We start from the raw sequence: 72089 nt of genomic DNA on the forward strand, positions 1-72089 counted from the left end.
TATTGATTCTTTTAGACTGTTTAAGCTTTTTAGAAATTGCAAAGTTGTACTCTTGGCGTTTGTGCTTTAAGAAACAGGCTCGTTCTTTTTTGTAAGCGATGTAGTCTTCAGCGGTTCTGGATTTCTGCCATTTTCTGTAAGCCTTTTGTTTTCTTACAAACACAACCTTCATATTGTTGTTAAACCACCAGTTAGATCGATGTGAGATCCGAATCTCCTTAGACGCACCAACACAAGCTATTTGAAATAATTCTTCAGCCAGGATGGAAGCGGCTTCAGGCCCTGACTTTTCTAACAGACAGTTCCATTTATACGTAATGAGGCGATGGAGGATTATTTCTTGCTTAATGAACTTGTTTGAAAAGACTCTTCTCGTATGCAGCGGGCCACATCCTTCAACCGAGGCATTAGAGAGGTCGGAATGGGCATAAAATTCACAGTCTAACGGTTGATGATCTGATTTGAAGAAGATGGTTGGTTGGATAAGTTCCGCATGAGGTATGTTGTGAAAAATGAGGTCGAGCTGCTGATTTCCGCGAGTTGGGGGAGTTTGAAGAGGATGAAGGTCGAGCATATGTAGCATGTTTTCCAGAGAAGACCGAGCCGTTGAGTACCTTGGCAGGGGCATGTTGAAGTCCCCTACGAGAATGGTAGGGACGTTGGGTTGGAGATTGGTAGTAATCCAGGTCGCTAATTCCGTTCTAACCTCTAGGGTGTGTTCTGGAGGGAGGTAGACAGTGCAAACCTGTATTCTAATTTCATTGAGGTCAAGGATTACAGAGATGGCTTCAAAGTTTTCGGAACTACTTGAGTTGGTCCTATGTCGAGAAAAGGAATTTTTATAGATAATTGCAACTCCACCACCGCGGCGAATGGCGCGTCCATTAACTTGAGAAGCATAGTTCAAAGGGAGGCAAAGAGTGTCAATACATCTATTGTGGTTCATCCAGGTCTCCATTAAACAAATAATATCGTACTCTGCAGTAAGGAGAATAGACTGAAGTGTATGGAGTTTGCAACTTATGCCTCTTATGTTATGAATGTAGCATCTGATAGTTACAGATGCCAGTGTGGATGGGACACTCTGTAATTGCTATACCTGAGTATTATTATGCCCCCTCTGGAGCACGCTAGCTTTTCTGTTTTCATAAGGTTTAATTAGAGTATTTTGTGGCCATGGGTCCAAGCTTATTAGCGGTTGGCAGGGGTCAGCTGCCTTTGAGACAATGAAAGAGGCATAAGATGCGTGCCGCGTACGTAGTTGTCTAACATCTACTCTGATGGAGTATTCCTTCCAATACATTTCTATGATTGCCTGAGTAGTGGTTTTTGGATTTAATCTTGATACAAAGATTTGGTCCCGAGTCAGTACAGCCGTTATGTTATAGTTATGTGCTGGGCAAGTCTTTCGTTGATTGGGTTTCTGATTATGTCTTATGATACCCTTTTCATTGATGTTTGTTAGAGATGGAGGGAAATACGACACAACGCTGGGATTGAGAGGTTGGTTCTCTTCGTGGGTGCTGTTTTGATTGTCTCTACCTTTGGGTCGGATGCCAGTTGGGCGGATAGCGGTAACGTCGGCATAAGACGGCATAATATGGCTAAAACAAAAGTAATAAGTAATGATGAACAAGTATGCCACAGAAAGGGATATAATCAATGAAGGAGCAGTACTTGAAAAGGTGGATTGATATACTTATCTGGGACAAGTTATTAGCTGTAATAATGATAAATGGGTGGAAGTCAAAAGGAGAATAAATTTTGGATGGATAGCATTCAGGAAATATAGTCACATACTGAGGAGGAGCAATATCCCAAAATTTGTCTGAAACGTAAAATAACGAAACAATGTATACAACCCACCATGACTTATGGAAACTTGGGCACTCACCAAAAGAATGGAAGAGAAGCTGAGAACTACACAGCGAAGAATGGAACAAATTACATTCGGAATCAGAATGTTAGATAAGAAGAGAAACACATGGATTAGGCAGCAAACTCAAGTAAAGGACATTCTTTTAAAAACTAAAGAACTAAAATGGTCTTGGGCAGGACACATAGCTCGAAGACATGAAAAATGGACTAAGAAAATAACAAAATGGTACCCTGGAAGAAAACGACGGAGTTGGAGAGATGAAATTCACGAGTTCTTCGGTAGTAAATGGATGTCCATTGCACAAAACAGAAGGAACTGGAAAGTTGCTGGGGAAGCCTTCATCCTGGAGTAGATTGAAAATGGCTGACGATGACCATGATGCATTTTTATTATACATATTTCTTTAGTTATCTATTACCTTCACTCTCTGTCCCTCTCACTTTAATTTTGTTTTTACTGTTCGTTTATTCCTTTTCCTCTTCCATTATCACTTTGTATATATAAAGTTAATCGAGAGGATGAGAACAGAAAATGAGCTATGAAACGGGGATTAGTACTACGGAAAAATATGGGAATAGCTTTCCGTGTTTTTCGATATCGGATAGAGGCCAAATTTTGAACTTGTTTTAGTGGCCCGTAGGATGGTTCTAAGTTCAGATCCGATTTCATTGCATTCCTTCCCCAGTTTCCCATACAGAAATATCCCCCTAAATTTGGAATGGGAGCTCTGATCCACTTCAAAATTTCGATGATTACTTAGAATATTTTATGAATCTCTGTAATAAATTTTTCTGTTAATAAGTTGACTTATTTTGTTTTAAATTATTAATTATTACTGTGCTAACGCGCCTGAAATGTAACGCACAGAATACATTAACTAACTTGTTCTTTATGCCTCCATTAAGTGATAGCACTGTCAGTTTTTTTTTTTTTTTTTTTTTGTTTGTTTCTTCAGTAAACAGTCAAGGTCGTTATACTTGATTTGTTGACTTCCGCGATATAAATCATGCTTCCTCTATTGAAATTCCACAAGTTCCTGGCACAGTTGTTTGGAAACGTTTCAAAAATTTCTTACGGCTGTCAAATGCTGTTTACAGTTTTGAAATCCTTAGTTTCATGATACATCAACTAAACTATTTCCAAGTGAGAGCTAGGTATTATCGTAATTTTATTTATTTTATGTTTTTTGTCTTTGCTGACACCTTTTTATAGATGTCCAGCTGAACAAACCGAATCTTAGTGTTTTCTAGAATCTTTGTGTCCAGATTGTGCTTAAAAACTGCATAGCAAGGAGTCGACCAGTAGCCGAAAATTATTTAATTTCGTTTAATTTAATAGCAATAATTTTTATTTTTCCTTCGATTATAAACGGCACGCATACCGCAATCTACTGATTTTCAATGTGGTTCACATCTATAAATTCAGGAAATGTGATGGATTTCACCACGTTCCTCAAAAAACTTACGAACACATAGCCGTTGAATAATCTAATTTTCGTCTTGAAAGTGGTTATCTTCTTAGAAGTAAAATCGATGCGCGATTGCTAATACTTGCCGTCTGTTCAAGAGTAAATAGGGATTAATCAGGCCACAATATCCTTCCAATCTACACCAGTTCAGTCTTGTCGATTTGAGCCCTAGTGCAATCTTTGTTTTAGATTTTGGCGGAAGATTGCTTTACGAAGAGGGCAACGCTGTCGAAGCAGAATTTTGGATTTTCTTGCGCATCCATAGAGAAGATATGGGTTCATCCGGTATTAGGTTGAGAGCGGAAACGCAACTAGATGGTCCTGCGTAAGCTTGGGATCCCTCGCCTATTAAGCTCTGGCAGTAGTACAGTGGCTATAATCATCATTCTCCCACACCAGATAAAAAAAGGGATGAGTTATAATCCCATCAATAACTCCAGAAATTTTCATCGGATGTTTTTACAACATGACTGAGTTAGCCCATCTTAGGAAAGGGTTGACATTTTTTTTTCTCTTGTCCCAATAACTCAAAGGTTTTCGTCCAGCAGACTGATTGAAGGATATACGCAGTTATAAACACAATATATTTTCACGCGTTGGTTATTTTGGCACTCCTGAAATAACAGTACCAAACGACGTGTCACCTATTTTTTTTTACCCATTATGTACCTTTACAACAACCAAGAAAGAGATAAAGAAATGGTTCACACGAAACTTATATACACCATATCTATTAACTGGCCATGACACCATAAATTAAGCTTTTTAGCTTTGGCCTTGTTATTACAGATCTGTGTGCGTGGAATGGCATTGAAGATTGGGAGCATGTCCGCTAAACGAAGACCTTCATTCTCCGCTAATTTCTAGGTTTGGACCAATCTTCCCTAGGGATGAACAAAGATTCCTGAATAATAAAGACACTTTTAAAATTGTTCAAAATTCTGCGTCTTTCCTCTTCACAAGGAAAAAAAAAAATTTCCTACACAAAGAGCAGCAAATGCAGAGAATGCAGTGGTAACAACTAGCACTAATTAAATAAGTATTTACATACTCAATATAAGTGCCTCCGTAGCCATGTGAGCAGGAGCAGCAGTGCGTAGCACACGCTTCTTGATCAGACCAGAGTTTGAGCCCGTGACCACCAAATACGGCGGATGCGGAAAGGTCAGGGAATGACAACCGCATATCCCCGGAGCAATATAGTCTTAGTTGCTAATGCTCCTAAAAACCAAATAACAACAATAACATGCTCAATATAAGTCTTCTATGAATCGGTCAGCAATGATTTCCATGTAAATTAGTCTAGACATCTCAAAAGACAAAAATGGCTTCGGATTTTCCAATAGACTTTTTGCCTACAAATTGGACCAGGCTGACTGGGACCTGTGCTCAGTATTTACGTTGTGACTCTTACTGTACCCTTCTTCCTATTGTTTTATTTATTTATTTATTTTGTTAGCTTGTTCTTTAGGACACAGGATTTTCTGGCCTCACTGTTCCGAAGAGGCAGGATATATCTGTTTTTCTATTTACTTTTATATTTTATTGTTCGTTATTTTTATATGTTATTATTTATTTATTAGTATTTCATATTTTGAGAATCTTCTTGGGACAGTATCTGTCGACCTCTTCATGATTGTGAAGGATGAGATTTTTTTTTAAAATTATTTTTATTTATTTATTTTTATTGTCATTATTTACATTTTTTTATTTTATTTTTTACATTTTTCATTTTGTTTACTTATTTTCATAATTTATGTTATTATTTTTTTCCTCGCCTTCTGTTGGGATTCCTGGGATTACCGACATCCACTGATCTTGCCCTCCACCGTAGTCTGTACTTGCAGCTCCCTGGAGACGGTTCTGATTGATATGGAAAGGCTTCTAAGCAAAAGTTTCCTACACTCGTTCCACATCTTCCGTACTTGTACTAGGACTTCCATACCATCTTTTGTGATCGAAATCGCCCATTCCATAAACTGTCGATGTCACTCACAAATGCTGGTGTGAGATGGTAGTTGTTGTCCATACTTTGTTCTATAATTTCTTTGCGTTTGAACGTCAGATTTCGTCTCGATAAAGAAGCGGCCGTAGCCGGGTAGTCATGCCAGACGGTGCATATTACACTTGTTTTGAGTTGTTGTTATTTGGTTTTTAGAAGCATTAGCAGCTAAGGCCATATTGCTCCGGAGATATGCGGTGGTCATTCCCTGACCTTTCCGCATCCTCCATAGGTCACGGGCTCGAACCCCGGTCTAATCAAGTTGTTTTGAGTGATCGGGGTTGAATCCCTTCACAAGGAGATAGAAAAATCGGTTCAGAAGCAGATTTACAAACGTTAGATATTTAAATATATTATTACCGAACAACGAAGTGGAATATTGTAATTATCTTGAAATTGATCGCGGAAGTCTTTGTTCAGACAGAAAATACAGGCCGTCAAAGCTCATGGAAAAATATCAATTTATCCAACTCTAAACTTGCCGCTGATTATTTCCAGTGACTCTACCATTTATAATTTATTAGATTTTATCTTATTAGACTGAATAAACTCTGTATCACCAGTGTCAATATCTAAGTATTCAACTGTCAAAACATGAAAAGTCATATGCCTAATTTGGACATTATTGTTATTATGCAAATGATATTTTGTTTAACTGAAAAAATTGTTAGAGAATGAACGCCCTTTAAAAAAATTGCTGTCCTGGGGTGAAAATCCTGTACTAAACTGATAAATAAATAAATAGTTACTTCTATTATTTCGATTATATTTCCGCTGATGTTTTCGGCTGTTAGCTGGTAAATAATTTGTTTATTGAAGGTGAAATATGTGCTAACATTATTAATCACATATAGTTCCTAGCTGTGACTCCAGTAATTTTTTTGTAACTAGAAAAGTTAAAATTATTTAGTGATTAGTTATTTTGCCTAGTTTGATGTATATAGCACGTTGCGTGCTTCCTCTATCGCTGTTAATAAGATTCCTGCACAACATTCTTACAATTTCTTTTTCGTTTCTTTTTTTTCACAAATTCCAGTGGGAAAACTGGAATGGAGCAACTCTCATACATAACGGACATACCACGACGGGGAGCAGGCAAGAACTTACGCTATTCCATAAGCAGTTTTCAAAACTATAAAGTGCGAGGCCTTCTCCTTTTCAATCTGCCAGTGACACGACTATTTCTACGACCCTCGCTGCACACCACAAAGAACTTGGAGGAAAAATGGCCTTCTTCCAGTCCTTCCCGTTTATTTCACGCCACGTCCGTCAATACCTTCAATAGGTTTCTTTTAACATGTGTCTTCCCATTGCATTCCTTCATCTGTCAGCTTTTTAAGTGTTTCATTTCATTCCGCTAACGCGCATTTGTTGTGTGCCATTGAATAGGTCATTGAAGCGTGTGCTTATTGCTCTCACAGAGAAAGATACACCCACCCCTCCAGATTTATTTCGACAGTGTTGTACCTAACTCACCAACAGCAGTGTAGAGGAGTAATTTTTCTTTAAATTTCCTTTCCCTATCAACCTCAGCACTGATCCTTTGTTCATCATCGGCGTCTATCTCAGAATCCAAAGTAGAAAGTGGTTAATGTGAAGCTTGTGCTTCTTTTGTGCAATACTTCTAGTTTTATTGATCTCATCTTTATTGAAAATGACGAACACAGCATATACAGTTCGTTTAATAAATTTTGAGCAGACTTATTTAGCAATTTTTGTGGATAAAGTAAACATCGATGGGCGAAATCTTCAAGAGGAAGCAGGAGAATTATTTATGGAGAAATAAATTGAAGAAATTATGGCTTAGATTTCGTTCATTGACGTTTTATGATTTTTCGGCCAGTGCAACCTTTTTTTTTTTTTTTTTTTTTGTCAAAAATAATTTTACTGTTTCTTCTGAACATTTCTTCCATTGCTGTTGTTTATTTTACTGAAAAAAGTCTTCAGGGTAATTGCCTATTGAAGTTTATCTAAAACACTGTGTACATACTTGAAGTCCTGTGATTGATTGCAAGGGATTCCACGTGAAATCATAAAGGACGTATATCTTATTTTTAAATCAGTAAGAGAAATGCTGTAAGAAGTTTTCTTGAAATATCCAAAGAAATAAATTTTGCTGGAATACCTGGACTATACCTCAGAACAGATGTTTTGTTTAGTTTTGATAGAAAAATTCAGAGGTCATTTTTATTTTACAAATATGACGAATAATCGTTGATATTATCTGCGTTTGAATAGATCGTTTGCTTATTTGCTCATTAAACGATTCATCCCATTCCACCAACGAAAAATAAAAAATAAATAAAGATGACAGCCTTATTGGAAATATATTTATGAAATAAAAAAAAGGTTGAGTCCTCTTATTCACCAAGCTTTATGAAGCATATTACTAAAAATAGCAACTCATACCAGTTCGATTCTTTGGAAGTATATCCGAAAGTCTCTGAACGCGGTGCATGTTTTGATCATTGGAGTGACTCTTGACTTTGCTTCCAAAGTAGAAAAAAGTGGAAGAGTATCACACTCTTCAGAAAACTGTAATATTCCCTATAAAAAAAAAAAGAAATCTCTGGAGTTCTCAAGAAATGCCTCGATTTTGCCTTGAGAGGTAAACATCTTGGATGTCAAAGTGATATTAAAAAAATGCTAAAAGAAAAACTCAACGAAAAGTAAAATCATTAGAGAAGACCAGTGTCAAAAAATACAGCAGCGTTAACCATCTGTTCATTATTGAGGGGGAGGGGTGTCTACAGAACAGAGTAAACATGCTAGAGGTGCCAAAATTAACGTAATTATTGATTTCTTAGTATATTTTGTATATGCTTTTATTCGCTTCGGTTTTAAACGTACCTGAAATTTTAAAGATGCTTGCAGTGGTATACGTTTACCATTTAAAGAAACGTTTGTTTGTGGTTATTTATTTATTTAGCATAATATGCATTATTGTAGACGAAAAAAGTCTTATTGTATGGAGCGAAAACCTGGACGTAGAATAGGCGAGGGGGAAAACAAATTGCTCTCCACAGAAATGGATTTTTGGAGACGCTCAGCAAGAACTTCTAGAAGAGACAGTAAACGGCATGAAGACATAAGAGAGAAAATGGAAGTGAAAAAGTATATTATTCATACATTCGAAGAAAAGAGTTTAACATGGTATAGACATGTAAAAGGATGCAAGAAATCAGATATCCAAAGGCTATCCTGGAATGGATACCTCCAAGGAGAAGAGGAAGACCTAGGAGGACATGGATGGATGGAGTACGGGAGTGCATGACATCCCGAGGTTTAACTGCCCAAGACACCTTGAACCGCACTCCACTCTATGGCGCGAAAAAATTCCTACCAAAAAATAACTTGTAGGGTGAGGAAAGCTGTTGTAGATGGAAAATCTTCTTGAAGAAGTAAACAAAATTGTAAAATAATATCTGAAATCTCTCAGATCTTTGACCAGACATCTAAAATACGCGGTAGCCCATTGGACACTGCTACTTGACGATTGATGGGGCTTAGAGGGGAACAGGTATCCTGTGTGTTATCAGACACTCGGCCTAAAACACTGATGGATCCAATATCTCTCTATTACAGAAGATTTAGGAGAAGTCCGGTTGGCCTGCCTCCCTAAAATCCACTCATGCACACCTTCTCGATGGTAAGCCCTGTTACGTCACTTAGGTGGCAACGAGCGTTTAGAGTGGTTCTCTTCAAGACGCCTGGTCAGCGTGAAGAGGAAAAGACCAAATCCTCCAGCATATGAAAGCACGACGAAACAAATGGCCCTCAGTCCCCAGCAGCTTTCACTCTCCCTCTTACGGTAGCGAGAGGATCAGAGTGGAAGCAGAGGGTGCTAAGAATCTCTGGGTACGACCAGGCTGCCGTGCCTGGAAACTGAACTTGGCCTGTTATAACGTAAGAACACGCATCGGTGAGGACAGGATACTAGAGCTGGAAAAGGAATTAGAAAATATGAATTGGAATATCATCGGTTTGGCTGAAACAAGAAGAAGAAATGAATCACTTAAATTTATCAAGTGGAAATCTGCTGTACACCAATGGAAACAGTGAAAGTAGTGAAGGTGGAGTTGGGTTTCTGGTCCATAAAGATTTTAAAAACAACATTTTGGAATTCAAAAGTACATCACCAAGAGTGTCAAGACTAATACTCAAAATTTCTAAGAGATAAAAGCTAAAGATTATAATGATTTATGCACCAACATCGAGCCATGATGATGAAGAGGTTGAAGAAATGTACACCGAAATTGAGTCTTCTAGATGAGCAGAAAACCCACTACACTATTATTATGAGAGACTTCAATACTAAGGTTGGAAAAAGACAAAGCAGCGCAGAAAGGGGAACTATAGGAAATTTTGGAATTGGTGAAAGAAAAGAAAGAGGTGAAAAACTTGTGGAATTTGCAGAATCTCAAGGATTGTCAGTAATGAACACTTTTTTCAAGAAAAGGGTGAACAGAAAGTGGACATGGAAGAGTTCAAATGGATTAACTACTAATGAAATCGACTTTATCCTCACTAACAGAAGATATATTGTGAACGATGTTACCGTCCGGAATAAGGTAAATGTTGGAAGTGATCACAGAATGGTAAGATGTACACTTGATATAGATGTAGGAAAGGAAAGGAAAAAACTGACTCGAGTAAATAATGCAAAGGTCTTTGAGATAACAGAAGAGGAGAAAAAGCAGTATGTACTGGAACTTAAGAACAACTATGAGCTTCTGCAGACTGCTGAGGACCAAGATATCGACGAGGAATATTACAACTTTTTGAAAGTGATAAAGCCCAAGAAATCTATAGGGAAAAAGAAATCCAAAGAAGAAAAAATTAGTCAAGAAACACTTGTCATGATGAACCGAAGACGACAAATGAAAAGCAAGAAAAACACTGACAGGGAGAAAATTGAGTATACTGAGTTATGCAAAGCCATTAGAAAGAGACTCAGAGAGGACATAAGAAGATTTACCACAAGAAAAGTAGAACAAGCATTAAGGGAAAACGAAGGATTTAAATTAGCAGCCATGAGCAGTAATACAGAAAGACAAATGATACTGAAACTGAAGAATAGCGATGGTGTACTTATAAACAGCAGAGAAGGCATAATTCAAATAGCAGAAGACTACTATAGATTTTTTTTATTTTGGTAGTTGTTGGCGCATCAGCATCTGTGGCCATAATGCACCTCCCAAGGTTTTTGCAGTACTTTGATCCAAGCCCTAGGCGGGATTCGAACCCGCGACCTTTGGGTTGCCAGGTAGGTACTTTACCCACCCGACTAGCCCGGTCGGCAACTACTATAGAGAATTATACAAGGAGCAGGGGAATGATGCCAGCAGTGGGGAAGATGGATTGCAAAGTAGCAACACATACGACATACCCAATATTCTTCCTGATAAGGTAGAACATGCATTGAAGAAAACGAAGAATCAGAAAGCCCCGGGGGAAGATGAAGTTACTGTACAGTTGTTAAAATTGGGAGGAAGAGACATAACACAAAAACTGGCAAGGCTCTTCACAAAGTGCATTAGAAAAGGTGTGACGCCTAAGCAGTGGAATAATGCAATCATAGTTTTGCTGCATAAGAAAGGAGATAAATCAGAAATTGGAAATTATAGACCAATTAGCTTGTTATCCCACATCTACAAGTTGTTCACAAGGGTCATTATTAACAGATTAGAAAGAATACTTGATGAGAATCAACCTAAAGAGCAAGCTGGCTTTAGGACAGGATTCTCAACTATGTATCACCTTCACGTAATATCACAGCTGATGGAGAAAGCAAATGAATATAAAACACCATTATTCCTGGCATTTGTGGATTATGAAAAGGCATTTGACTCCATACAGCATAAGGCAATGTTTCGGGCACTGGAAAGACAAGGCATTGATACCCCATATATTATGATTTTGAAGAAAATATATGAGAGTGCTACCTCCTTTATTAGACTAGACAAAGACAGTAGGAAATTTAAAATTGAGAAAGGAGTTCGTCAAGGAGACACAATATCTCCGAAGCTGTTTACTGCTGCCCTTGAGGAAGCTTTCAGAAGATTAGACTGGTCGCAGAAAGGAGTCAATGTGAACGGAGAGTACCTAAACCATTTACGATTTGCAGATGACATTGTGGTCATAAGCCACGATCCCAACGAATTAGAGGAAAATCTTAATCAGTTATGCACAGCTAGTAAGGATTTTGGACTAAAGATGAATATGGCTAAAACAAAAGTAATGATGAACAAGTATGCCGCAGAAAGGAAAATAATGATTGAAGGAGCAGTAATTGAAAAGGTGGAGTCATATCTGGGACAAGTTATTAGCTGTCATAATGATAAATGGCTGGAAGTCAAGAGAAGAATAAATTTTGGATGGATAGCATTCAGGAAATATAGTCACATACTGAAGAGCAATATCCCAGTTTGTCTGAAACGTAAAATAATGAACCAATTTATACTCCCCACCATGACTTATGGAAGTGAAACTTGGGCACTCACCAAAAGAATGGAAGAGAAGCTGAGACCTACACGGCGAAGAATGGAACGAATCATATTGGGAATCAGACTGTTAGATAATAAGAGAAACACATGGATTAGGCAACAAACTCAAGTAAAGGACATTCTTATCAAAACTAAAGAACTAAAATGGTCTTGGGCAGGACACATAGCTCGAAGACCTGATGACAGATGGACTAAGAAAATAACAGAATGATATCCAAGAGGAGCTAGAAGAAAACCTGGAAGACAAAGGCGGAGATGGATAGATGAAATTCATGAGATTGTGGGTAGTAAATGGATGCCAGTGCTCAAAACAGAAGGAACTGGAAAGTTGCTGGAGAGGCCTTCATCCTGCAGTGGATTGAAAATGGCTGATGATGATGGACTTGACGATTCTCCCTACACGTTGAAATCAAGGCCCCGGCTTGATTAGCGTCGGTAGCCTGAAGTTGAGAAATATTTCCAAACATGACAGGAGGTAATGCTGTCGAAGATTTATTTTATCTCAAGTAAGATTTCGGCATTTCCCCCTCAACAAAAAAAAATTCGGTTTTTCATCCCCAGAACAGGCAAATCGACCATAGAATACACTCTGTTTACAGACAATCCTAAAACAGCTCATTGTTTAAGGGCGTTATTGGCGGAGCTTTCCTTTTAATTTTTGCTTTACTATTTGACTGAAGAAACGGATGCCAAATTTGCTTCATTAGCAGCTATTTTTTTGAATTATTGTGATTTACCGAGATCAGTAAAACGCTCACCATTATTCAGGACAGATTAATGCTTAACGCTGTCACGGTTGATGTGTCATACTGCCTAATCACCCCCTTGTGGATATTACATTATGTTTGCAGACGCTAACGACGCAAGAACAAAGTGATACACGCGTGCCAAAAGGTAGGTGGATGAGTGAGTTCTTCGAAGACATTCCAAGGAGTTGATGAGCTAGCAGAGAACAATCATCGTTGCTGATACGCAGATATAATGAGAAAGGCAGCTCGCCCTCATAATTTCAAATTATAATTCTTTGATTAGGAATTACTGACATTTCTAAATGGAAGCCTAGTTAACCAACTAATGCTGAATGATGCGATTGCTGCATTTAGATGATAACACTATTTTTCTTTCAAACTCGTTCTTATTGTGACTCATTATATGCCGGCACCTACTCATAAAACTTGTTCTTATAAAGAATCAAAGCACGTAACCAACCTGGAAGCGAGTGCGGGCGTTCATAGACACACACATGCACATCTTACTAAAAAAATACTAAAGATAGCAGAGAAGAATGCCACTTCTACTCTTTTGGTAAACTTCTTTTAAGGTAAGACAGAATCCTGCTTGCGTATTTTTTTTTTAATTAGCTATAATCTTCTTTTGTGAAATTGATATTACCAGTCCTTAGACCTTAACGACATTAACCACAGAGGATTCCAGCTAAGTTATGGTTATTGAAAACGTGTTTTAATTTTGGACACGAGGCTCATGCTCCTCATCAACCTAAGCAGTAGTCTGTATTTTACGATATTATTCAAAAGAACACAAAACATTTGTCTAATTTAGAGTAGGGTTCTAAACTTATAATGTTAAGCTTCCCCAGATTGAAGTTTCTCTAATGCAAATTACTCTTACCATAGGCTTCCATAGCCTATTTTTATTTTTGATCATTTCGAAAAATGCCCATTAAATATGCATGATTACCTTATAAAGCCAAGTGCAACCTCCAAAATGATGCGAGCGTTTACCTCCACGGCTTGGTCAGTAACTTGCTTGCCTCAATCCAACGGACTCTAGTTCTATATTTGTCGATTACTGAACGAGAGCTCAGTAGAGTTTATAACAGGCTCAGATTAAGTCCATCCCAGAACCACTAGTGCGAATTTCACACTATGGTGCACTGAAATTCTGTTACATTTTTCCCCTCTCAAAGCGAAAAGTAGACCTTTAGAACGTATTCTTAAGGTCTGTTTGGTAGCTTTCTGATGATTCCTTGAACCGTGCACCTGTTTCCCATCAACCTGTGGCCCAACCAGTTTTATGCTTCATAATAACAGAGGTTGAGATTGGTCCCAAGAATATAAAAGTGAATTCAGCCTACTGCGATAGCGTTTGCAGTCATTAGATCTCATTCCAATTCAGCACCTTTTGGATGGAGGGTGGGAAACAAATCTTCGCGTAGAGACCGAAGATTTGTTTGACCCGTTTGATACCATTCTTTGTACACCTGAACCATAGTTGACCGTGAGCAACTAAGAAGACGTGCTGTTTCCGATATGGGGTTTCCGATATGGATGAGCTCCCACAATGAGCATGGCAGACGTACGGATATGACTTTTTTTTTTCTTTTTTTTTTTTTTTTGTAAACTGTAAAGCTGTTGGAGTTTTCATGTATGACTGTGTATCGAGATTGGTCCAATCCAGTAAGAAAATAACATCAGCCAAAGGCCACCTTGTGACAGGAAACTAGTAAGTCAAATAACAACCCAGTACAACAGCGGTGATCGAAGAGCATTTCAGATCGTGCAACTCGTTCTATTTTGTCATGGATTGTTTATTGCAACTAACGACTGAATAGAGTTCCCCTTCTGTAAAAAACGGAGGTACAGTCAGAGTGGGCTAGGGAATACCAGTAGTGAACAGTGGATAACCGCTGCTTGGTATGGCGAATCTCGGTTCCTGCTATTGCACGCTGATGGAAGTCTAAAACAGCATGAGTCCATGGATCCGTCATGGACCTGGAGAGATACTGTCAAGAATTTCACGTAATTCCTGGCATTGTCATTTATTCGACAATGATATAGTATGTGCTGCCAGCCTTCCCTGGCCCTGCGAAAACTAAGGCCCGTGTTACGCAGTCGTAATGCATATAATTTCTCATTCATTGACCCGTGCCCTATTAACAGAAATGACGACTGTAAACTAGGTGTAAACCAATTGCGAACTTTCTTTATCATTGAAGAAAGTCACATTCGGGATAAACAAGTTGGTCATTCTTCCAGTAGGTATGGTATCCCATATTGTCAGCCATAAATTGATTATTTCATTCATACATCTTTTCTTTAAACAGGAGAATTAATAGTAGACATGGTTGGATACACTTTAAAGATAAGACCTTCATTAAGGTTACCTACAACTGTTGTTGTAGAATCATTCGCATGGATTGTGTAGGCATTTTCTTCTTTTTTTGCACCTTCTTGGTTGTGAAATGGTTCTGGGAGGCTTTTATGGTTTAATTGAAAGGTCCATTTGTCTGAGGTTATTTTGTAATTTTATAATGCTTGTATTTACGTATCTATTTACCATCTGGGTGCCCGATACGACGGCTAAGTTTATGTTCATCTTAAGATTAACCGCCATTAGACGCAAAATGGTTATACTTTGCCATATATTACTCCAGGAGAGCTGAAAACTATCTTAGACTTCGACGACTCCTCTCGTAACAACTGTGGTCTCCTGGAGAAGACCGTGAGTGATTAACAGACTTTGCTGAAGTATATATTTAAGAACTTGAAGATGATACTAGGAGTTATATGTTGATGGAATATTAAAAAAGTAAATAAAAATAGCAGCCTGGGATTTATTCTGAAACTCCTCCTGGGATTTGGATAAGGAGGTAATAGTAAATTGAGTGTGAATTGAATGACAATATTTTATGTAAACCATCATTGATTGTATCAAATTTGGCATCCGACGCATAGACGCATCAACACCCTATCTCTACTGCGCATTAAGTTTTTTTATTAAATTATAAATAGTATTTAATGTACAGCATATTTATATTTCATAAACTATATTAACTAAACTGATGGATAATTAAATTCGTGATTTGATAATATATTTTGACGGAACTGCAAAATGAATTTTAAGCATACATTTGCGCGTCCTCCTTTAAAGAAGTAAAACAAAACAGAATACTGTATCTCTTTTCGCTTCTTTTGTTGTGCATGGTGTCTTGATATTTAATGAAATTTATGCATTTCGCGACGATAATTAATAATGCTGTAGTTAGCAACTTCACAAGCTTCTTGTGAAGTTAATACTAAGCGAAGAGTGTCCAAAATATAAAAACGTTTTAAAATAACTTAAAAATACTTTAATTGTTATAAAGTATTTTTATAAATCGAGAACTATTGGGCCTACTAAACTATGGATTAATAATCACGCTCATCACAAAAAAATAAAGTAAGTTATTTAGATGAATGCACGAGGCAATTTGACTTCTATTAACAGATTGACGATTTAACTGAACCGTGGTTGGTGCTGGCAAGTTGCCAGCATTTTTTTTTCATTTTGCTTTTTTTTTTTTTAAGAAAACTTTTTTTTTTTAAACTTCAGCATATAATCGTAATGCAACGTTTGCTGTCTAATGCCTCGTCATTTATGATATATGTACGCATTTATCTTGTACTAAGCATGAACGTTTTCGATTACGATAAAGTAACATGACAAATGGCCCGGATTCTCTCACGATTATTATAAATCCATCTGTGCTTTTGTCGCTTACATCATCCTCTTTAATCGTATCTCTCTCTCTCTCTCTCTCTCTCTCTCTCTCTCTCTCTCTCTCTCTCTCTCTCTCTCTCTCTCTCTCTCTCTCTCTCAACAGTGTTTCTGGTTCTACGGTGGCCGTCCCGATATTCATTTGCATTGTATTGAAGACTACATCAGTGTCTCTAGCGAAACGGCCAAGCTACTCTTTTGAATCGGATTGATTCCGTAAAGCATGTAATATATTGCTACCTATTTAAGATTTATTTTTTTTCTGAAAGGAGCGCACAAAATGCTTTTCTGTGCCTCAGAATTTAAGAAATGTCTGTTAGGAGGATAAAATATATCGACAGTATACTTGCATCTCTTTTATAATTTATTTTTTTTATGAGTAAAAGTAATAACTTCTCAATGTGCAAAATTTTTCTTTCATTTCTGTGGTCTGGTTTCACTTTTTCTCAATTATCTTAACATTTCTTCTCCCCATCTCCTCATGATTGATCTGTTTTCTCACGATTGAAACCTAACCGCTGCATAAAATATTCTTGACACATAACAGGTGTTTAAATTAATACCAAATACCAGTCATGCGTTTGGTTTTAATCCTTCGTTTCAATTAACACAAAGACAGCGCAGGTGTTAATTTATCATGTCAGTAAGCGAAGAGTTTTCTGCGTACTCTGCTGAAAAAGAAATAAATATAATATATAATAAAAACAAAAATCCAACATCACTTTGTTTTGCGCGTATACATCGAGTCCTCACATACGTGTGCTGTAACAATGGTAACCTTTCAGGTGGAGATTGACTATGATGAATTCAGACTATTGCACGCTCAAGTTTATGATGGTACACGTGCCACCATTAGCACATGGTAAAACCAGAATGCTGATTGCTTGCTTGTATATCTACAGACACGCCACGAACTTTTAGGTAGATTACGTCAGATTTTGGATACTGCTTTCAGATAAGCTATTATCGAATAAGATGTGATATTTCAGGCTCCACATCTTCCAAAAAGTTATATTTCTGGAATCTTGAAAATCTCGTATTTTATAGGCAAAACAACAGATAGGCCTATATACATATGAAGTAATTACCATTAAAATGTATTGTCAACAAATGTCTCATTGGTTAACATGCCAATTCTTAATATTGTGCTTTATAAAAAAATAATCTACTGAAAGGGCCAAAAAGTAATGTTATGGTCATGTGTGGTTATTCCATTGTTATTTATTACTAAAAATAACTACAAATACATCAGATTGATATTGAAATGAATTTTAATATCAATTCCCACAACGCATATGCTGAATTGTCTCGTTATCAATATGTAATTGAACGAAATCAAAGGATTTCGTTCAATTACATATTGTAATTGAACTTTCGCGTGCCTTAGGGTATTAATTTTCTGGACTCAGGAGGATGTTGTACTCGGGCAGCTGAACTAATATGATGAATTCAGACTTCGTCATTCTTACTTCCTACTTTGATGGTAATCTGATAAACGGGAATGGCTCACTACAGAGCAGCGGAGGCATCATTTACATAAGCTTGCCTAATTGGTGTTACCCCAATTCTCAACCCCTGCAGCACTTCAGAAAGCTGCAATTAATGATGGGTAAATATTTTACGTTCTTTCTGCCTCCACAATTATAAAGCTATGACTTTTTTTTTTAATATTTCATTTAAATTGCAGAAACTCTTTTTTTTTGTTAATATATATATATATATATATATATATATTTTTTTTTTTTTTTTTTTCTTTTGCCGTTTCTGGCATGAATGTAAGACGATTTAATATCTCACTACTTTAGTTTGCTAAAAGGAAAGATGATCCTTCAACATTTGCACTGAGGCGTCCCTTACTAAGCCACGCGCACTTCGCCCATCTCGAGAGCTAATATTAAGTGACAAAAGCACAGAATAAGTTTGACGCACGTGACAGCTGGTACTCCGCATTTCTAGGTTTTGGCTTGTCCAACGAAGCGAAGAAATTCTTTCGTTTCCTGACTTTCCTTCAATATCAAGACACCACTTGATTCAAGAAGGGGGTAGAAAACAAAACAACACAAAAAGCGACATCCTGCGGAGGAGGTATTTTTCGCATTCTTCTTATGAAGAATACCCCGTGCCCGGCTCAGCAGGCAAGCTTTGTGTATCCATGGCAACGGTCGTAGCAAGCAAGAAAGCAAATGGATGGATGGATGCCTGCATGGGAATAATGTCGTTCGCAGCCTTGGGCGATCGATTGGTAGCGTCGGTATGCTGTTGACTTACGAAGGACGGTGTGTTTATTTAGCCCGCGCAGGGCTGAGGGCAGCGCTGTTACTGTAGGCAGTGTAGGGTAATGACTGGATGAATCAGCACGCGCTACACAGTTGCTAGTGGGAAAGAGGAGGAAGCGTTTCAACGCGACGTTCTCTCTTCCCCCAAACACACTTCCCTCTTTCTGCCTATCATTCTCCGAGATCAGAAAAGCAGTAGTCAGATGCAAATGAGAGAAGGGGGACGTAGTTTACCCCTTCAGCAATTAAGATTGTTAAAACGGGAGCATTGCTGATGTACTGTCGCTTATTGCAATCTGAGACTACTATCCCCAGCTATTGCAGCGGCTGCCGTAATGTAAGTTAAGCAGTGAATCTAAGAGCACTAAACGCGAAGTTTCTCTATAAAGTTTACAAGGGTCTTCATAAAATTACATGCAGCACGCTGGAAAGTGCTGTGTATACATATTGATGTTATCTTGGCTTTCCAGATTCTGTTTGTGTCCCAGTTGAAAGGACTGAACAGAGGTCTTTGTTAGAATCTTAATGGATACTTGTAACGGTGTCTCGTTGTGAGTAAAAGGGTAACTATATCACAGCTTTAGAGACCCTGCCAGGAAATATTAAGGTCTTCAGCTATAGAAGTGAGGTAACGATGTAGGGAGGTATTGTGCGACTAAGTAAGAGAGTCAATGAGTCGCGCATTCTGATATTGGATTTAGAGATCCCTATCGTCTCATTCTTGGGCGTCAACAAGCAAAAGATTAGAATGGAATGCAGCTGTTGAAAAATGCACAACGCTCATGCAAGGGAAAACCTTGCACAAGCGATGTGAATCAATTGTGCCAGTGTAATTAACTTCGTGTAAAATTGCTGTTTGTAGTGCGTCGGTACCACTTCATTTAATTAGATTTAAAATAATATTACCATTTTAACGGGGAAAAAATAATTCTTTGTTTTGATAAAGGCTCAGTTCTTGAGCCCATATCAAAACAAAAAAATTACGAATATTTTAGGAAAACCAATAGAGCTACCCCTCCTTAATGTAAATCAGTGTTGGAGTCCATGATGCAAATAATTATTGAGATATTTTCAAGACGAACATCCAATATACAGATGCCATGCGTTGCCGGCACTAATTCAAAATTTCTTTCAAGCTCTTGGTCGAGCTGGATCTCTAATTAGAACAGGAGATCGCAGTGGTTTATAGCACAGCCAGTTTGTTACTGCATTTACTTCAAAAATAGTTCATTTGTTTGCGCCAGAGCAACTCAGACCATATGGCTCCAGTATATCGAGTTTGTAAAAATTCTAGGTTTGTTTGCCTGCTACTCGCGTCTTTTCCATCCAATGTGAAAGCTTATCGATGCTTTCCACTGTTGAGAGCGCCTCCAGAATCCTGGATTTGACTCCCATCATACATGAGAAACTTTTATGGGTTTTATTTCACACCATGGACGAATCAGTGAATCTCAGGTGAGATAGAACTTTTTTTTTTTCATCCAGAAAGCAGGTAAAGTGACCAGTAAGCCCATGAATTTACAGCTCAATATGCTTTTGGTGTTTTAGCCACTTTCGTGGGTAACCCGAAAAGGAAAATGTTTGTTTAACAAACTACGTGGCATTCTGTAAATGATACATGTTCTAGATAGGACATGTCGAACTAGCTGCCATGTTCGTAACTCAGACTTTTGTTGTGAGGCCCCAAAGTGTTAGCAACTGTTACCTGTTAACAGTGAATGTAACGCTCTGAAAATACTATATAGTAAATGATGATACCCTGATAATAGATAAACTGATATCAAATTGAAATAAAATTCATAAGTTATACGAAACCCTTCACAAATGTTACTAGTCACGGGAGAGCAAATTTTTTTTATGCAGGGGAAAATATGAGAAAATGTTTAATATATTTTGTGCATAGTAAAGCCACACGTTATGATGTGTGAAATTCGACTGAGAACCTCTTGTGTGATCAATGAGAACTTCCGACACCCCTGTGTCGTAAGAATTGTAAGAATGAAAAACCTTATGCTTCAACAAGAGGCCAAATAATTCAGCATTCATTGGAAAGGTCCAAGAAAGTCTCTGCCCTTTGTCTCTTGAAACAGCTTCTTGACCTTCTTTCTACTGCTGGCGATTTTTTTTTTTTTTTTTTTTTTCATAGAAACAATGTCTTCTGACACCGGTATTGAGAAATACAGAAATCGTTATTGCAAAAAAAGTGTTGTGTGCATTCCTATTTGTAAACCCCTAAGCACACGGACTTCAATACCATAATGCCAAGAGTTCACAAATAGGAGTGTTTCTCAAACAATTTTGAAGTAACAAATTGTAAAATTGTGATTATCTAAATCTCTAATAGGGTAAAATATATATACTCTTTAGTATTCACCTTCAGGCAGCATATTGTGGCTTATATGAATAAATCACCTGCCATAATAGCTAAGATGGAAGTTTGGTAAAATTCAAGGCAGAACTGGATAAGAATTGTTGAGCAATAGGGAAGGGAGAAATTATTGGAGATTTCTCTCTCTATTTTGGCATAATGTAGGAAACGTCCACTTCCTTTCGACATTTAGCCATTCTACTATTAACACAGTAAACCACCGATTTAGCGGACTTCGAAAATAAAGTACAGATTCAGTGTCGTAACTGCTTTAGCCTGATGGCCTTTACCATCATTTAAAATGGGTTGTCTCTATTGCAACACCAGGGTACCTGCCCACTGACCGAAGAGAGAGAGGCAAAATATCCTTGAAACGGTGTCGTCTGGGTTGGTGGTACCCCCCGAGAATAAATAACATTAGTCTTTGGAGAGGCTCTCTACATTGGAGAGGCATTACTTATTCGAAGTTGTGCAATACCATGGCAACTCGTAAAGGTATTTACGAGTTGCCATCGAATTGGAATTTTTGTGGCCCAAATATTTACATATGTAATATGGAATCCTAATACGGTACTTCTTAGAAGGGTGGATAGCATTTTTCTTTGATCTTATATGTGTCTCTTCTATAATCGCCTGATCGCGTACTAATCTCATGTACCCCTTGAATTCAGTGTTCTCTGTAGAACCTCTGACACTGTAGAACTTAGTATCCCAATACACGCTAGAAGATAAATTTATACTTCATTGTAGAAAATTAATGTGGCGTCCCTTTAACTGGTGGATTGTGTACAACTCTTGAAATATTCAAAGAAGTTGCGCAATAAAGGTGATCAGCATGCCAAGGAGCTGGTTGGTTGCAGTAAGGTTTTAGGCTCATCAGTAACTTAGAGCCTGTCGCGACGTGTATATTATATATGTAACAAACTACGTGTGTTTTCTGTTTGCTGGACGAAAAATCCGAGTTTCCAGGAGTAAAACCGTGCTGCCCTCGCCTGAGACAGACTAACTCTGGTACATTGGGAAAAAGGCCTATAAAAATTTCTCGGGTCATTGACGTGATTGGAACTCAGGTCTTTTCTAACCGGTGTGGGGAGGATGGTGATTATACCAATTGCCAGGATGCAGGCTATCGACGCTTGACAACAGCCAGATGAATTGTGAACAAGAGTAACAGATTTTCTGAGTGGTTATTGGTTATTGAAGTTAGATTTCGACTTTATACTGACCAGTGAAATTCTATATCATTAAAATTCTCCTAAAGTCTGTGAAGTCGACTGTTGAGATTTTGCGAAATCGGAAGATGGTGTAGGTTATAAAGGGGGATAGAAGACTTGCGGCGACGAAACGACCAGGTCGAACAAATATCAAGAGGAACCAAAAGACCATGCGACATATGGTAAAGTAATCACGCTAACTACTCTCTTAGAGACTCTTAGTTTGTAGATGCACTGCGCAAGCTACTCATATAAATTATTCGCCAACTTGTCTTTGCCCTGTATACCAAGAGCCGACCGGGCTAGCCGAGTGGGTAAAGTACCTGCCCGGCAACCCAAAGGTCGCGGGTTCGATTCCGCCTCGGGCTTGGATCAAAGTACTGCAAAAACCTTGGGAGGTGCAATATGGCCACAGAAGCCGATGCGCCAACAACTACCAAATCAAAAAAAAAAAAAAAAAAAAAAAAATGTATACCAAGAATTTGGATGCCATTAATTACCAAATCCAATGCATAATGCTGTTTCTCAAAGTACAGGGTGCACCGCGGTTGTAATATAAATTGGAAAGAAATAAATATTTTGTACTGACGAGTCATGGTACTTGCTGCTGCAGTCAAATGCACACAATCGCCTCCGATCATAATGCGTTGGCGCAAACCAAAATGTAAAGTTCACAGTTTTGGAGTTATACGTGCTTTGGCCTTCGTTTACTGGTGGCAGTACATGAAACTATGAATTTCAGGTTACAAGCTACATTGTGAACATTTTTTTTTTTTTTTTTTTTTTTTTGGTACCCATTACTACTCTTTCGAACGCAATAGTTCGAAATGCCAATTTCAGGTCAATAGCATACCTGCATGATTAATTATAACTCCATATTCGGGCATTCCTAAGAAAGCTCTTGCTGGAACTCAGTTCTGCTTCGAATAAAGTATTAAGCACTAAACCACAGTCTATTTATTTATTATTGTTATTTTTGCCTGAAATCAATAGGGAATCCTTCAAAATGTATATACTAACTAATGAAGTCCAAATGTGTATCAACGTGGTGTTATTTTAATAGCTAAATACGATCTGTGTTCTGAACGCCATACGACCCATTACTTTTTACAGTTTAGAGAATTCGTCAGTAGTAAAATAGTTGACTAAAATATAACTTTCAAAGATCAAAATTCCACTGAAACTGCAAAGTTGGTGAACTTCAATGTTATCTTTGGTTTATTCGCAGTCTTTTAAACCAATTTTTTTTCTCAAGGCAACTGTCATTTGCGAAATGTTAGCGCTTCTTAGTTGTGAAAATACATCCAACTTAAACTTTCACGTCTTTCCTATTGCAATGTATTAACTTTTAGAACAAAAACCTGCATTAAAAAAAATTACCTTTAGTTAAACAAGGAAGCCAACTACGGAATGGCGTAGACATCAGAACATGCTTTTAATTTAGGATTGATCGAAAACTAAAGCATTAATGGACAAAACAAATATTGTTGGTTTATTTCAAAATTGTATCTGAAATGAAAATATAGTTTAACCGTAATAGAAGGATGCAAGATTTTATCCACATTTGTGCCATGTGCTAATTACTTTTCCTTTAATTTGTTTCTCTAAACGAATTAATCATTTTGACGTCTAATGCAGCTTCATTCCAGTTAACATATCTGAAATGACGTACGGAACAGTTTCAGTCCGTCTATCTCTTTTGATTCTTTGAGAATAACAAGCCTCAGCATTTTTCGTTAAATAAATACGCTTATTAGTTTAAATACATTTGGAAATACGTAGTGTGGCAATATTGCAACAGTTAGAACATTTTAACTTTCTACAAGGGTATTCTGTTATCGTAGAAGTAAAAAAAAAAAAAAGAAAATATGCCGAAAAACATTAATGAAAAACTTTCTTATATACCATGGTAAGGTGCTTTTACTATGACCTTGATCTTTTAGGTTTCGATGCTGTCACCATGGAGATTGCCTCGGTGTTCCTTAAAATGATCTGTACTTCCTTGAGAAGATATATCCAAACCGCCATTTATTTTAGATGATATAACTGCATTACTTTTTCAAAACAGTGTTTTTTAAGTATTTAAATAAATATTTTAATTGAAAATATATTATAAATATTTACGTTTCTTAAAAAATATTTTAAATAAGAATAATATTTAATATTATGCATATTTAGAATGTCCAATTATGCGTGCTTAAAACCACGTAAGTTCATCTGAAGTTTAATCGTTTGACATGAGGATGAGAAAGCATCACGCGCTGCTGTGCGTACACAGACACACTATACAAGTAGAAACCATTTCAAATTTCTTCATTGCCGAAAATGCGCAATGATTTTTGCTGTCACTCACTTTAGTCTTCTGACACGCCCAATTCATCAGTCAGATGTTTTATTTCAACGAAATGTGATATAGACAGTAGAGATATGGATGGTATTTACGTCCATTCAAACAGCTCCCGTTTTCTTAAGGCACTTTTTTGAAAGAGATTCCTAATTGAGACGCTGTAGTAATAAAAGTATAATGCCTGTATCTAACATCGCGTGCATAAGAGAATATTGCGCAACACGCATATGCAGTTGTAATTGCGTGAGTGCGTCACATATCCGTTCTTTTTTTTACTGAATTCTGAACTGCAGGAATCCAACAAATAATGTTTGTTTCTCATCATCCAGTCTTCTGTAAAAATGAACAAAATGGAGTAGGAGAGCAGCAGTCTTCTTTGCCATAATTAACCGTTCTCAGACGAGTTCCACATTGCGTGCATGCCCAGGGGAGGGGAGAATCGCAGAGAACTTGTTCATATATTGAGAGTGGAGTGGAGTGTTTCGTTCAAGCTATTGCTTGACAGTATTCTTCCTGGCGTTTATTTTTATTACTTTTTTCTGTTATCTCTGAGCTATTCTTCTCAGGTCAGAGAGCTTTTCTTACTCATTGCTATCTCCTACTTACGTATGCCCAAACAATTTGTTTGTTATCAAATCAACCTGTTGGCTAAGGTCAAAGTACCTTTTTTTTTTTGCATATCGGAGTCATTCGTGTATTACAAATGGCCAATTTTCTCGATTCTTTCGCTTTCCTTCCTCATAATACACCATAGCAAAATATACAAGTAGAGACCAATTTCCACATCAGGATCCATACAATTACGTCATGGACTGAAGATTCTTTATTTACAGTTATTAAAAACATGTGGTAAAAAACAAATTCAAAACCTTTTATATTTATATATAATAGTGTATTACATTTGCATATGAGTGTATTTAAATAAATATTTAGAAAATATATTTCTAAAAAAAATAAATGTTCTATTCGGACTCAAAGCGAAATGACTGTACTTCAGAAAGAGTCATTTACACCTATTGCTCGCTATTTACTAAGTTCAAAAAAATCAGCACAGGAAATTCAGCCAGCTCCTACTACAATATCGATAAGTCCTTGTGCCACAGCACTACAAAAATCGAGTGGTAACGTAACAGCACAAGAAATTCAAACGCCAACGGGAGTACAAGAAAAAATGAACGTTGAAACCAAGGAGGTACCTGATGAAAACAGTCTCGGAACTTTTGCAGAAGAAGAAATGGACACAGGAGAGCGTCCACCCAGACGGGAAAAAATTAAGCCTTCAGGACTTTGGAACCCGATGGACGGATCCACTAAGCCCAAGTAATGGCTAAATTCTTACAGTGAAATTGTCGTGGAATGCCTTGATGTCATTTGCATTTCTGACGAAATGCAGATGACATCAAGGCATTCCTGCAAAAGCATGCGGCAGCCTACTTTTGCTTACAGGAAAATATCTAACGGCAAATGATGATTCGACCATGCATAACATCACCATTATTCGTAAGGATAGAATTTGCATGGAGCCCCCATTTCAACCTTTGCATGTTATAACCAGCATAGAGGCTGTTGCAATTCACCGTACAGTGGTGTTTTTATTAACAGTCTGTTCCGTTTATTTGCCATCTGCGACTGACATCTCCCAGAAAGACCTTATTGATCTTGTTATGCAGTTGCCTACCATTTTCTTACTTCTTGGGGATTTTAATGGACATAACTCTCTGTGATGTACGCCGATATCAAGGGAAGAGGACGAGTCAAAGAGCACATGCTCACGGACAATGACCCCTCTCCCTTCTGAATGTGGGAAAAAACACCTTTTTCCACATGCCTATACGTATTTTTCTGCCATTGATCTTTCTATCTGCTCTCATTCTCTCCTCTCTTCACTTACCTGTGAGCTTGAGGAAAACCCAAGTCATCACTTTCCCGTGATAACTTGCTTACACAGTGAGAGGCCATGCTAGAATGGAAGATTGATTGGCTGACTAGAATGCCTTTTCAACATCTGGAAAATTTTGATTGCACTACAGTCAGTCAATAGCCTATCAGTGTTGTAGTCAGTACATCACAGAAAGTATCGTCCATGCAACTGCAATTGTAATACGAAAACATTCACCCGGTTTCTACCTTTTCCCAAAATCATCGTGGAATTAAAAATGCCCAGCAGGAAAAAAGATGCAAAACAAAGCCTGGTGGATAATCTGACGATATCCCACACGGCTAATCTGATTGCTTTTAAACGTGCACGCGCTAAAGCACGTTATATCCGACTTCAGAGCCAATACGTATGGACGTATCCTGGATTTATATCTTCGATTACCTAGACGACCAGCTCTAAGGTGGTCTGGTAAAAATCCAGAAAATGTAGGGAAAATACGCTAAATACCCTTTCATCGATACTGAAATATAACGGATGTACTATTGCAGACTCCACTGTAATAGCCAGTGCTCTAGGGGAGACATTTCCTAATATCGCAGCAGCAGCATCATCATCTTACTCCACAGTTTCTGACCCTTAAACACAAAACTGAAAAAGAGGCCTTAAATTTTACATCTAAGGGCGTTCACCCATATAATGGCCAATTTACCATCTACGAGCTGAAAACAGTTCGCGCCGATGCGCATAAAACTCTAAGCAAGCAAGCAAGCAAACATACAAACAAACAGCTCGTGCCTTTAGAGTAGTTTAGCCAGACGATATCCATTAGGAAATGATCAAACACTTTCACCATGAACCATCTGCTCTTCCTATATAACAGTCTTCCTTGAAAAGCAGCTTCCGGATACCTGGAGGAAGACAATTATTCTTGCTTTTGTTAAGCCAGGCAAATATCCTAAACCTCCAACAAATTATCGCCCTATCGCTCTGACTACCTGCTTGTGTAAATTATAGAAGGAATGGTCAATACCCTTTTCTTTATTGTACTTAGAATCAAATGCCGACCGGGCTAGCCGAGTGGGTAAAGTACCTGCCCGGCAACCCAAAGGTCGCGGGTTCGATTCTCGCCTCGGGCTTGGATCACTGTACTGCAAAAACCTTTGGAGGTGCAATATGGCCACAGAAGCCGATGCGCCAACAACTACCAAATCAAAAAAAAAAAAAAAAAAAAAAATTAGAATCAAATGACCTATTCCGAACTGAATGCGGCTTCCGAAAGAATACGTCCACTTCAGACCACTTAATTTGAATGAAAACATCTATTCGAGATGCTTTCCTTAAAAGAGAGCGTCTGGTGTCAATCGTCTTTGATATGGAAAAAGCGTATGACAACTTGGAAATTTGGTATTTTAAAAGACATTTACAACCTTGGTCTTAAAGGTCACCTTCCTATTTTTATTAAAAACTTTATCTTCGCGTTATTTCAAAGTTCGATTAGAATCCGCCCTCTCTCAGTGTTTTTGCCAAGAAGAGGAAGAACCCCAAGGATCTGTTTTAACTGTTACGCTTTTTGTAATTAAATTTAGCCCTATTACTGAGCAACTTCCTCCAACTCTAAACAAGTAACACTATATTGATGACTTCAGCATATTTACAGAGATCTCGACTATATACGTCCTCCAAAAATAGTCTCCTTTGTTGGCTTGACCTGTTCACTCTCAGGCCATTCGTGCTGGTGCATTCAGAACATCACCTGCCCAAAGTCTACATGTCCAAGTAAATGAATCATCTCTGTCGCTTCCAAAAAAACAGTTATCTATAGTATGCTTTTAAGCTGAACTCTGCCAGACCATCCAACGTGGACATTTGTTTTTGAGTCACGATGGGAAAACCTTTATAACACATGTCGGACTGACAAGACCTTTCGGTATTTGTATACAAGGGCTACTCAGAGAGCTGAATATCACTGAAGACGAGGTGCCCATTCACCAAATCAGCCCCTTCTACTCTTAAATACCAGAATGTAACTTATCGCTGATGGGAAGAAGCTAATACCCTTCGGCTTTATTTGCAACACCGTACCGAGCTGTTTGACATCTTGCCAGGCTACACAGAGGGCTCGAGGTCGGAATCTTTTGTGGAATTTGCTGTTTTTTTTTTTTTTTTTTTTTTTTTTTTTAACAGATAATACTATCTGAGCAGATTCCCCTGAAATGCAGCATATACACTGCAGAGCTGCACACTATGGAGTTAGCCTTGGGTCAAACCACTCATCCAACCATGTCACGGATTCAGCAAATGGTATTCACTCTCTGTGATGGTGGATTCGATATCCGCTTTTGCTGGGTCCCCAGCCACATCGGGTTTATAGGAAACGATTTGGCTGACTGCGGCGAAATGAGCAGCCCTTAGGGAAAATCTTGACCTGTCAGTCTCACATATAGACCACAGGAAGTAATCCATAATAAGTTAAATTCTTAATGGCAGGATTCGTGGCATTGGCATATAACAAACAAACAAACAAACTATTAGAGCAAGCCTGTAATCAAATTATGGCAGTCTGGTCTGCGCAAGCATCATAAAGATCTTGCTTGGATCCGCATAGGACGCAGTCGTCTGGCACATCCCTTTCTGCTGAGAGCTGACGACCGTCCTATGTGTGAGCAATGTGACATCGTTTTATCCGTGAAGCATTTTTACGGAATGTACTAATTTTAAAAAAGGGCGTCTTACCGTTTTAAACCATCTGACTGAAACTTCTGTACTCAGTCAGAATTTACGACGATGACCACGTGGCAGCAGTTTTAAATTTTTTCAATATATTATTTTGTACACACACATGTAAATTAGCTAATTTATTTTTACTGTTATATTGCATCTTATTTATTGAAGTGTATGTATAAACTAAAACTAAACTGAACTATTATACTAGGGTCGCCTGGAAAGTAACTTTCCGCTACCTATGTATATTGTCTGTAAATTGTGTAAGGTCTCTGGTCGATTTGCCTGCTTTTCTGGAAGAAACTTCTGTTTTTCAGGAAAAAAAACATTGCTATCTACCCCTGAGACCGACTAACTTAGCCACGGAGTGAAAAAAGCCCATAAAATTCCTCGCGTCATCGACGGTATTCGAAACCGGGCCTTTTCCACCCAGCGTGGGAGAACAGTGACGATACCGCTGTGCTACACGAGCAGACGCAGTGTATGTATACATGGACATGCGTGCATGTAAAGGGCGGCACCTGGAACATCTGTTCAGCTCCGCCTCGTGTCTCTGTGAAGAACAGAATCAACCGTAAAGGGCTAGAAATGTGTTGGTGTATGTTTGTATGTATTGTGGTGTGTTCTGTTCTGGCCTCTTGGTTACCCAGAAGCATCAGTCACCTGGACAGATGATTCTGGGGACTCTTCCACACCTCGGGAAGGTGGGCCAGTCTGGTATAGCACATACCAGTCTCAAAAGAGACTGTGACCCACCTGGTATTGCCAGCAGGTGGGCCATGATCCTCTGGGGGGGCCCATTCCAGATGAACAACAACAAAAAAAACACCCATTCGTGGTGCAGGTTTTGAGAGACCCTTTCATCCAGATCCTTTCTGAAATCTTAATGTTGTACTGGAGCATTATAACCGTAGTCGTTTTTGCGCAATCAAAACTCGAATCAAATTAAATCCTGGATTGCCCGAGCTTATCCATTATAAGCTAAAGCAACACTCGAACATATTTAAGAGATTTTGGTTTATTACCGCTTGATATGGTACGCAGAAACATGGACTGCAATTTATATATAATCTAACTCCTTATGAAACAAATTCACTTTCATTTTCTTGTACCTCATGTTTTTTTTTTTCCGTCGGTACAAAACTGTTGTGTTCCTTAGTGTTGTACAGTTTATTCTCACTAAGAACCCATTGTAACCCTATAGAGACTCATCATCCATCTTTATTTTAATCTTTTCACTTCCTTTTTATGTTTCATCAAAGAAGTTGCTAACAAAGTCGCATAATTGTCAGCTGTTCTCACTGTTATTATCACGTAATACATGTGCTGTATTGCACTATTTTATTCTTAATTTTCAAGTGCTTACTTGAGAGGCGCCTCCGTAGCCAGGTGGGCAGGAGCAGCAGTGCGTAGCACACGCTTCTTGATTAGACCGGGGTTCGAGCCCGTGACCACCAAATACGGAGAATGCGGAAAGGTCAGGGAATGCCCACGCCATATCCCCGGAGCAATATGGCCTTAGTTGCTAATGCTCCTAAAAACCAAATAACAACAACAGCTTACTAGAGATATATCCTGCTTTACATTCATTAGGCGATAATGTAGTTTCTAATAGGAAAGAAGACTTCTTGAAGATGCTGACTACATTTCTTGGACAATATTGAGGTTACACCAAATTTTCCAGTCTCTCTGTTAGTGGGACAAAAATAAATAATAAATAAATAAATTTTCTGTTTATACTCCGGGACGACCAAACAGTCAGAGGAGTTAACAAGATAGACAGAATACAAGAAACAGCACCGTATTCAGCAGTCACGGGCTTGAACCCCGGTCACTCAAGGCACGTGTACTTAGGCACCCGCGCGCCTGACCACTAGGCTACGGCGGCCTTACAAGCTAAGCCAGATCATCAGAAGTAAATAAGTGAACAAAGAGAACGAATCTTACACCTGGAAGCAAAACTGTTTTTTTTTTTTTTTCTTTTTTACTGTAGCATTTGTCTCCAAGTTTGTTAATCCATACACTTATTTGGCGATTCTTTGCAGTACCTTTTTATAAAAAGTTCTCTGAGAACAGGTGCTGATAAAATGAGATGTGGAAAACTATGTACAAGAAAAGAGCAAAGAAAAATAATATTGACAAAATTTTGCAAAGGTAATTCTGCAATCGTAGGTTGCACATGAGTTTGGCGCTCCAATTTCTACATAGCCACCTTCACTACTTCCCTGAGAACACCTAGTGCAGTTAGTGAGTAGCGGGGTGAAGGGTCCCAAAAGGACCTCATAAACATGGAAAAATTATAATACTGTAGTAGAATGTAGATAGAATAACGGTGCTCGACTACCATTGATATTTAAATGGGGATTTGTCTGTTCCTCACAACAAAGATTCACCCATTTGACAAAATAAATATTCCATACCATTAAAATAACGTTAAAGTATATTACAATGCATAAAAGTATGTTAGTATATTACTCGGACATACTTTCATGGCCCCACATGAACGTTTTATAATTACTCTGTTTGAAAAATTTATATTAATATTCGGCCATGCACACTTGATTGCGTTCTCCAGTTTTTGAACAGCAAATTGAAGAGAGTTCAAGCAAGTAATGGGCCTTTCACCATTATTTGATTTGATGAGTTAGACTTGACAACTGTGCCGAGCAGAAGGGTTGAAAAACGATCATCGGCATGCTTCTGGATCAATTCCTACATTATGCTTGCTGGTGAAGTAGTGCATTATCTTGACGGAGGTGGCTTGCTAGGCACTGGCTGTACCAAGCATGGTGGGTACTTGGTTCCATATTGCTTTATCCACTCCCATCTGTTTTCGAATCGAACCAAATTCATTTGGACAGATTGCAAGTTTCCAACCTTTCTTACCACTCTAATGATCTTAAGCCCTTTTCAAGAGTTTTCCTGATAAATATATAGACAGTTGTGGTGTTCTGTAACTGTAACGAAAGCTGGACATCGTGTGAGGTATCATGCATAGTTCGCAGTTATTCTGAGTACGAACCAATGGTTCAGATCTTGGGGAACATTTCTCTGAACAGCATATTCAACGACAGATGACCAAAAAGCTTTCACATTAAAATAGATAGAAACAATAATAAAATTCAACTCGGGTAATTTCAGCTGGAACACTAAAAATGCATGTGGTCTCCTCTCAATCTTAGTTTCATAGACCCGAGAGAGAGAGAGAGAGAGAGAGAGAGAGAGAGAGAGAGAGGGAGGAAGAATTCGTTACTCTTGGTCTTCGCTAGATCGGTAGGTCCTGACCTTTAGTCATTCGAGTAATACTTATTGACATTGTATAAAAAAAAAATATGGGAATCTTCTTGTCTCAGAACTTTACTAGACATATTGGACAGACAACTTGTGGGATCGAGACCCGTAATATTATCGGGTCTCGATCACACAAGTTGCCTGTCCAACATGTAGTATATGAAATGTAGTATATGTAATATATGAAATTAAAGATGCCATATACGTGGTACGATTAAAAGAGTGATTGCCACTGAACTCGAGGAATTTTTCTCAATCTCGCAGCGTACAGGATGGGAACCAGTGTCCTAGACAACGTAATGATCATAGTTGATTTTAAGATAACCTTGCATTTAGCACAATCTGTATTTCTACACCATTCTTTTAAAAAAAAGAAAAAGACTCGGTTTTTCACCTGAGGTGATTCACCTAACAAGGATTCCACTGAGTGTTTGAATGTACCGCATAATAAAAGAATGACAGCTATTTGAACAAAGTCACCACTTATATGGAAATATTCCCTGCAAAGAAATAGAGTACAACTAATAAAATGTTAAATAGAGATGTCGGAATTGTGTTCAAGAGTTCCGTACTAATTTCTCCTAGATATATCATTGAAAACAAATGCCGCTTTAAAGTATTTTATGGGATAGGCACTTAAATTAATTATTAAATATGTTTGGTGCAGCAGAAACTCCAGTTTCCCTCTCTTCGTGGTATTACATTACATACAAAAATAACTTTTTTGTCAAACACAGTTTATTCATGGTAAGTAATTTAAAACTTTGCGTATATTTTGATTAAACAAACAGCTGTCGCCGGAGGGCTCATTACAGCTATATAAACGCGAATTTGGATGTTCCTAGAGGAGTTTGCAATTCTGACGTTTCAGTTGCCTACAATGATTTATTTTCTTTCTTGAAATTACTTCCCCGAATTTCCATAATGTAATTTCTCGAATTTCTCTTTCGCAGAGCAGAGTGAAGGATTATAATATAAGAGATCGAAAGGTTAGCTGAAGGCATGAAACCAATTATTCTATTGTACCGTAGATGAGTTCGCCAGGGAGAGTAAATTCCATTCAACTTTTCGCGTATTGCACGAGGTGATATCGCACTGCCTGCTAAATGAATACCGCTCCCCACGGAAATTACCTTTAATTTTCATAGTTTAGGAGAGCAGATATTAGGTATCTCTGGCTGTCACAGGGCATATATATTACTCCTTAATCGAACTTGAAGACGATCATAACATGAGGGGTTCATTGAAAATATGAGAAGAATTCCTCGTTGAAGAGATCAAGACGGGAAATGAAATAGCATTAATGATAGCACAAATGTGATCCGTGTTTCTCTTTTAAAAAAAAAAAAAGTTAGATGCCTGTCACACAGTGGACATTTGACAAATGTTTTAATTCTTTTAAGAAAGGTACAGGTTTTCTGCGTACAGGACGACGTTACCAAGCGGATAGCTTACGTTTCCTATATCATAAAAATGAGGCAAAATTATTATTATTTATAATGTCTCTAAAGACAGTCTTTTTTTTAAGACATTTGTCTATAAAAATAATGCAAGGAGGCAGACTTTTTCTGCACCAGAAAAAATATTCATTAATAAATTAAATAATAAAATATATATATTAATATTGTTTCCATTTTCACAGGATAACTATCCAATTACGCTTTGAACTTAACCAGACTCATTGGCTCTACAATGTTGGGAGGCAACTTATTCAAGTGCTCAACAATCCGCTGCCTATTCTTCTGTCATACTCGGAGATTTTATATCTGTGTACTTTTTCGGCTACGAGGAAGTATCGCATTCAAGAAATTGACATAAAGCATTCCAGGAATTACTCCTGGAAGCTACGAGACTTTTCAAAGCAACTGAGAAATATTATTCAAGGGTTAACCTAACTGGATGTCAGATGAACTAATGAGACTCGTGGCAGAAAATTAAAATTCATGAGATGCATATAAATTATCAGGCGACACAGAAATATGGTATTTATACTCTAGTCTGTAATCAAATCTTTTTTTTTTTTTTTTTTTTGATTTGGTAGTTGTTGGCGCATCGGCTTCTGTGGCCATATTGCACCTCCCAACGTTTTTGCAGTACTTTGATCCAAGCCCGAGGCGAGAATCGAACCCGCGACCTTTGGGTTGCCGGACAGGTACTTTACCCACTCGGCTAGCCCGGTCGGCTAAAATCAAATCACAAAGGAGGTTGTGCAAGCGTTGGCAGATTACAAGAAATCTTTGGCAAAGGATCCAAAATAAAACAGCAGACTCCATTACTTATGTGAACTCTAGAAGGAAGGGGATGAATCAGATTGGTCCACTTTATATCGATGGCTCTACTGCTGATCATCCTGCTCAGGTAGCTGACAAACTGAACGAGTATTTTACATATTTACACATGAGGAATTCTGTAGGGAAGTGTAGGCCAGAAGTTTATCAAACTCCAACAGGGAGCTAAATGATTTTGTAAGAACTAAGTGCAAAGTGGAGGAGAACTTGTTGAAATTAAACATAAGAAAGGCAACTGGGCTGGATGGAATCTATTCAGTTATATTAAAGGAGGTGGCAAAGAAAGTAAGCAAATCCTTAGCCATAATTATGAAGGCATCCTTTGATTCGGGGAGATCCTCACAGACTGGAGATGTGCAACTGTATCCCCAATTTACAAAGGATGATCAAAAGGGTGATAAGTAATTACATACCTCTCAGTTTAACTTCTGTTCCATTGAAAATTAGAGAAACACTGGTTAAAGAAACCTTGTAGGATCATCTAGACAAGACTTCAGTGACCAATTTGATTGGATACTACGATGTGGTCACAGAGGAACTGGATACAAAAAGTAATTTTGATACCATATGCAATCGAAGCTCTTTATACCGACCTTTTTAACGTCCTGCATGTTATAAGTCCTACGTGTTGGTCCCGGTCAATATCTCTTCCGCTTTTCCTGTCTTCGAATCATTAGGAAACAAGAATTTTTGATAGTTCCCCTGGAATATACGCAATATTATTATTCATGAAAATTAGAAATGAGAGGGAATCAACATCGAGATCCCGAGGAACCCCAGTTGTTACACTTGTCTACCGTGAATATTGATCATTTACAGCACAATATCCTCGTTAACTCGTAGTGAGATATATATATATATTCCTTCTGTGTCATCAAAGTGTGCCTCAAAGTAGAAAATAGGCTAGCTTCGCCCATTAACTTTCCCACAGACTAGGAGGTATGTTTATCTGCCATCTCAGTTAACTAATCTGAAGCAGCACTTTTCTCATCTTGAATTTAGCTTATGTGGGATCTTACCACTAGCGGTGACAATTAGCTTGACCTCATTGTGACGTACATTCCATGTATCATGGACCTTCCTCTAAAAAAGTGCTTTACACTTAAATCATGATCCCACCATTATTATTGTTCCCCTTCCATCGCTAAACTTTGGCACAAACAGGTATACCACAACTATCAGTATAACCACCCCAAAAAGTCTCAATATTTTCAGATATATTTAAGTAATCTCCATGAATCTTTAGTCGTTGTTAGCGTTCTGAAGTGGAACTCCCCATTAATTGAATCGTTCAACTGTCTAAACACGGTAGCATTCTATGCCACTTCGAAAAAGATTTCCATCTACCCATCATCCAGAGCATGGTTGGTGTAAGAACCAAATTCTTACGCTTATCCTAAGGAATTGTAAGATGTAAAATCTTAAAAATATATTATTTTATAGAAAAGTGAGATTTATTTAAAGTAAAACTTATAATATGGCAATGTGGGGGAGCGAAACCTTACAAGTCAAGAATATTACTAAGATCGCTCGCAAGGGATTAAATTAGACAACGTCTATACAAGGGGAGCGGTAGAGTGAAAAGCTATTAGCAACCTAGGTACACTCCGACTCCCAGCTCACACAGACAAACCAAAACAATATAAACGAGTAGCAACTGCTATTAGTAGAAGGTGTCAACTCTGGTACACAATGGCGCGGTGGACCATGTGCTGTCGGGACATTTCTTTAATCGGTGACATCTGGAGAAGAGACAGGTAGTAAAAACGGAACAAATGCTGGGAATTAGATTTAAGACTGGCTCTGGCTGTCGGTGATGGCAAGTTTTATAGATCGTGGGAAATTATTCTGCTAAAATATACCTATAAGCGGCTGACTTCAAAAGGTACAGACAGCCTGAGAAATTTTAAAAACTTCTTAAAATAAGACGTGAGATCGAGCAATAAGGAATCAGCTTGAGAAAATAAAACGGGCAAATAAGAAGAGAGTGAAAGTTGATAAAATGAGAAAGATTGGTTAAGACTGAGAACTAGGGCTACCTGACATATGGAGGCGGTACAGAAATTGAGATGAACAAAAAGAGAGAACCGGAGTGAAAGAGGGTGAGTCTGTGAGGTTTCTTTTTTGAGGAGGTGTTTTTTAAAAAGGTGCAGAGACAAAAATAAAAGAAAAAGTAAAAGAATGGAGTGACAGAAATCAGCGAAGGCGTAAGTGCTTAGGAAAGGAGGAAGTCCCTTTTGATGAAGGCATCGAGTTCTGATGTCCCAGACAGTAGGAAGCAGATCCTGTATCGAAGCTAACAGGTGGTGAGGGCAAAGTGCTAGCCCGCTTAGACGGAACGAAGCCAAAAAATTAGTAACTCAATGAGAAGGAAGGAAGCAGTGAATGGAAGGTAGCCCGAATAAAGTGGAGAAAGGACGCCAGACCCATGCAGCCAAGAGTTCCTGATAATTATCTGTAGCAGATTTCAGGTGAAGCAGAAGAAGGAGATCCTCAGAGAGCCAAAAATGGAAGGTTGAAACCGCCCCGGAAAGCAAAGGTACCTGGAAAAAGATAGAAGTAGGTGAGATAGATGTTAAGCACTGTAAGTTAACAAGGACTGCTAGTGAAACAGTATATAGTTTAATTAATAAAAAAAGGGGTAGCACTAGAAGTAAAATGATAGATAAATTATCTCTGAAATAAATTATATATATACTAACAGAGTTATTATATTAAAAAAAAAGGCTATTGTAAAATGCAAGAGAAACGAATGATGAGTAATAGATTAAATTGTTGTTCAATGATTATAATGTGTTAGAAGGGTAGTAAGGTTTATATAAGAAACTTTGAATATGTTTTAGGGATAGATAATTGAATATAGTGTTTGTATTGATGAAGAATTGTTGGTTCATCTGAAGGACTAATAACAAATAGACTTTAGGAAAGTTAAGATTGGTCTTCAGTGTATTGTAACAGAATGGTGAGAACACAGAGTATAATGATGAAAGTAGCATATTGATTGTTAATATAAGTGTTAGTTAGTTAGAGCAAGAAGAATGAATCAAGTGTTTTCATATAATGGTCAACTCAGATTAGCTAGCTAGTGAAGGGAAACAGGAATAAGAATAATTTATGCAATGTATCCTTGACTTAACCTTGTATGCATATTAGATGTTTTTTTTTATTCAATTGTATATTTTGTTGTATATATATATATATATATGTAAATAAACTTTGTTGTTTATTAATTTGTGAGTTTGTTATTCCTGAACACTCAGCCTTTCCGAAGGGAATTATACACAATAGAGAAGTTCCCTTGAATCTGGAATTCTCCTGTGAGACAACGTCAGATGTGTACGTGGGTGTGTAAGAAATAGAGGTCTATAGTTATAACAGAACAAATAAGGAATATTCAATAAAGCATAATTATTATTATACATATTCAAAATAAAATTTAAAGAAGAGTAAAGACATATGTATATAAATTAAGAACTTAGTTAAGTTCTTAATTTATATACTAAGAAATTAAGTAACGTTAATATAAAGTGGGATGAATTAAGTTGGTAGTATACTAGAATAGGTAAAAAAAAATCAGAGAAGTAAGATACTCTTAGAACTAACCATGTGTGTGACTAATTAAAAGCGTATGATTCCTAAAGAGAAGTTCTTTGTGAAACATTAATTGTTATGATTAAAGGTCACCTAATCGAATATACTGAAGTATACATAACATTATAAAAATATTAATTGTGCACATAATAGGTTATGTACTGTGTATGATATGAGTCAACCAAGTGAGACTGAACATTGATAATCGAGAAGAGAATGTTTAAGTAAGGAATACATAGTTACTGCTATACTGTTGTTAATAATTGATTATCCTTAACCCTTCAGTTGTGTGAGATCCTATGAAATTTTCAAATATGTATATAGATATGTATCTACATTGTAATTATTCATTAGTGTGTTAAAATTGTTTTTTATCAAATTTATTGCTTATAGTTGTTCATAGATACTGACACTTGCTTGCCTCTATAAACAGATTGCATTAAATCCGAGGGGGGGAATACTTAACTCTCCTCGAGCCAGGAATCCCTGAACTATCTCGGAATCCTGCAGTCAGATAGCGCAGTGGGAATACGAAAAAGGAGGGGAACTTTTAAGCTGAAGTCCGGTACAGTGCCAATTAACGCCTCTATAATATTGGCTAATACAGCAAAGAAAAGAAAACAAGTTCCCACACTGTAGTTGTGACAAGAGGGATCGGCTATTATCATGCGTTTGACATTGAAGTTCGATACTTATTAATAAATTATATTAAGGTACATCAAATAATTTAAGACAAAAAATGTAATTCTCTTTCAGCTGTTTGGGACATTGTGTTTTCTTCCTTGAAGGGCCAGGTCCACCTGGGGGGAGGGGAGGCGTACGAGAAAACACATCGAACTTCAATTAACAGAAATCACAAAATTGCCTTAAAAGAACCCAGATCACACAATACAAAAAGACCTTAATAGATCTGAATTCAGGTATATTAGGTTAATTAAAGTTCTACGTATGTTTTGCTCTATTCCCGTTTTTTTTTTTTTTTTTTTTTGTGCTTTTATTCCAACTGGTCTTGTGAAATCTAACTTCCTTTTATTTTTATGATAATGTCTTAAGAGTCATCGGCAGGCGTTAAAAACGTTTTAATTTTCAGATATTAATAAAATTCATGAATAATATAACAATACTTTTATTTTATTAATAATAATTACATATCGGTTACTGAACGTATTGGTCTGTGATGATTAACGTAGGATATAAATAATTTTTGCATTGAGGCCTTCACGACTAAATACACCATCTATAGTTTTTCCATTACGTGTAGTATTTATCGAAAGAATTGATGGCATGTCCAAGTTGAAGGATGTTTTCATAAGTGTGCAGAACTCTTTTTCCAGCCTCAGAGTTTAATTGTAAAGAAAAAAGTTACATTCAATCTGAAAACACCACGTGACTTGAAACCAGATGCGTTTTCGAATTAACCCATTTCCTAGTTTCCGATCTATTTTAAAACCTTAATATTTCTCTTTCTACATTCTTTAGCTTTCCAACGATATGCTATACGTCCACATTATCCCGTTTATTACGTGAGAAAATTTCCTCCATCACATGTTCATATTTTACACTATCCTGGAAAAACTACTGCAAATTTCAGAGATTTGAAAGTTTTTCCTTTGGAAGCTCTGCAAAACTTCCTTAAATCTGGTCCAGTAGAAGATAAATTATTGTTGCCACCATACAAGTATGAATCCAATACAAGTTACGATAAATCGCTTCTGGCGGAAGCTGAAAATGACGTCACTTCCGTAACGCTTTTTGCATGACGGTTTTTCGTTACGAAATTTTTCGAATAACGCCAGTAAAAATGTTTCTAACGTCAAACGAATTTCTGTGGAGTGCAAGTATCCTTGCACCCCCCCCCCCCCATCCTTGGTTGCGTGACTGGATCACAAAGAGAACTGTTCAAAGTTCTCGTTAAGTGATAACTAAGCGTCTATCAGTGCTGATCAATAAATATTTAGATTTTTAACGTGGAAGGAATGCTTACGGATTTTTGTTCATAAATATTTCTAAAGGTCAAGCATTTAAACAAATTCCAAACCTTACTAGGTGGAGCAAGTACTACTTCATTTGTGGGGGAAGGAAGGGCAATAAAATGTAAAAAAAAAAAGTGCTTCTGCGTGTCAATATTACACAAATTTAATTAAAGGACACCCAGCAAGTGATCCGTAATCTATTTGAGTAACAATAAGAGAGGAAAATGAAAAAAAGAAGAAATCAATATAAGTATCCGGTGCAATAAATTACATATTCATGTCAAAAAAACTTTAAGAAATTCCAATTTTTGCTTAATTTTACTCCATTGATTTCCTTGTCCCACTCGTGTTCTTAAAATAATATTCGCGTTGACATCATTAACGATTTTTTCGGCGTGAGCGAAGAACACAGTTTAATGGAAAAAAAAGTTACTGATCGAACAAAGCGATATAATAAAAAGCACGAGTTCTTAGAGGGACATTGTTCTTCTTCCTTTTTTTTTTCTTTTTTTTTTTTTTTGTTAGCCCCTTTCGCTGGAGCACTTGCGCACATAGAGTGACAGAAGGTCAACAATACAAATCCAATTATCTACTTTCTCGTGACCACGAGCAAGGTTAGGCGAAAGTGTATTTGTTATACGGACGGTTGCCCACCGATCTCCTCCCATGTTACGAATTCTGCACACTGTCGCTGCGGTAATGTGGCTCGATGTGTGACTCAGCGGTACGCAGCATGGGTGCCACAACGGGAATATGGTTACCACGGTTGTGTGCACGTTGCTGCTCCAGTGGGCACTAGTATGTGCACGCGTTAAGTGAAAGTGCATAAATGCATGACTCTCACCCTTTGTACCATTGTGCCACTTAGAGTTTGATAAATGTTCTTCGAAATCACTTTTTTCCGTACCTTCGCGTCCCATCTACTGCCTCGTGACAGTGGACGATCCAGTGCACAAATAGAAATGTTAATTGTTATTAATTATTGATGGCACCCTCAGCTTTTCAACTACCGCCATATCAGCAACACCTCCCTCTCTCTATATTTTCTTCTTCCCTTCCCATGATCTTATTTTAAAAGCGGATTGTTTTTTTTTTTTATGCAAAGTCATACAATGAACATATACAGAACACATTTATGCAAAGTCATACAATGTTGTACGCAATTATGAATTTTCATTTCGATTCGATTCCATATTCATGTTCGTCCTTTCGTTTTATTTTATTTTCACATTACTTTATAAATCTTATTCACTTTTCTTAAGGTGGCCACAGACTCTACTACATTCCAGAAGTTTTAAGAGAGGCAAACCGGACGGCAGGAGTGCCCGGAAAAAAACTTCCCGAAAATGTGCGTCTTATTTGTCTGCTTTGACTCTTTCTTGCTTTGGTGTGCCATTGAGTTGCAACAGTTGTGTTATTGCTTATAAATAAATTAAGTCTATCAGCAAATTCCGTTTAGCAAAGAGCAGTACCAAGTGTTCCTGTAACCTTCAAATCAATATGGAGGTTTCAGAGGAGGATATCGTACTTGACGAATTTTAATTTGATAAAAGAAATAACGCATGCAGTGATGAACCATTCAAGATGTTTATGGAGAAGAAGATATAAATGGAAGGACCTGCCATCGTTGCTTTCACAAGTTCAGGTCTGTTGCTGAGGTTCTATTTGCTAGTGTATCAGAGTCGATAATTTCTGATCAGGACAATTGAATTCAGTGGCAATCTGAATGCCGTAGGTAAAGCTAGTTTGCTGGTAACCAGCTACAGAATTTGCTCTGTTACTGACTTCGATTCATCTCCATTTAAAACGGCTGCAAAAAAATTGGAAAATAGGTTCCATATGAACTATTCCAAAAATTCTGATACTTTTACGTTTCTTCGTATTTCTGTCATCGTCAATTGTTACTGGGGATGAGAAACGGATCATTCATTGTAACATTAAACGTCTTTGACATTGGGTCCCATCACGGCCAAGAGAAGAACTGCGCCCCTACCAAAGTGTTATCGTGAGTTTCATGGGAACTTCACATAGCTCCCATGAAACAGTCTAGTGGTTTCTCCACTTGTCACTGGTTTGCAGAACTAAGTGTTTGATTCCTGTCTATGATTGGAGCTTAGGCGGAAGGCATGGGGGTTTTGCCAGTGGGTTAATTTGGGTTTTTCAGCCCGCATAACATGCAAAACAGCCAGTGAACACACACTGGTATTCACAATATATACAATGACTCAACGTGACCCAAGTCATCGATGTGCCTAAATTCCAAAAACAGCAAGGAGTGGTCTATTTCGAAGTGAAGAATCCGAATAAACTCAACAGACGATCATACCTAATATCTGTTGTCAGAAACTGAAAATTGTTGACGCGTTCTTTAATTTCATCAGGTTGGTTGTGAAAAAATAGCGCATCCCGACAACCTGTGGCAACCAGGTACACCAGTATTGAGAAATTATTTATTCTGGTAGGACCTGCCACCTAGTTTCCTGAGATTTCAGTGGCTAGTACATATGGAAAAAAAGGGGGGGTTGGGAATTGATTAACGCTAGACTCTAGTTAGGCTGAAAGGGATTCACGTATGCAGTGCGACTTTGGACACTTTTAAATATTTTCATTTTGTGGAGCGTTCGCTGGCGATATAGGCAAAGTATGGAGGGAGACTGAAGACTGGGGGAAGACAGAAGTGTGTGTGTGTTTAATGGCGCATAAGCTACACTGGCTATAGTGAGCCTAAAGACAAAAGTATGGGGACGATAGAGAAAGCGACCCCAAGGCAGAACAGTGGAGCATGCCCGTGCCCCACGATGTAAAGAAATAGGGGTGGCGGGGAGAGTAGGGGATAGGACCACTGTCGCCTCCCCCCACCAGGGAAGGGAATGAAAGTGTGTTGGGCTACAGCCCAGTACAGGTCGCCAATAGGGCATGTGGCAGCAATTGCTGCAGTTTAGTTGTGATGTTTGGGTTTCCAGTCCACTTGGCTGGCTTATGTTAAGTTTTCTCAAAGGTTATTTCAGTCAGTTTCAGGATCAAGTCTGGTTATCTCAGTTATAGATATGAGCCCGAGTCAAACCCTATGTCCCGGGGTGCAATCGGAGGGTTGGAGTTTGCACTCCGTCCATCATCATTTGGGGATATTCTCCGTTCACTGTTGTCCTAGTGGGTTTTCACTCTCGCTCGTTCTTGGTCCGTTTAAGTGGGTTTGTTTTCCTCATCAATTTGTGTTTTCTCCTGTTCCTTTCAGTTTTGGTCAGGTCAAGTCAATGTCCTGATTTAAAAGTGTACGGATATTACATGAGTGTAGTGTTATGTTCTGTTTTCTTCTGGTCATTTAGCAGCTAGACCCATGCTGGAGCCGAATGTTGCCTACAGTTGGCCCCGTTTGTCGGTCGTTGTGGAAGGCAAGTTCAGTTCTTCTTCAGCTGTGGGTATTTTGCGCATATCGGCTGAAGGGTGTATGCTCACCTTCTGTGTCCAGGAGATGTTCTTGGTTGTTTGGTGGTGGCAGCAGAGCTGCTGTCTTAGTCAAGTCGTGGGAAGTCTAAGGATGAAGTCAGTCTAGCATCCAAGTTATGAGGTGTTCATCTTGTTTTATTATTATTATTAAAATCAGTTTATTTCCCAAGAAACATTGGGTCACCCCGGGACGGCTCTGTTGTGAATATTTACAGACTAAGGTGCGAAGAACACAATGTACAATAAACAAGAGTACAAAAAATAAGAGTACAAGAGTAAATAAACAAAAAAAAAAAAAAAACTATAGTGAGACTGATCCGTGAATCGCTAATAGTGTTCTTCTGCAGAAGTTATGAAGGCAGTTATTTTTCAATGGAGTACAACAATGCAGTTATTTACCTGTGCATTTGTAGTGACGTAATTTCCCTGCCATCTTCTCCCATTGGCTCGAATAAATATCACTAGGAGGAAAACTTTTTTAATGTATAGAGATATAATATCATTTAATCCGAAGTTCACAATATCATTTATATGAAATAAATCTGCAACTATTTGACGGTTTCAGGTTTCGAGTCAAAACCATCTTTGACCATTTTTCTTCACCGTCTTTTGACTCAAAATCAGAAGAGTTTTAGACCTTCAAAATGATAAAACCTCTGATGCTATTTGGCCTCACTAAAATTATATGAAGTTCGGAGGATTTAGCTGTCATCTCTCCTATGCTTTTTTTTTTTTTTTGAAGTCAGCAGGATTTAATATGCTTTGTTAATTCGTTCACCTTGATGCTCACACCACAAAATTTTTCTCTACAAGATGAATGGCCATGGTGTTGCATTACCAAATCAACTCGTTATGAAGGAAAAGTTGTTTGTTCTACTGTAATCATTAAGACCATTATATTAACTACTTAAATAAATAAAATAAATTTCCTGTTTACTCTCTGAGACGAATGGAAATGTTTTATCTTATGTAGGACTGCTCTTGAATACCGGGTCGACCACGTAAGGTCAGAGGATAGATGTTAAGTTAAATGTAAGTTAAGCTCCAAAGCGACCAAAGCTATGGACCTCAGTGAAAGTAGCAGCTGGCTAACAATTACTACTTTGACTTTTTGTATTTTGTTTGATTTTTATGGAAGAATTTTTTTTATTTCTTGTATAAATGTATATAGTCTGCTAAATTTATCCTTTCATAAAACTGGTGAATTCGTTCTCGATATTGTCTCGGTATTTGTCTTTTATAGGTTTTTAATTTAACTTGCATGTGAATCTTTCGGCACGCGTGAAAATCTAAACACGTTATTTTCTTTATTGTCGTATAAGTTAGTGCAATATGAACATTTCTATACAAAATAAACTAATCGAAGTTGTGCAGTGGCATCATTAGATCTCATATGGTGGAATTCCTTCACAACGTGTTGCCTATCTCGAATAATTAACCCAGTAGAGAAGACTATTTTTAGTTATTCTCAGTGAGTACCACCATCCAGACGGCCGTCTCAGTATTATTTGTCCTGTCATCGGGGAGTGGACAGCTACCCTTGTGGTATGACAGCAGAGTTGTGAATTAAACCACAATGAGAGATGCCAGTGAGATGTAGATTGATATATATTAAGGCTGAAAGCGTCAGACTGCGAGAAAAGTTTACTGTTGTTTAAGTTAGTGCATTAGCATCATTAACAGCAAACCATCTGAAGTTGTTTAGTAGCATCTTATATTAACGTATCGTCTCACTGTGTATTCTCCTGTTAACTGTTGTGTCTTACTTTAAGTGCCTCTGTTAACTCCTGGCCTTGCAAGGGATTTGTATGGTTTCTCTTTCCATAATAAAGATCATTTATTTACTCTTTATTGTTTACACTTCCTCTTTCCTCTCAACAAATGGCAGTAGCACTGTGCATAGTATTAGGGTCATGCGCCACCTGTGGTTTCCTACATCTTGGCCATATGTTCGCTGTGGAGGAATACAGTACTACTGTAAATTCCAGAAAAGTGTATATGACATATTGCGTTAAGTTCTGTTGTTTGTCCTGGCATTTGGCCTCAGGGCCCCTGGTGGGACTTCACGTTGCCCGCACACCACTAGCAGGTAGCCAGGCTACCCATTATTTTCTGGCTTGTCTTCGCCAGGGTCGCCAGAACTTCCTGGACGGAGACAAAAAAAAAAAAAAAAAAAAAAAAAAAGGTAGAGTCGGGGAAGTACAGAGTGTACGCAAGAAAGGTGGGTATAGCTAGAAACATGGAGGATGTAGGCGAAGGCATCCTCCAGATTATCAATGGAGCAATAAGCGCCATCAGGTGAAAGGGGAATCCCGGAAGGAAGATAAATACGACACAGCAAGAGGGCTGCTGCGTGTAAGTTACCACTGAGGAATCAGGTGGCCCGTACGCCAATTGACCCTATCCAGGTTAAGATAGGTTGGCCAGTTAGGTAAGGATCAGATGTTTTGGGGTTTTCCTATTTTGCGTTGGCAATAGGGTGCTCCGGCTTGTGGAGAGGGCTTGTGCAAATTTGGTAAACTCATAGTAGCAGTTTTCTTCTGTGATGAATAATCGTTTATTTCCTTGAGGGTTATTTTGTATACGAGTAAACAGGATGCTGCGAAGGTCCTCATAGTGTTGACAGGTATATACTAGATGGTTCCAGTCTTCTATTTCACCACATGCAGAGTAGGAGTTGTCAGTGATTCCCATGGATGTTAGTTTGTGGTTTATTGATCCGTGTCCGGTAATGAGGTAGGTGGTATTAAGACCAGGAGAGAACCAATTTGGAGAGTTGGGAAATACGGCATTCACATAAGGTTTAAATTTCTTGGTGATTGGGCCCTTATCGGTAGCAGTCCATCTGCCCTGTCAAGTCTGAAGTAGTAGGATGGCAATTTGTTTCTTTTCCTGCATGATTTCATTCAGGTTATTGATGGAGTGTCCAAGGATAGTTGCTGGCATGCCACTGGATAGACAGTAGTGGAGGCCCCTTCGAATAACCTCCAGACAATCGGAAGGACGCCCGCAAGAACCTGAAGGGCTGGGTTGCTAACTGTGCAGCATGCCCTTGTAATAGTAAGAAGGATGGTGCGTTGGATGGTTCCCAGTTTACGTTTGTTGTTGTAAAGAGTTGCCCTGCGAAACCAGACCCCAGATCCATACGTTATGAAGGGAAGGAAGATTGATTTGTACAGGACCTTAAGGGTGCGTCGATTGAATCCTCAATCGCAACGACTCACCCGTGCAATGAGAGCAGTGTAGTTTCTCACTTTCGCATGGAGGTTTACAAGATGCGGAGAGAGAGTGAGCTTAGGGTCAAGTACTATTCCCAGTAGTTTTAACGTAGAACTCTCTGGTGCATGCGTAAATTGAAATTGTTCGTGATGCTGAGCATTGAAGTCAGTGCACATTTATATCAGGTTAATTTCTCGGTTAAGCCTTCCAGCTTGCTTACCTATGCATCTAGTTCTGCAGAAATGTGTGCCTGCCCTGGCAAGCAACCCAGCGTCGTCGGTGGTCACTTTTACACTGTTTTGTTTTATCAGACCCACTGAGGAAAATAACAAATTTATTCACCTTTTCGGACTTTATTGCTGTTGAAGCATAACAAATAAACAATAAGAGTATGTGGCTTACGAACGCGACAGTGGATTTGTCATGAGAATAAAACATTGCCGAGTTCAATCTATGGGAGTAGCCAGCAATGTTACAAACTAAAAGCATCATTATTTCAGTGTTAAGTTGCAACTTCAGATTGTTTCAGACACCAACCTCAACAAATTCTTTATTCTTAGAATAATTTATGTTAGTACATGTATATTTGACTCTGTATATCCATGTGACTTGGCTTTCACGACACTCCAAGGAAATTTAAAATCCCATACCAATCTTGTCAAGATTTTTATCTCTTTCCATCCCTTAGAAATTCTTTTTAAGAAACTGCAGAAGAGATAAACTTGATAACGAAATTAAAGATACAAGCAATGTAGACAAGGAGCTGTTTACTTAGCATTACTCGAAATTATCTCAATAATATTAATAATAATAAAATTAGCGTTATAATAGTCAGCAGAACTTCGATGTTACTATCGCTGCTTGAATGCATGCAGAAATTAATTCTTTAATAGACACAACAGATATTTTAAATAATTTGGTTTTTGTATCGTAACAATTTCTGGTAATGCTATACAATTTTCAGTTTTATGCATCGTCCGTTAAAACTTTTTTGAGACTGGAATTTCCAATCTCAGAAATATATATAAAAAAAAAAAAGGCACTGAATAAATTTCGATAAATTGGTTTTACCTATTTAAAATAATATGCGCAATAAAAATAAAAGCACACAGATGTACATAACTTATTTATGCGGCTTCTGTTTGTTTTGAACGTGACTCACAAGCAGTTATAATCTGTTAAGCTGGTATTAAAATATTCTAATAAACGTATTTAATGAGAGTAGGCTATCATCTGAACTGTTTACAGAAATCACCATTATGTTATACACGTATTGGGATTTTCCCTTATTAGAGGCGAAGGGAACGGAGGAGGGGGCAAAATAGGGAACGGAAGGAATTTCATTCTCTATTAATGGAAAAATTCTTTTATTAACTGCTCTCATGAGAGTTCCAAAGATAAAACAAAAACTTTTCAGATCTTAGATTTCATTTTGAGATTTATTTTATTTTTTAAAGGCAAATGACATTGTATTATAAATAAAGAATTGCGCTAAGTTAATTGCAGCACATCCGCATTTCTTTAGTCTCCTGGATCGCAACAATCTGTCTTAGTCCAATATTGGCAACTCTCTGCGGTTAGTTGTGCCAAATTTATTGAAATATCATCCTGTTTCGAAATGGTGTCACTTGGAATAGTTGGTAATTCTCGGATTTAATGAGACGTCTACTTCTATAATAAGAAGCCATTACAATTAGCCGTTGGTAATAGCCCAAATATTTCAGGTGCCAGTAGTCCATTATGCCGTGTATGTCATTTGCCTGCTATTGCGGAACATTTTCGCTTATGATTATAACAGAATATTTTGGAAAGGTGTTCAATAAATAAAATTATTTCATGCGGAAAAATAGCGATAGCACAAAACAACTCATTAAAGTCCAGATATTTAAGTAATAACAATCCATAAAAAGAATTCAAATTTAGACAATAAAGCTCCAAAAATGCATCTATCACTTTATTTTAAACTGTTCATTAATTTATGAAAATTTTGAATTATTAAAAACAAAAACAAAAGGAATTAAAAATGTTTTTAGAAGTAATTTTTTTCCTCAAACGGCTACTTTTTTTTTTAAGTAAAACTTTCTAAATTACGTGACACCTCTTCTGGTATCAGCAAAAAAGGATACTCTGAGGACACATGATTATACAGTATTGAAATACAGTATCTCGTAAACAACATGTAACATACAATCATGACACACAACCCACACCAATTCAGAAATAAATTTATTTAAAAACAAAAACAGCATAATGATGCTGTTGATATACAGTGTACTGCTTCCTGCATTTAACGAATAGCAATAATGTCACGAGCTGTAACCACGTTCTATAGTCATGCGACTGTAGAACGTGGTTACAGCTCGAGACAGAAACTCGAATAGTGCGTAAAATACAATTTTTATTCAAAAGAAATGTCCGATGGTTGCAGAAACCCAGCATCCGCACACAGTATATCTGCACATAGCATAAACGGTCCAAAATGTATGGCCTATTATTAGCAGCATCAAAGGCATCCCGGACATGCTGCCAAAGTAACTTATGACTATTTAATAAAGAGTGGAAACCGCTCCTTTCATATGATCCCATAGAGAAAAATCAACTGGATTCCGAACTGGGGAACATGTCGCTGGAACATCATGAACACACCTAGCCGACGTCTTGGAAAATGTTTCTCCCGAAATCATCGTACCGATCTGAAGTGTGCTGGTGCACCATCATGCATGCATCGGCTTGTATCCAACGTAATATCTTCCAAAGTACATCGAAAACATGAGCGAGAAAGAATAACAATAATGAAAACAGTTGCGTACAGAAAATACCCAAATGTCTGCTGTCGAAGAACGGCCAAAACAGGTGAATGTAAAACACAAAATCCTACGAGGAGTTAACATCTTCGCTCGGAGTGTGGGAATAACAAAATATTTCGAAAATAAACAACAAGCTAAGGAAGGGAAAAACCTGAACTAGAAAATTCTGTAAAGAATTCTTCTTCAAAAGGAGTGTTTCCATTTACAATGGGTTTCCTCAGCCTACAAGTTATTTCTTGTTAGGAATTTTTTCCCGCCATAAAGTGCGGTTCAGAGTGTCTTAGTCGGTTAAGCCTCGGGTTGTCATGCACTCCCGTACTCCATCCATCCATCCATGTCTCTTAGGTCTTCCTCTTCTCCTTCTTCCAGGAGGTATCCCATTCCAGGATAGCTTTGGTTATGTGTTATTGCATTCGTTTTAGATGTCCATACCATGTTAGACGCTTTCTTTGATGGTGTCAATAATAGTCTTTTTCACTTCCATTTTTCCCCCTTATGTTTTCATTCTGTTTTTCTGTCTCTTCTAGAAATTCCTGCTGAGCGTCTCCAAAAATTCATTTCTGTGGAGAGAAATTTGTTTTCCGCTCGCCTATTCAATGTCCAGGTTTCCCGTCCTATATATGCTGTGGTGAATATAAAAAATTCACAGCAAAATAAACGCATGATTTTAAACAAAGCTCTAAATAGGATATAATAATCTCGAAACAGAAGTAAAATCATGCCAAGTTGGAAGGAAAAATAGCAAAATATGTCTAAATTTCACCTTCTGAACGGCGAAAAATTGCGACTATTTTTTTTTTCAAGTTTCCAATTATACATCTCATTGTAACCTAACAAGTTTTGTGACCACTAAAACCTCAACACTAAAATGTTTTACCTTCAGAACAGGATATTAGAATTTTCGTTAAAAACAATCCAGAAAAACTTCACATACAGTGCCACTAAACAAAATTTCTAATTCTCTTGACAATCGCCATCTGTAAGGTCTCAGAAAACCACAACAAGCCATCATCTGTTCAATCTGTAAAGACACCTACACCCTTTGTGAGCGGGTAGTCTTGTCTAAAATCGTTATCCAACACATGCAGTCGCCAATGAAATCTTTATTTGTCCCAGATGTAGAAAATCAAGGACCGCAATAGCTAAGAAGACTAAGGTTGGCAGAGTTGTTAATGACAGTAGCTGCTGCAACAGGATCTAGAAAAGTTAAGCATATGGGCTGAGAGGTGGCGACAAAATTTAACATTGACAAATGTAAAGTACTACATATGGGATGCAGTAACCCCAGAGCAACGTATCAACTGTGTGGTACTACACTGAAGGTGGTAGATAATGAAAAGGGCTTGGGGTAATTGTACAGTCAAATATGAAGTTTTCTGAGCAGTGCAGACGGTCTGCAAGACTATCTGGTGGTGCCTTGTCAATGATATACAAAATTTGTACAGGAAATTTTCTAGCAGAAAAATTAAGGAGTTCATTATCTCCTTGCATAAGGCAATGTCAAACCACTCCTTGAGTACTGTATACAGGTCTGGAGGCGTCGTTTTAAGAAGGATGTAGAGCTGTTGGAACGAGTACAGAGAAGGGCAACAAGATTAGTGAAATGGAACAGAGGGTTGCTCTTATGAAGAAAGGCTTAAGTTTTGCAAATTACAGTGTCTGGAGACTAAGCACCATGCGAGGTGATCACATTGAGGTGTATAAGGCCCTTGATGGTTTGAGCATCTCAATGCTGATGGGATTCCTCCTCCTGCTCAGAATGATCGCCCGAGAGGGCAAAAATACAAATTTAATTAGATAGTATGAATCAGAGCTGTAATACTCAATATGTTCTACGTTGATAATAATATTAGTAAAATTAATAAGAGGAGTTTACCTCAATATAGTACGTGGAACACTTCTGTATGATACCCTCCAGAAATTAAAACGAAAAAAATCGACAACTTACCGGAACATTAAAGTGAAAATATAAATAAATAAATGAATAATTAAAGTAAAATATAAATAATTAAATAATCAATTTAACACAATTCAAAACAATTAAAATTCAAATTAACGCAATTAAAAATCTAACGAAAATATTCAAAACGATTTTCCTTCCTGAAGCTGACAATGCTTTTCGACCGACTGTCGTGATCACAGGAATGAAAATTACCGAATCGGGGCTAAACCTCCCCTTAAATAGTGATTATATGTCTTCGCGCATGCGCGTAAAGGTCCACGCATCGGAGATCAAATATGGCCGCCGAACATTAACAGAATTCTCTGTGTAATTTAATTTCAACGGTTTTCTGCAATTAATAGTCGCGTATACTTACGTTGAACGTTAAGTATTTTGGCCTCGTTAAATAAAAAAGTATGTTTTTCGTAATGGCATGAAAGGCTAATTCTGACGCTGCAGAACGAGAAGCACGAACTGAGGCTTCGTGTTGATTTACACGAATATTAAGAGAAACCGCGTCGAACCCTTGGTAAGACGAGTCGCAATCACCGCAAGAAATGTTGTATACTAGATCATTAATTTGTGTTGCAAACGCGGAAAGAACCGAGCGATTGTTCAGTATAGTGTGTAACTTCCGTATAGGCCTAGCTATAATTTTAAATTCGGTATCTTTAAAGAATCTGTTAAGCTGTTTGTGCCACTGTTCAACATATGGGACAGAAATAAAGTATTTTTTGATATTACTATTGTTGATTGGTGTAGTATTTTGTATCCTATCCTTAGCGTGTACCCTAAGTCGGTTTATTGTGTTAATGGGATAACCCCTGTTCAAGAATCTGCTAGTTAATATTTGTATTTCTGAGTCCAAAGCAGACCGTCGTTGAATATTTATAGGCATTTAGAAATTGATTAAAGATAATCGATCTTTTGTAGGTGAACGTGTGGTAGCTATTATAATGTAGAAGCATACCGGTGTTTGTGGGTTTTCGATAGATGCTAAATTGTATTTTGTTCGAGTCCCGGGTAAGCGTGAAATTTAGAAAGTTTAATGACTTAGTATCCGTATCTTCCCTTTCCAATGTAAATTGAGTCTAGAATGAATATTATTAAACGAATGTAAAATGTCTTGGATAGTACTACTATCAGTAATAACTAGAACATCGTCTAAATACCTCCCATAGTATGTGATACGGGTTCGAAAAGGTGTCAAATGTATCTGCTCAATCGTTGAGAGATAGATCTCTGACATTAAGCCACTCAGGCTCAAACCCATTGGTAATCCAAAAATTTGTTTGTACACCTTGTCTCGAAAGGTGATGTAGTTAGCCTCAACTAATAGTTTAATTAAGTGAAAAATTTCCTTAATGGGCAGCTTCGTATAATTAATCGGTGTCGAGTTTTTATTTAACATATCCCAAATAATATCTAATGTGTATTCAACGTTTACATTCGTATATAATGAGGTAACATCTAATGAGAATAAATTGTCATTGTCGCCGAGTCTACAGTCTTTAAGATTATTAAATAATGTATCGTAATTCTTAATCCCAAATTGTATAACCTGTCTAAACGGTTTTATAATATTATATACATGTGTGGCTAAGGCTGAAAATGCTGAGTTCCTGTAGGAAACAATAGGTCGAATCGGAAATCCAGGCTTGTGTAATTTTACCTGACCAAAAAGTGCAGGAATATTGTATGTTCTGGACTTCAATTCCTTCAACTGAACCATAGTAATGTAGTCGTTTTTTCGATACGTGGTTAACGTTTTATTGTATTGATTGACCAAATTGGTAAACAGTGCCGGGTCCACTTCACGATAAGTGGAGGTATCAGACACGACTGAATCTAACTTATTAATATAATCATGTTTATCTAGTATTACCACTGTATCTCCTTTATCTGCCCTCTGTATAATAATGTCCTTATTTTCTCGAAGTTCTCGTAAAGCTGAACTGTCATGTGTATTCAATTTAGGAAGTCGCGTTTCTTTTATGTTATTCACTACTTGGTTAACTTGTTGAATAAATACATCTTTTTGTGGAACACTACGAAGTCCAAATTCAATATCAATTATGCATTGTTTTTTTGGCAGCTTTCGAGGTGGTAAATTATAATTTAGTCCTTTGGATAAAAGTGAAATCTGGTCCTGCGATAGTGTACACGAGGAAAGATTTGTAACCTGTTGATATGTCGGTTCGTTGGATACTGGGTGAGGGGGTGTTCGTGAACTAGCCGACATATTCTGTGGTAGTGCGTTATGTGTCTGTGGGGGGGGGGATGTCACCCAACTCGTGTGAACTTGGTCGCAAGCTCGCGACAATGTGTTAGAATTCGCATGAATATGTCTTGAACTATTCGATAATGCTTGCAACTTATTAACGTGTCTGTTTTTTATTTCTGAGACTTGTGCTTCCCGTCGCAAATCTATGGAGGTCTTCAATACAGACCAATCGTTCGGATGTAGATAATTTTTTAATTTATCGCGAAGCTTCCTAACCTGGGAAAGGTATTTTTGTTTATCCGAATATCGAGATTTTAAGGCAAGCTTAACAATATTACGTGATGTCGCCAGTGATAGTTGTTTTATGCCTGAAATTTTTTGATTTAAATTCACCCTGGCAAACTTCGGAACGATGTTGTTTTGAAGGCAATATTTTAGGAAAGAAATATGGTAACTTTGGGCCGAGTACCTTAGTGTAGATTTAATGTAATTTTGTACCAAGCCATTCAAAAAATCTCCCATAATTGTGTGTATCGATTGTATACTACTGGAGAGACAGGAAGTGAATGAAATAGTCAATAAGAGTTTGAAAATTAATTAGATAGTATGAATCAGAGCTGTAATACTCAATATGTTCTACGTTGATAATAATATTAGTAAATTAATAAGAGGAGTTTACCTCAATATAGTACGTGGAACACTTCCGTATGATACCCTCCAGAAATTAAAACGAAAAAATCGACAACTTACCGGAACATTAAAGTAAAATATAAATAATTAAATAATCAATTTAACACAATTCAAAATCAATTCAAAACAATTAAAATTCAAATTAACGCAATTAAAAATCTAACGAAAATATTCAAAACGATTTTCCTTCCTGAAGCTGACAATGCTTTTCGACCGACTGTCGTGATCACAGGAATGAAAATTACCGAATCAGGCTAAACCTGCACTTTAAATAGTGATTATATGTCTTCGCGCATGCGCGTAAAGGTCCACGCATCGGAGATCAAATATGGCCGCCGAACATTAACAGAATTCTCGTGTAATTTAATTTCAACGGTTTCTGCAATTAATAGTCGCGTGTAATTACGTTGAACGTTAAGTATTTTGGCCTCGTTAAATAAAAAAGTATGTTTTTCGTTAATGGCATGAAAGGCTAATTCTGACGCTGCTGAACGAGAAGCACGAACTGAGGCTTCGTGTTGATTTACACGAATATTAAGAGAAAACCGCGTCGAACCCTGGTAAGACGAGTCGCAATCACCGCAAGAAATGTTGTATACTAGATCATTAATACTAGATACAAATTTAAGAAAAACAGTTGTAGGATAGATGTGCTAAAGTTTGCCTTTAGCCAGCGGGTGGTTTCTTGCTGGAACAAATTTTCATCTGTCGTTGTAGAAGTTGATAGCTTAAATAGATTTAAGGCAGAACTAGACAAATATTTGGAGCGGGTGAAATGAGAAGGGTTTATTTATTTTTTTTGGATGATGTTGTTATAAGCTTGCTTTCTTGCATCATATGCCTTTGCTAATGCTAATCCCCTCGAACCAAGTGGAAAGACTGACAATATGCATCCACATGAACTAGTCACACAGAAGGTGCATGAAAATATTGATTTTGGCAAAAATATCATTGCCAAAATCAACTCTATTAGTCATAAGATGTAACATTATATGAAACTACAAATAATAATAATGCTAAAACGAACGTCCTTATAGACAGTCTCAGCAATAGTGATGGCAAAGCAACCAAAAATTCAATACTAAAAAATTGTTGCAATCTTGGGGTAATATAATACTTTCTTTTCAACATTTCTTGAGACTGTCATGTGCTAATGACAAATTGGTTGCATACCAGGCCCAGAAACCTAACAATGTCACAATCCAAATCTACATTATCTTGCCAGAAATATTATCCATGCAGGAGAACAGGGAGCCAAAAATGCATTATTCTGGTTTTTTGCTGTAGGGTTTTAGGCGCATCAGCGACTTGTGGCATATTGCGCCGTATATATATTATGTCTGTAAATTAAGTGTTTTGTGGTCAATTTGACTGTTTTCTGGATGAAACACTCGAGTTTTCGGGAGACGCGGGGAGGAGGAGAGGACATGCTACCCTCGCGGCCCAAGCGAGTGATCATAGCGATATTTCCAAAATGATTTGAAAGCATCTTTTCTCTAAGCGACAGATTGTAGAGATTGTTAAAACCCTTTCTTTATAAAGTTATTTAATTTTGGCCTTTTCTAAATAAAGAAGTAAGCTTCGTATCAAGGAAGGAAAGACATCTTTCTCTTTATATATATATATATATATACCACTAATCTCTAATCGCTTGGTCACTGGTGGCACTGCTCCTGCCTCCACGTGGCGGGGCTGGTAATCTGAGTATAATTCAATACTCAGGGCGAAAAGGAGCAATTATGGATCCATTAATATCACCGACTGTAGAGTCTACGTGCTCGCATGAATTTGAGTCATCTCAAGCAAAAAAAAGCAAAAAAGATGATTCTTCACATGACCTACCTGCTTTTTTAATTTTACACTCGTTATCAACGAAACCTCTTAGTAGCTTATCGCCATTTCTTGTGCAAAAAAGCATAGAGGGTGTAGCAGGTACTCCCAAAATTGTCAAACGCCTTCGTTCAGAAGATCTTCTTATAGAGACTTCCAATCCCAGTCATTCTAGACAACTCCTGAAGCAAACGACCTTCGGAGGCCTCCCCATTTCGGTAACCCCGCATAGAACTTTAAACACCTCAAAGGGAGTCATTTCGGAATGAGACCTCCTTAATGTTCCCAAGGATGAAATTGCTGAAGAACTTAAGGCACAACGTGTTGTCGGTGCTAAGAGAATTATGACCAAAGAAGATGGTGTCCTTACATCCACAAGAAATGTTATCCTTACCTTCAGCAGTCCGAATCCCAGAATCAGTAAGAGCTGGCTACCTTTCCTGTAAGATCCCACCATATATACCTAATCCACCTAGATGCTTTAAATGCCAGAAGTATGGTCATTCTCAAACAGCATGCCAATGTAAAGCAATTTGTCCCCTGTGTGGCTCATCAGACCACTTCCAAACTGAATGTACAGCAGCAACGCCAAAGTGTCCCAATTGCCAGGGTACTCAATCCGCATATTCTAGAACTTGCGAATCATGGAAAATGGGAAAGAACATAATGAAGTACAAGGTAGAGAAAAATGTATCATACCAAGAGGCACGTAAACAGATATTAAATGTGATGCCTGCCAAAACATATACCAATGCAGTCAAAAACACTAAAGAATTTTCAACACAAACTTATATTATTATTCCTCCTAAATTATCTCTTGCTCAATGGACTAGATCCATCCTTGCGGATGGTGAGACTCTGACAGAGTCCATCAAATTTTACTAATACAAAGCCATCCAAGCCACAACAAGACGTTCCCAACTCAGGCACACTTTCAAAGGAGCAAGATGCTCATCATACACAAAATAAACCAACTGAACGAATATGGAAATCGATGAGAAGTTTGATAATGAAGATGCTGTTCTCCTGCTTTATGCTGATGATGAGATAGATATTACTCGCCCAGTCTTTTCGAAATAAGAGAAATATAAACAGGATCGAGAGAAAAACAAACGATCAGACCAATCCACCTAACTTAAACCCAAGTAATGCAGAAAATTATTCAATGGAATTGTAGAGGACTAAGAACCAATCTTGACGAATTAAAATACTTAATGCACCAGCATGATCCTGAATGTATTTGGCTAGAGGAAACCTATTTATCATCAAAAAATTAAACCCCATACTTCTCACGGTATACGTTATATAGACGTGACAGATGTTCCGAGTCTCCGGCAAGAGGTGGAGTAGCAATATTAGTTCGTAGTAATGTACCATCGAAACCTGTTCAGCTTTCCACTAATCTAGAAGCAGTAGCCGTTCGTATTGTTCTTGGAATTAATCTCGCTCTTATCTCCATTTATATTCCGCTAAACGTTTCATGTTCCATTGCAGAACTTGACAATTTACTTAATCAACTGCCCCAACATGTATGCTTTCTAGGTGATCTAAATGCTCATCATTCTTTGTGGGGTTTCCCGAACATAGATCGTAGAGGGAGGATGATCGAAACTGTACTTGATAACCATCACTTAACACTACCGAATACCGGTGTGCATACTTATATCCACTTGCCTACAGGATCAAGCTCTGCACTGGATCTGTCCATATGTTCGTCGTCCATTTATCCTAGCTTTGATTGGACAGTATTAACTGACCTTCACAACAGTGATCACTTTCCTATAATCTGCAAAATACAGACGGATACAAACTATATATCTAACCAAAGAATTAGGTGGAATTTTCACCGAGCTAACTGGGAGAAGTTTTCGAAAACAGTGCAATTTGATAACCATTTGATTCTTACTGCATCTATTAATAATGCCACTAGACATATAGTAGAACTACTTGGAGCTGCTGCCAGCGCAATACCGAAAGTAAACCTTACGACACAAAGATATAATAGTTGGTGTACAAGGGATTGCTTTCTTGCCAAAAGACGAATCCCAGACCTGCTGGGATTCGTCTTCAAGAAGTAATACAAAAGTGAAAAATCGATCTCAATAAAATTTCGGAAAGTGCAAATATACCTTTACCTCCATGGAACAGACATGATATAAACACTGATTTTTACTTCGCTCAGTGGTCAAAAAATACCATTCCATAACTTAACATCCGACAGTTACATGCCAACTATACTTCTCAACTCACTGGGAAACTCGTAATCTATACTGATGGCTCTAAGTCCCAATCACATGTAGGTGCAGCAGCCGTGTTCCCTTTGCATGTAATTTCAAAATCCCTTCCAGTTAAGTGCAGCATTCTATCTGCAGAACTGTATGCTATACAGCTTGCATTAAGTGAAATATGTCAACATTCGTCCCTCTCTGTCTTAATATATACCGATTCGCTCAGTGCTATCTCAGCCATACAGGATATACAACATTCTCACCATCCCCTTCTACAAGAAATTAGCTTTCTTATCTACCGATGTAAAAAAAAAAAAAAAAAAAAAAACACACACACTCTGAAATAACTCTTTGCTGGATTCCAGGACATTCTGGAATAGAAGGCAATGAAAAAGCAGACAATGCAGCCAAGTCAACTATCAAACTAAACAATGATAGTACCATACACTGATTTCAGACCAATTATTATTAGAGCAAATGATGATGAGTGGACTCAATTATGGGGAAATCCAACTAATAATAAACTCCAATAAATAAAACCGAATCCAGAAATATGGAAATCAAGCATCAGAAAAAGTCGCAAAGAAGAAGTAATGCTTGCAAGACTAGGAATTGGCCACACTCACCTTACGCATTATCATCTACTTGCTAATGAGAATCCCCCTCTTTGTTTTCAATGCCAAGTTCAGCTTAGTGTCAAACACATCCTATTAGTATGCCCGCGCTTCAGAAATTCCAGACTACTTTGCTTCCAAAGTCTATGTAATAACCAGAATCCACTTACCCTCCAACAGATATTAGATAACTCTGCAAATCTAGATGAACTGTTTAATTTCATTCGGAAAATCCGATTTGACAAACGAATCTGAAAATAGTTACAAAAAAAAAAAAAAAAAAACCTGGAAAGACATTTTGGCCTTGACGTCCTTGTGTCTTAAAACCCTTAATCAACAACAACAGCTACCCTCGCATGAGATCAACTAACTCAGCTATGTTGTAAAACAGGCCCATAGAAATTCCTCACGCCATCGACGGGATGCAACTCGGGTCTTTACTACCCGGTGTGGAGAGGACAGTGATTCTACTCCCTCAACCAAGTTATACTATGCATAACTCCCTCAACCAAATATTGAGGGAGTTAATCACTATACATATACATGTCATCTCCCTAATATAGCAGTCAGTGAGGTTCAAGTCCGTGTTAAGCCCCTGAACCGAGACAAAACGAGTGGTGCACTATCGTATTAACAATACACTTCTAATATCGACACCAGTAATACCTCTGTCTGCGTCGAGAACTACCATGTCCAGCAACATTACTACCTTCCTGTACAAAATCCACAGAAAAATCCAGACTGTCATTGCTTACCTGCAAATGAACAAGACATCTTGGGAAGAAATTGCTGCCACCCGCGTCATCCTTAGTCTCTTCTCCCTCAGTCGAAACCTCATCAGAACAATCATTATAGCATGTTTACTTTGAAAATAAAAGTTAGCTTACTAATATCAAGAAACACAAGAAAAAAATTCCATAACAGGATCGGGACGTCTATTCTAAGACTGATGAATGGCCCCATTCCCCTCACAGAAGCTTCTTTATAACTAAACTTGAGCCACTGACAACAGCTGAAGATATTGAGTCTGCAATAGGTCAACAGCAGCATATCAAAGTATCTGCACATTCACTCAGGAAAACACCAAATTGTACCTCCTTTAGAGTGAAATGCGATACTCGGGAAAAATCTCTCACTGGCAAGTATTACAATAGTCAATGATGAGCCAGCAAGAGGCGCTAACGGTTTCGACCTGATTCTAAGTTCAGGTATTTGTGGAGTAAGCATTCCACCAGAAACCTCCTTCATATCGGACAATGACCAGATTGTATTATTTCTTTTACTGCCTATGCCTAACTACAATGGCCGAAGCACCGTGGAGAAGAATGTGCTTAGAGGCAGCAGAATGTATACTATGGCATGTACTTGAAGGATGTGATGCAATCCTAGTAGTTCATCCCATTACGAGATGGACATATAGAGAATTACCCTCTGTTCGTCAGCCAATTCGCATTTTCCTGAGGACTTGGAAGTGATAGACCCAAGATTTATCATAAGGTTTTAACCAAAACCAGTCCCTAAATCGACAATCGAAAATCCAGGCACCACAAGATATTCCAGAACAAGATACATTTTCAACCGACGCAAGGCATCAGTAATAGAGATAAACAGAAGCTACCTTGTCTAGCTTCTGTTTGAGGAAAAGCGCCATTCTCAATCAGGTAGACGCCTCCGTAGCCAGGTGCAGCAGTGTGTAGCACACGCTTCTTGATTAGACCGGGGTTCGAGCCTGTGACCATCAAATACGGAGGATGCGGAAAGATCAGGGAATGACCACCGCATATCCCCGGAGCAGTATGGCATTAGTTGCTAATGCTCCTAAAAACCAAATAACAATAACAATCAATCAGGCAACTAAATAGTTTCTTCAACTGTTGATCCAGGTAACTAAATGGACCACATGTAACCTGGTTCCAAGCCAGTAACACTCCTGCAGCATTTTTCTTTCAACACTGAGTTTTCTCCTGTTAAAAACTTCCCTGTCGTTTATTATACCAGAATAAGACTTATGAATGCTGGTATAATAAACGACATCAAGTACAGAAGAGGGAGATAAGATACCTCATTTTATCATTAAGTGCCGTTGCCCTTGTATCCTAGATGCATTGCTCTCAATTTAAAACTGTCTTCTCCACACGGGTTTTTCCTGCATGGTGGAATGAACGCTCAGTAATGAAACTGCCAAAAGTATTACTGCAAACAAGCTCAAAAGATTTCAGACCGATTTAAACTTCTTCCACTCTCTTCAAACTCCTATAAAATGCATTCTTTCCAGCATTGAGCCAACAGCTCATGCTTCAGCAAATTAGAGTTCGACTTCGCGATCAAACATATCAACCATAACAAACCTATTGCCAGCACAGACATCCATCCTTCAAGCCTTTGCAACTAAATCTGAATTAGCTGTTGTGTACTCTGATATTGAAGCTGCTCTTTTGACAGCCTATACACCACATCCCTTCTCAACCTACTGCGATCGTCCTACGCTACAAATGGCTATCTCCTCACCTGCCTCATTTCATTAGTGAAGAAGAAAAATGTCCACCTCGCAATTAAGGAGTCTCACTGCACCCGGAAAATCACTGCACGGGTGTCACAAGATTGAAGTTCTTTCTAGCCTTCTTTTCACAGCCATATTAATCCCTTTTATATGCTCCCTATGATGATGCAATAATATATGTTGATGATATAAAGTTACATACTTTAATCCCGCCTACAGCAAATCCAATGGTTTAAATCTAAAACCCAAATAAATCTGCAATAATGATATATTCACTCAAACAACGACGAACGGTGATTCAACCATCAATGTGTGGCAGTCTTATCCGCGTTCTCACCAACCATAAGGACCTTGGCGTCAATTTTGATCCTAAGCCGAAATTTGACGCTCACGCAGATTACCCTCATAACCGATTTAACACCTTACAATGGAGAGCGAAACAATATTTCGTATCAACAGTTAAACTATTCTCCATAGCCAAGTGGTCAGGCAGATAGGTGCATAGGCATCTTTGGATGATTATAGTTAAGCTGGCTGATACGAAATAGTGCGTTGTTTCTTGTCACTCAAAGACGATTATGCACATTCGAGCCTGACCACTTGGCTACGGAGAAGTTTAACTGTTGATAGTTCGTATCAGCGAGGCTGCAACCACTGCCCGATATCTGCAGACCACAGGTTACTCAGTGATTCTGCATGTTGCTGTTGAAATTTGGACCTCTGCTTCTTCCTTCCTTCAGAAAGTGCTGTACGCATGTGAATACTTGACTCGTAAGCATCGCCGACTTGACAACGGATAACCACTGAAAGAGCTGAGCATCTAAATGTACACAGGCTCCCAAAGTTAACCGACATTAGACACATAATTACCACTGCCAAATTGTTCACAGGTACAATAAATGTTCAGAACGTCTGGTATATCAGTCAATCGCACAGCCCTCTGCGCTCCTTGAAGGTCTAATCCAACAATTATGGTGAAATATAATCACCTGAAACTGTGTGAACGATCGCTCATACTTTAAGTTATTTCCAAAAATACAAGCACTCTTGCGTCTTGGAAAACACTTGCGGAAGATGACTATCGATAAGGAATACCGTCGTATTCTACTGGACTGGATTACTTCAGTACAGTTGGAATAATTCGTGCTGAATGTGAGGTACATAAACTGTACCAGATTAACTGATGAAGAAATCCGCCATCCATATCGCCTGGTGCAATATGACCTAAGTAGCTATTGCAGTGAAAGTTCAATTAACAACCACCATCATATCGCCTGTACAATCTGAGTCTCTGTGAAATCGTATGTACCCTTAACAAATCCATGCTGTGACTGCAATATAACTATATTCCTGTCTAGGTAGTCCTGCGGTACTTCTCTAACCAGTGAGGAATTATTTTCCCTCAAACAGAAGCCAAGTTAAATGGTCTGTAATTAGTGAAGTCGCCCTTTCATTAGTCTTTTGTTAATTGGAGATATGCTCGTATATCTCCAGTCCATAAGGACCTACCCCGAATCCAAGGATAATGCTCTCAAAATAATGGGTAAAGGTTGTTTACCTATTTTGCCCCTTCCCTTAATATAATTCGATAGCTCCCACTCACCCCTTCAACAATTTCTCTTCCACGTTCCACTCAGTTTTCATAAAATTATTCAGCTTCCTGTTAGAATCTGATACACTTCTGGCATCACCATCTTTAAATATTCCTATTATTTGAATGTAGATGCAAACTACTTCAGTATTTCAGCACCCTGAGCAGGACCATCAACAGTTAAACTATTTTCCATAACCAAGTGGTCAGGCGGGAGGGTCCATAAGCGTCTTTGAGTGACCATAGTTAAGCCAGCTGATACTAAATAGTATGTTGTTTCTTGTATTATCTTAATCTTGAGAACTCCTCTGAGCGTGTGGTTGGCCCGGAGTATAAATAGAAAAATTTAGTGGACCAATGAGAAGTCTTTGCTGCTTATCTCTGCAAGAGACATTTTCGTAATATGCCTTAGTTACCCTAACCGTCTTTGTCACTTGCTTGCGGACTTAGTTATATTGTATCTGTAAATTGCGTGTGTTCTCTGGTCGATTTGCCTGTTTGTTGGATGAAAAACCCCAGTTTCTGGGAGAAAAACCTTGCTATCTACCCCTGGGACAGACTAAATCAGCCACGGAATGAAAAAAGCCCACGAACGTTCCTCGCGTCATCGACGGGACTCGAACACTGGCCTTTCCCACCCAGTGTGAGGTGGACGGTGATGATACCACTCAGCTACCAGTGGAGACTTATATATACTCTAAGCTTCTGTATCACCTAAATAATAAACTACCGACAAAAATTAACAGAACAAAATATTTTTCATGAATATTTTATTGTAAAGAGTATCTCTCCGAAGGCGAATATATTATGATAGGCATGGAAATTCCTGGCATGCAAATTCCGAGTATCCAATAGAAATTAATCTACCACATTATAGAGCAATGCATTATGAAATTTTCATGCCTATGAAAACACGAGTTGCGGCCATATCACTTCATTCCCGGTTTTTGGCGAGCTCAGGAGGATAGCCACATCTTCAGTACTCAGGATGGCAAGTCATCGTTGTTTAGATGATTCTTTGAGATGGCGGTCCGTTGGATGACTCGAAGCCTGGCATTCCCAGGCGGAGGTGACATATATTGGTTTAATGTGAAACGTGGTGTCGTCTCAGCACTATGGGAGCAGTTTCACCAGACAGAAACCATTACAAGAAGAGTTGGCCAAGGTCGCCCGAGGGCAACATCAACCAGAACAGACCGCTATCTGGCTCTAACAACAAGACGGAACCTTACGATGCCTTGCCATTAACTTGAGAATGCTGTCGCCACAGGTGTAAACATTTCCAACCGGACTGTGTTAAACAGGCTCAGTTCAAGTAGACTCAATTCAAGTTCATGTGCGACTTTAGGATGCGGTTGACCCAGATTTTCATTTCCCACACGACAACGCCACTGCACATAGAGCTCAAGTGGTAAGGAATATCTTGAAACTGAAGATGTAGACATGTATAGTATCTTGTGCAGGGCGGCACCTGAACGAAAGTTCAACTCCGCCTTTGTACTGAAGATATAGAAAGACTGCAGTGGCCAGCACGATCGCTAGGCTTAAATCGGGTGGAACATGTGTTGGACGCCTTTGGGTGTCCTTTGCACGACACCAGCAAACTCCTCGGTCACTTGGTGAGCTAACGTCTGCGCTGGTGTGAGAATAGGATAGATAGAGTAGAAAGAATACTGTTGTCACAGAATCTTATATATCGAGCATGATTCACCGCTGCCTGGCCTATTTAGCCGGCGGAGGGGATCATACGCCATACCAGGGCCGTGCTGAGCCATTTTAGTACCCGAGGCAAGAATGAAAAATATCCCCCTACTGTTAATCATAGCAGCGTTGGAGATTATTTATTTAATCTTTCTTTTGGATCCCCTTTTAATCTGAGGCAAGGGTCTCGTTCGCCTCACCCTCGGCACGGATCTGCGCCATACTGATGTCATGTGACCATATTTTCGAGCCTTGTATCAACTTCTGAAATGTGATCTTTTTAGTAATTCTTATACAACCCCTAAAGTAACCCTTATACCTGTCCGAATTTTCTCACTATCTTCTCGTTTCATTGCTATTCTGTGATACACCACCATACCACATTTTGTTCAGCGTCATCGCAAGCTTCACGAGTTGCATCACGTTTTCTTCTTGTTATGATAATTTTGTCGAACAGCGTATATTCATGTCTTGAATCGAACCTAAAGTTCAAATATTATAAAATAGAATATATATATTGTTTTTCTTTTATCAATTTGTATTATGTCGCGAAAAAGAATCCGATAGAGCTGTGGTGTATTAGAAATACGAAGATATAAAATGCTTGGTTAAAACATAGGGAATTATTTAGGTGCTATACGGATGACGGGGTGAGCGGAACGGCGAAGCAGAAGTTGAAGATACTACATCAGGCAGGTAGGACAGCAAAAGTAGTTCAACAAAATTTAAAATTCGGTGATGTGCAAAGATGAACGCGTCTCAAGATTTTTTTTTAACGGAATGCGGCGAAAGTGGACAGTGTTGAGCGGTTTTTATCGTTCATTGTCACATACATCATGGATTAGACATTATGATCCAGAATCAAGGGAAACAGATTTCGTATTGTTCATTCTGCAGAATCAGGCGACAGAGTGAAGGCATCGGTGTGCCACACTCGACACCCCATAAGCAAACGGTAATTGGTGATTATTAATCACAGGTCGTACATGTACGGCCAACTTTGCCGTGGACACTGTGATGAAACAGAACTCTGTAAAAAGTAATGTTATATTTGTTCAGTGTGTGTTGATCATTTTGGAAAGGCTGGCCGTCCAGCGTCACTTCAGGAATACTATTAGAAAAAAAACGGTAATAGGGAGTTAAATGAGTGGCTAAACCACGTTGTAGATAGGCATTAATGGTCACCTGAGGTGCATCATGAAAGTATCCAGACGATAGTGTGGATTGCCAATAAGACTTTTAGACATTTTCTACGATTTTTGGATGTTTCCTCTTATACTTTAAAATGTGAGGGAAGATGATGCAGATTTGGTAACGAGGCGAACAGCCATGGTCGTTACATTTAAGAATTGCTTATGGCACCTGCTTGAGAAATGAATAGGATATTTTAAAAGTTGTTTTACATGTGAATACCGCTATTTCCAAAAGTGGCCCTAAAGCTCTGGACAGTAACGATTCCGACTGTTTGATGCAGTCTCAGAAGTTTTCGAGCACCCCTCGTGTATTATTCTTGTTCGTTTTCTCCTTTGCTTTTTTTTAGGGAAGAAAGATTTTGGATAAAAACATCTATTTGAAATTACTAGGAAAAACAGTTACAGCATTAGATTTGGCGCAAAAAAAAATTAATTTAAAGCCGTGGCTAAAGCTGCTCATTCTTAAGAAGATGTAAACAATTTTTTTTTTTTTCATCCTCAAAAAGATAAATTAATTAAAATTAACTTGGCAACTTCAACATCCGCTGGCTTAACCTAAAATCGAGATGTATACACAGTAGAAGACAAATTATCTAACAAAAGTAAGCATCCTTTAAAGACCGAAATGAAAAGAAACGAAACGGTATCTAGGTCTCATAAAAGAACAAATAAAATAGTTGAGTGGCCTTAAATCTTCCTTGAGAAAGGAGATTATTATCAGGTTTAAAAATAGAACCGGAATGATGTTTGGGAACAACGTTCGTCCGGTGCAGGGTTTGTCATTTGTCATCTGGGTGTGACGGTAGCGATAGGTAGGGAATCTGGCATTGTCACTGAAACTAGAAAGAAGTAGCAATCAGAAAAGGAAAACTTTTTTGCACCGAATGTTTCATGGTATGTCAACAGCGCAGCTTTATAAGGAACGGGTTGATATTAGACAAAGCAGACATTGGCAAATACTCGTTGTCTTTAAGGTACAAATAGGCAATAATAATAATAACTGGAAACATCTTTAGTACTCTTTATAAAAAGAGAAAAAAAATCGGATGATGATAAATTTAGAGCTCTCTGTACTCAGTGCTACAAGTAAATTTATCTCTGTTGTAGGGAAAAATATAATGATAATAATCTCATGATGACAATTTAACGATACTTTTTTTTTTCAACAGAATATGAAGAAAGTGTAAATTTACCTTCTAGAAATCTTCTCTTTTATTTTATTTTATGTGTTGATTGCTCAGAGCAAAATAAACCTTTTCTCACAAAATGTGCTCACTAAGACAGGATTAATCAGTCCTAGTGATTGGATGTTGGCTGCAGCGATGTGTTTCGAAGTTTAGCTCGAGTTTTCTGGCGAGACTTGCACAACCACATTAAAAAAAAGTAAGGATATCTATTAAAAATAAAAGGACTGAAAGCGGGCCTTTGGCTACGATAAGGTGTATGATCACCAGTATACTTTGATGTAATCTACCACTACCTGGCACACAACCAACGGCTAGGCATACAGGCTACGCTGGGAGGAATTGCCAACGACACCAACCAAAGTATAAAAGAAAACAAAGCAAGAATTTATAGGGACATAGGCACAAAATGGCAGGATATCTGGCAAACAACAACTAAGGGAAGAGACACCTTCACCTTCTTCCCACAAATATATCTGCGAGACAAATCCAGGAACTGGTGGACACCAAGCATGCATACTACTTTTCTAATCACAGGACATGGTAGTCTCAACTCCAAACTCCACAAATTAGGCCTAACTCTCTCCCCCCTTTGTCAATGCGGCGAAGAAGAAACAGTGAAACACCTCATACTTGACTGTTACCTCTACACAGATCTGAGACATCCCCTGCTATTGGGGACTAACGTAACTAACGCTGGAGAATTCCCACAACTGATAGCTGGGGCAGAATCGCTCAAACTTCTTTCAGCTTTTGCAGGAAAATTATTCAGGCGAAGGGCGGCCCTCCAGCAGGAAGCACAGAGAGACAGTAGGTAAATGGGAAAATGAAAAGAAGGAATGAAGTGGAAGGGACTCAACAGAACAAGAAAATAGGAAGTAACGCAGAACGGAAGCACAATTATACTGAACTGAATAAGAAGCAAAAGTAAGGGCTCAAGAACAAGACATCCCACAGCTTAGGAGCAGCGGAGCACACATAACTGTGATGTAGCTTCCTTGAAATTAGTGACTAACACTGAACATGCCCTAAAGAACTGGGTCGATGTCATAGGCCACATAGTGTCTTCAGTATGTGCGTTTTTTTTTTTTTTTTTTTTTTTTTTATTTATTAGTGAGGACCCTACCTTCATAGGACAGGACCGAGATCTACGAGAAGCTGAGCAATCGAGAATTTCACTTGGTTATAGCCCTACAGGACTGGGTTGAAGCCACTGGCAATAATCATGTTTCCCGTTAACTACCCTGCCACACTGGCTTGTCCGTCCTTCTACTCGCAAAACACACAATGAACTCATCTCCACACACTCTAGGACAGGATTGAGCCCTGCAAGAATGTGTGTCTTGAATGCGGTGCTTCCCCTCAAGATGAAATTAAACCCTGTAGGACGAGCAAAGATAACTGTGAACTGTATAGCTATGATAATTATAAGATATTCTTAACTACCTTAGAACTGTTAAGTTGCTGTTGCGGTAGCGCTGTGGTTAAGGACACTGGTTGTGTCTTCGGCCGTAGTGTTGTTGCGACAGTGGCTGTTTTGCCAAGTATTTATATTGTCAACTGTAAAATTGTAGTAATTACTAACTTAGAAGTGTTCACTTTTGTTCAGGTTTGCTGTGGCTCCGGGGGTGCCGCGGTTGTGGTGCACTGGTTTGTGTCTGTCGCCGCGGCTCCGTCGTGGCTGCCGCAGGTGCATGGAATTGATTGTTACGCCGTGCCCTCTTCTGGCAGGATGGGCCCCTACAAGGGCCAATATTTGGTATAGATCATTGGACAACCTAAACATTGAACATGCTAAACTCACTAGAAACACCCACTACTTTACTGCTCCCCTTAACTAAATCTAAATTCATCCACACGCTATGTTTTAATCTCCTGACGAAACTTATTTTAAATTATTACCATATTGTATGTAAAACACACTAGAAACATTCACTCCATTAATTGATCCCCACTCAACTAAACCAACTCTATCCACACTTGATGATTTACTCTTTTATTGCTATATTTATCTCTATTTTAATATTATTGTATAAACATATAGAGGTTCAAGAACCTCCTTTTGTGAAAACCAGACTCCCTGGAGCGCCTCCACGTGGCTAGGGACGGGAGTCAGGACGCAAGATATATCTGTTCTTGCCTCCTGGCTGCAAAGTCTCCAGGTGCCGGCATACAACACTCAACAAAACAAACACTCAAACAAAAACCTCCCCATACACACCTCGCCGGCTTAAAAAAACCTACAAGAATCATTGCGGCAATAGGGGAAACCCTGGAGGCTGCAGTAAACAAAAATACTTTGTACCTTTGTATGATCACCATAGCTAATTTACACAAGATAATCTTTAAACCTTAAAAGCCAGCGAATGGCTATTTCTTATTATTCTGTTTCATAAAATTGACTAGAATATTGAAATGTTGTTAAAATCATATTAATAAGACAGTAGCAAGGCAGGTAGCCGATCCAATGCCGGACTCCTCAGGTGATACGTCTGCATCTCATGATCAAATGAAGCAACATTATAAGACAAAGACATTTATTATACAAAATCTTTTACAAGTATATATGTCATGGTGTTTATAACTATTAAAATATTCATCTCCTCCATTTAATTTGATATAATATCATATTTACTGTCATTCCCTTATAATTTCTCCTAATTAACACTCTTTATCAATTCTCCTTACAACTGCAATCAATAATCGAACTCAGCCGTAATCAATTCTCAATAATCTTTGAAATTCTGATTAATCATTCAAGTAAGGCCTGACGTAGCCCAGTGGTCAGGAGCGAGAGTGCATAGCACGCGTTCCTTGAGTGGCCGGGGTTCAAGCCCGTGACTACTAAATACGATAAATATTTGTATTGACGATTTATTGTAAACTCTACTGACTTGGTTGTCGTGCCGGAGTATAAACAGAAAATTTATTTTTTAAAGGCTGCCGTAGCCGAGTGGTCAGGCGCGCGGGTACATAAGTACACGTGCCTTGAGTGACCGGGGTTCAAGCCCGTGACTACTGAATACGGTGCTGTTTCTTGTATTCTATCTTGTGAACTCCTCTGACCGTTTGGTCGTCCCGGAGTATAAGCAGAAAATTTATTTATTTATTTACATACTCAAAGGACAGGATTGCATTACAAAATGTTTCTCCTGCATAAAATTCGACTCCTATTAATTGTGAAACATAATTTTTGCCAGTATAATATATTCTATAATCACACTCTTATACAAATAAACTGCGTTCTACAAAAAGAAATGAAAAAACAAATAATAATAAATAAACAGCTCTGTTTGTACTCCTCATGTATACACTTAAAATTTTCCTTTTAATTTTATGAATTGAAAGCCCCAAAACCATTCACTTCAATTTCATCTTGTGAGCAAAACCAACGGATGATACCCGTCCTCCCTGCATGACAAACAAACTGAAACTGCACAAATGTCTTTCGACTGTTGAAAACCACTGCATCACACGTCCAGTTACAATCACTTTCTTGTCCCAGTAACAATTTATAAACGTGCTGGCGTGACACCTCATAACCCTGCTTTTCAATCACTACCAATTCAGAGTATAATTTCCACTAGACCTAATGTGTCGAGGTATCCAAAATCATCAACAGAAAGATCAGAACTTATAAAAAATTCCCTGACTTCGAGTTTTCTACCCAAATGTCTGGAGCCTCCGAAATAGGCTTGAAACCCTCAACAACTCCTTTTGTCCAAAAAATAGATGTAATTTATCTATCAGAAACATGGCTCGAACCTGGCAAAGAGTCAATAGCCTGTGCTGCAACTGCTAGATTTTCATCGTTCTTCACATCAAGATCTCAATACAGAGGCGGTGATGTTGCCATCCTCTTAAAAGATTCCAGCCTGATATTCGTGCACGTCACATCTAGCAACCCCTTAGTTTAAGAAGCAGTACTAGTGAATGTGAAATTTAATGCCTGTTTAATCGATTTAGCGGCAACCTACATTTCCCCCAGTTCCAGATATTACAACAATCGCTGCTGGCTGGATAATGAGTAAGTTGCACTCTTCTGCTACTCACCTTCTCTGCGACGATTTCAGCCTTCCACTGCAGTTAAGCCCTCTCCTTCAGCGGATAATGAACAATCTCTGCCCATTAATTTTTACAATTATCAATGAAGAGCCAACCAGAGGAGCTAAGTCTCGACATGATTCTGTGTTCTGGTATTTGCAGATTCGATATTTCACCAAAAACGTTCTTCAGATCAGATCACGACCGAATTGCATTACTTCGTTTGCTGCATATGCCCAGCTTCAATTGCCATAATACTGTGGGGAAGAAAATCATATTTTCTCAGACTTTTCTTGTTCTCAATAAGTGCCTCGAGGCAGCACAAAAATTCCATGCCTCGTGCTTGATGAATCTAACCCAATCCTTACAGTTGATCTGATCTGATCACAAGGTGGATAAATACATTCGGCCTTTATGCGTCAGCCAAAACCGTACGCATTACTCTAAGGACTAGAACTTGGTAGACAAAAGGTTTAGCGTGCAGTTTTCACAATAAGCAGTACTTTTACAGGCAATAGAAAATCTCTGGCACAACCCAAAATCGGATCCAGCTCTATTTTCAATCGACTCAAGGC

The sequence above is a fragment of the Mastigoproctus giganteus genome, chromosome 6 (assembly GCF_048544385.1).
Source record: "Mastigoproctus giganteus isolate SK-2022 chromosome 6, ASM4854438v1, whole genome shotgun sequence".
NCBI lineage: Eukaryota > Metazoa > Arthropoda > Arachnida > Uropygi > Thelyphonidae > Mastigoproctus > Mastigoproctus giganteus.